At 41.4% G+C, this 64302-nt stretch overlaps 3 protein-coding genes across 3 annotated transcripts; all 3 read left to right on the forward strand.

Annotated features, from left to right (window-relative positions):
- The first annotated feature begins 12552 nt into the window (after positions 1 to 12552).
- LOC148442639 (olfactory receptor 6N2-like) lies at positions 12553 to 13482 on the forward strand. Its single transcript, XM_088463677.1, has one exon. It carries the CDS (start codon positions 12556 to 12558, stop codon positions 13480 to 13482), a length of 927 nt encoding a protein of 308 aa, XP_088319803.1. The 5' UTR covers positions 12553 to 12555.
- A 13989-nt stretch (positions 13483 to 27471) lies between these two features.
- LOC148442640 (olfactory receptor 6N2-like) lies at positions 27472 to 28413 on the forward strand. The gene has a single exon (XM_088463679.1). The coding sequence runs from the start codon at positions 27472 to 27474 to the stop codon at positions 28411 to 28413; it is 942 nt and encodes a 313-aa protein (XP_088319805.1).
- A 27924-nt stretch (positions 28414 to 56337) lies between these two features.
- On the forward strand, positions 56338 to 57261 carry LOC148442641 (olfactory receptor 6N2-like). Its single transcript, XM_088463676.1, has one exon. It carries the CDS (start codon positions 56338 to 56340, stop codon positions 57259 to 57261), a length of 924 nt encoding a protein of 307 aa, XP_088319802.1.
- Positions 57262 to 64302: the final 7041 nt, after the last annotated feature.

A 64302-nucleotide genomic window follows, 5' to 3' on the forward strand; every position in this document is an offset into this window, starting at 1 on the left:
CATAGCAACCAATCAGATTCTACTTAACATTTAACTAGCACTTTCTAGAAGATCATAGCTAGAATCTGATTGGTTGCTATGGGCAACATGTCCACTTCTAAAAATTATCACTTTAGTTAATTAACCCCAATGAATGCTATGGACCTCATTTAGATGTGGAAGGATATTATTTGTGGGGTGTAAACATATTTTTAAAAATGTGTTCTTATCTAGATTTGTGCTCTATATTTGGGCGTGACAAATGTGAAGCCCCTAATGTTTGCAGAGGTAGAAGAAGAGCAGGAATCATTAGCTTAGTACAGTAAGGGACTGTACAAGTAACTGTATCAAATACACTGGAGATGTGATTTTGGGCCTCATTTATCAACAAGTTTTATCATATGCAACGAGTGATAAAACCCATTGCATATAATAATGATGCTCCAGCCAATCAGCTCCTAACTGTCATCTGTTTGAAAAATGACAGTTGGGAGCTGATTGACTGGACTACTGTTAACATATGCAATGTGTTTTATCACTCGTTGCGAATTATAAACCTCAATGATAAATGAGGCCTTTAATGAGATTTCTAAGCACTTCTCGAGAGCCACATCTTTTTTTGGCTACTATAAATTGTATTCAAGACTTGCGCTGGTGTGTGCTAGAGCAGCTCCTATTGGGTTGTGAAAAACAAGCGCTATGCACGTGTTATCGGTTTTGGTATGAAATGCTGGCTGTTGGGAGGCCTACTGTCAGAATACCGATGGCAGCATCCCGATTGTTAGTATACTGTACTTACCCTTTCCCGTTCCCTCCCTAACCCTCACTTTTTGTAGCCTAACCCTCCCTACCCTGCACCCTAACCCTCCCCTGTAGTGCTTAAACCTAAGTCTCCCTCCTACGTGCCTAAACCTAACCCTCCCCAGTGGTGCCTAACCCTACCCCCTAGGGGTGCCTAATCCTAACCTCCCCCTTGTCAAGATTCCGATGATGGTATAACTACATCCCGTGTTATCTATAGCAATAACATGTTAGCTTGTGTCAACAAGCAATAAATCAATAAAACAATAAAAATACTATTAAAACAATAAATTATTGATTGTTGACACAAGCTAACATGTTTTTTGCATTAGATAATACACATAGCACTTGTTTTTCACAACAGTTTTTTGAGTTACTGACACATCATCTATGTAGTAACTTGTATATTAATCCTTCAAATTGCTGCTGTCTAATTGGATTTCTTATTTGTTATTTCCATTTGGACTACTGTAGGGAAGAAGATTCCAGTTGGTGTTTAAAATAATGATTAACATGGAGGCGCTAATATAATTTGTTTGAAATATGCAACTTCTGATTGAATGAATGACTCTGTGAAGACACTTTTCTCTTGTGTATATGACAATTAATTATGTTATATTGTTTACAAATAGTGTAATACAACTATTGTTTATAATCAACACTGCAGGCCATGTCATGCTGCATCTTTACACCATTGTTGGGATTAAGCATATACATTTGTACACCTGACATATAAATACTGCTGTATTTTAACTGGAGATGTGTTGAGACGGGTTGGGTATGAAATCCCGGCTGTCGGGATGCCACTGGTCAGAATACCGTCAGCCAGAATCCCGACACCCATAGGAACGTATGGTAAGTTTTTTCCCAACCCTACCCTAACCCCTACCCGAACCCTCCCTCCCCGGTGCCTAACCCTAACCTCCCCCCCAGTGCCTAGCCCTAACCTCCCTCTCCCCGCACCTTACACCTAACACCCCCTTCCCGGTGCCTAATCCTAACCTCCCTAGTGCCAAACCTAACCTCCCCCTCCCTGCACCCTAATCCTAACACTCCCTCCCCAGTGCCTAACCCTTCCCCTAGTGCCTAACCCCGCTACCTAACCCTAACCTCCCCCTAACACCCCAATACTTACCTTCGGGATGGTGACAGTTGGGATACTGCTGCTCGGATCCAGACCTTTTGGGATCTCTGTGATGGTATTTAGACCATCGGCAACCCAGCCGCCGGGATGCCAACTACAGCCCCTTGAGATATGTGCAATACTAAATGCAAAAATAACTGCAATTTTTGTCAAATAGTTTTATGCATAGAACCAATGCACAAAATGTTGGAATCACCTCTTGGAAAATGTAAGTACTTGTATGTCATCTCTCTCCCAACCTGTGGGACACCTAGCGTGTCTGGGCAATGTCATTTTGTTTGGAGGAAATCATCCTTGGTGAAGGAATCCATCAGGTGTTAAATAACTGTATAATGTTGGATATGGGGAAGACCTGTGCTTATTTCACATTATGGCAGAGTAATGTGATCATTTACAAAGAGTAAAGCTTAAACACAATCCTGGAGAGCTTGATATTGACTAATTACTGCAACACCACTTTGCCAATCTGAGGAACATTGTTATCAGTGAGTAATAGTATGATGATAAACATCATTTTATTTCAAATGGGGTTTTTTTGGGATGCAGTTAGCATCCCGTTGGCTGAGATGCCAGCTGACCTCCGACATCCTGACAGTATTAGGGTTAGGGGGAGGGTTAGGTTAAGGGTTAAGGTACTAGGTGGAGAGTTAGGGTTAGTATGTGGGGGGGAGGTTTAGGGGTTAGGGTACTCACCTAGTTGGGTCAGGATTCTGACTGACAGAGTGCTGCCAGCATCCTGACCGCCGGGATGCTATACCAAACCATTTTTTAGCATGCATTTAGAACATGCCAATATATTATGCAGCACTGTGCAGAGAATATATAAAGTCATTCATTCATATTCCTGCCACATTGGATATTACAATCTAAAATCCATTGTATAAAACACACAGAAGAGACAGTTTTGTTGATGGTCAGTTAACCTACTGTGATACCTCCGGCTCCATAAGAGCCAATGGATATTGTAATATATTTTGTGCTGCAATCTCCCGTCTTCTGTATGGTGATCCTTATTTTCATAACAATAACCTATATCCTCCTACCCTTTTAATAAATTAAATTGATTATTCTATTTATGAAATCATGTTATGTCATGTTACTGTGTGTATGGGGCTAGTCTCTCTGCTACAGCCTGAGGTGGGTAAAGCTCATGAAGTGGGTGCCAAAGAAAGGAAGATCCGCTAAAGTGGCCATCTCGGCTGTAAGGTATCATCTACACCTAACTTATCTGTGCCCACACCAACACCCAGGGTACCACCCGGCCAGTATGTTTTTTGGATAGTATGTGGAACAATAGCACATGAATATAACCAACACAAACACAGTAGGATATACAAACTCCACAGAGATAGGACCCTTGATCTAATCAAACCCATGACCCCAGTTCTGTGAAGCATCAATGCTAACCACTGTATATGTGCACCATGATTTAGCCTATCTGAAAGCAATGCTCTTGAGTATAGCCTAAATTAAAAGACCAAATACATTCTCATATAGGGGGAGATGTACTAAACCTTGTAGAGTGACAAAGTGGAGAGAGATAAAGTACCAACCAATCAGCTACTAACTGCCATTTTTCAAACACATGATGTAACATGACAGTTAGGAGCTGATTGGTTGGTACTTTATCTCTCTCCACTTTACCACTCTCCAGAGCTTAATACATCTCCCTCTGTGTTTGACAAATGGCACTTTGGACCTAATTGGTTGGTACTTTGGCCCTCATTCAGAGGCGGTCGGAGGATGCAAGTGGTCGCTTAGAAACTGGGCGGGCGCTTGCAGCCTGACCGGCCGCCTCTGTTTCAGTCGTTAGGCTGTGGGTTTACACCCACAGCTCTAACGACCGCTAGGGTGATGGTCATAGACCATCGCGACCATTGGGGCTTACGACGAGACCCTAGGGTAGGGTCTCACTTGTCGTAAGCCCCGGAGAGCTTCTGGCTCTGTCAGAGCTGGAAGCTCTCCACTGACATCACTAGTGATGTCAGTGGGGCCTCCCCCAAATGGCAGGCATTCCCATTTGAATGCCTCCGTTAGGGCTGCCACCCCCCCGGCCCGCCTTCCAAACAGGGCGAGCTGTCAATCAACATCGACAGCTTGCCCCCTTTGGAAGCGGGTCTCACGCATGCGCACGAAGGAGCCGGCTCCCTCGTGCGCATGCGCACTGGACAAACATCGAGGCGGTCGTAGACCGTACGGCCGCCTCTGAATGAAGCCCTTTATCTCTCTCCACTGTATCACACTCCAAGGCTTAGTGCATCTCCCCATAGACAGCATTTCAGTTCTTTTTTTATGTTGTATAGTATTAACTTATCTTGATGCTAAATTTTATAAACTGTGTTTTTATTTTTGTTACTCACTAGAGCCAGGACCCATACTACTGGAGTCTGAGGGTTGTGATTATGATTTGCGCTTGGTACTACCACTTACACCAGTGTTTCCCAAAATTGTTCCTCAAGGAGCACTAACAGTCCTGAGTTTAAGGATAGCCATACTTGAGCACAGGTGACTTAAGTAGTACCCCATTCATTTTGATGTAACTTTCTGTGATCAAGCATTGATATCCTTAAAACCTTCAGTGTTAGTGTGCGTGGGTTTCCTACAGGTACTCTTATTTCACATCCCACACTCCAAAAAACATTCTGGTACTGTAGGTTAATTGGCTTCTGACAAAAAACAACAACGCTAGTGTGTATCTGAGTCTATATGGTATGGAATATAGGTTATAATTTCCACTGTGGCAAGGACAGATGTGAATGACCAAAATATTATCTCTAAAGTGCTGCATAATATGTGTCATTAAATAAAATATTTAAAGAATAAGTGCTGAGTCTTTATTGCTTCGGAAATTCAAAGCCCTTACAAATGTAATCTATAAGCACCACAAAGTGGGCACAACTGGACATATACATAAATAATATAAAAGCTACAGTATAGCTATGCAATACAAATGCAGACGTGTACACAAAGTATAGAGACAGCACTGGATATGAGTGATCTTACAAAGATGGTGCATACAAGTCTGGAGAAAAATGGTCTTGTGTGATTTACTGAGATAGGAAGGCTGACAAATTGAGAGAGAGTGGGAGACAGGATGTCATCTGTCACATTTAGATGAGAAGGATAGTGGAGAAGGAGAGATCAGATAAAGCTACTGTCACTTGCAGGGGGAGTGAGAAAGCAAACTCATACAGAGAGCATTGTGAGGGAGAGATGAGTTGCAGAAGTTTCAGGTAGAGAGGATTGTTGGAACAGAGGCTGGTCCATGTAGTGAGGAGTGAGGAGAGACAGAGAGTCAAAGTGAGGGGAGGATGGGGACATAGAGACTGTCACACACAGAGGGGGGGATAGTAAGTGACTGTGTCACACACAGAGGAAGGATGGGGAAAGAGCATAGAGAAGGGTTTGTTCGATATCACTTACATTGCCACCCTGCACCTTTTATCATTCACATAATTTGTGTTACTAGCCTGTGAACTCCAGGGACAGCCTTTATTGAAGCTCTGCATGACCCTGAATATGATAAGAGTATAGTGTATTATAGCACTGTGCCCGGGAGCTGTAAGTATCAGAAACCACTTATTTTGTTTCTAGCAAATGCACTACAGAGCCAGCTGCTTTGTAGTCACATTGTCTCTAATTATTGGGTTTTATCCAGTTCTGCTTTACATCAAATCAGATTTGAAAAATTGGGCTATGGCTATGACATAATCTACCACTACCACCAACCAATGGAGAATCAGCATCATATTTGATTTTGGGGTAGTCATTCATGGAGGGATAGGAAGGGATAAAGGGCCTGAATTCAGAGCCGGACGCTCTTTCAGAGTGCTCGCTCTGAATCAGTGCCTTCCCTCTGAATTTTAGAGCGGCCTCCTGGCCACTCGCATAGCTGTGGGTGACCACCCACAGCTATAGCGAGCAGCCAAAAAGATGGTCGCGACGGTCACGACCATCGAGCTTGTGACGAGACCCTTGTGGTAGGGTCTCATCTGCCGCAAGCCCTGGAGTGCTTTTGGCTCTATCAGAGCCAAAAGCACTCCCACTGACATCACTTGTGATGTCAGTGGGGGCGGCCCCAGACAGTAGGCGTTCCCACCAAAGGGGGCGTGCTGTCACTCACCATCATCAGCACGCCCCCTTTGTAGCAAGACCCATAGCGACGGCTTACCCGTCGCTATCCGGGTCTTGCGCGTGCGCACGACGGAGCCGGGTCCATCATGCACATGCGCACTGGCCCAACATCGACCCGCTTGCGAGCACTCAGCACTCACGAGCAGGTTTGAATCAGGCCCAGAGTCTTTCACTTATTTAGGGGTGCATGTGTGCTTAGTTGGAGGAGATACAGTTATTGACATTAACTTAACTAAGCATTGCTTTTATATACTATATATATATATATATATATATATATATATTTATATATATATAGTATATATAATATATATATACACCAAAGAAACTAAGGGAAAACTGATGTGTGGAAATATGTATGTAGTCAGATAATAATAACAATATATATTTTAATAAAACACACACAATGCACAATAAAAAACAAGTATACATTTTAAATAAAGGACTCATGCTCTGGAGGGTATAGATGTGCATATATTTAAAAAATCTATGGACACACAAAATTGAAGCTTTGCAAGATAGGTATATCCAATTGGGTGCAAAAAGCAGTAGATAGAATTATGGTAGCCAATGTTAATAGCTACAATACATGCAATGTCAAAGTCAAGTTGAGATGTATCAAAATTATAACAGCCAGCTGGACATGTCTTATATTAGATAGATAGATTCTGAGCACAAGTCACATGATGTAAGCAATGCTGTTAGTGGGTTTGTTAGCAAAGCTCACACAATGCAAAGTTAGTTGGCCAACCATATGTGATTATCAATTCATGAGTGGAAACTTGTAGCAGTCCAGTAACATAGTGTAAACAAATATGTGAATAATATTGTTGGGCCAACTGACCCTATCACCACCAGAAGTATCTGACCTTCACAACCAGCAGGTAGCCATAGACAGAATCTGGAATGATGGCTGTTTAATTTGGGCATTGGTATGTCTAAATAGCATCTTGACATGTATAGAACAGACAGCACATCAACAGTGCCAAATTGTGACCTCCATAGAGAATGGATAGCTGGAATTTCATTCAAGAGTGTAGGTGGTTTGGTTTAGGCACTGGTGCTCAGTGTTGTGTCCTGAGTGGTGTTTGATTAAAATGCCTCCTGCAGCTAGGTGGAGACAGTTATACGCTTAAGAAATCAACATTAAAAAAGTGGACATGTGGTGGTGCCAGTCCAGATGCTCTGGCCGATGGGGATCCAAAGTGTCAGAAAAGTATGGGCTGGAACCTGGCCACATTTATGGGGATGACTAGCTATAAGTCAATCAGGCAGAGGCATTCAAGGGCTTGCGTACATCTTAGCAGGACCCATTCTGCACACTCACAGAATGGGTCCTGCTGCTGCATTGCAGTACATGCTCTGGCATATGTGCAGCACATCCACCATTGGACCGGTACATAAACCAATGGATTTGCATACAAGTTTGAATCATGCCCATTGCACCAACCCTATGGAGGTGCAGAATGTCCATCTGAACATGAACGCCAGTGCCAGTGCAACTGTGACAAAAGACGCACACCCACGACTGTCTCACCACCTCCCTGCCCAGGAACGGCCACCGAAATTGCCTCTCTCTGCATCTGAATAGTTCTGCACCTCCGGCTATGACACGAGCCCTGTGCGGCTATGACACCTGGCCTGTGCGGCTATGACACATGCCCTATTTCGTCATGTTCAGGGGGAGATGTACTAAGCCTTGGAAAGTGATACAGCAGAGAGAGATAAAGTACCAGCCAATCAGCTCCTAACTGTCATTTTTTCAAACACAGCCTGTATAGTGACAGTTAGGAGCTGATAGTTTGGTGCTTTATCTCTCCACATTATCACTCTCGATTGCTTAATACATCTTCTTTATAATCATTTTAAGTAACAATTTGAGCCTATAAATTTTATTCACAAACACAGTAAATGTATTTGGTGTAATTCAGTTTTAAAATGACTATTGAAGCCTATTATTCTAACCTGTTAATGTAAAAGGCCTATTTACTGTAACAAACGTGTTAGCATGGGATTTTGTCACTTAGCAATGTTTTCTGAATTGGGATTACACCAAATATCTTGAGAATTATGAATGGGGCTTTCATACATCAGTCATTAGGTAAATGACTGTTTACTGCGTAGGTGCTAATAGTTCTAAATCTCCAATGAATGAATTCTGGTATTAATTGCAATCTACAAATCTACATATATACAGTATATAAATAAACATCTGGCAATACTGATCTTTATTGCTACAGGTTTTGTGACTGACCATTTGTACACAATTGATTAGATATTCACTTTCTTGGAATTTTTTAAATTATAAACCTTATACTTTATCACCAATCATACTCTGAATAATTTTACAAGTACATACATTTTACATACCAATGGCTGCACAATACCCCTATTTAGAATGTTCAATTCTATAAATCATAAACTACAGATTACTATTGTGTCTCTTATGCATTTTATTTTTAAATATACAAATTGGATAAATAGAAAATTGAATTCAGTTTAGCATGAAAAAGAATAATTCCTGCTCTCTGTAAATACATACTGGTGTAGAGTAAAGGGATGATTAATGCTGAATGGAAAAAGAAGAACATTTAGTATTGCTCTGAGCCACCATAAGGGTAAAGTGAAATATTGTATCAAAATAATATAGTGACATTTTTATATTTTTAAGAGGGTAATAATTGTGTTTGAAATATTATACAAAATATGTTATTTCTTGCTTTGCTGCATCAGGCAAAATATATGTTAATTCTGAATGACTGGGTACTGTAGGTAATCTAAAACACAGCAAACAACATAGCACACTGTTAATCTAAACTTAAATGTATTGACGTTCTGTGATCATAGGTATTCAGTGTTACAATGATCTAACTACATTATCTAAAAGGTTATCCATTGGTGTTAAACATATAGTAGTGTACATTGCTGTAAATATATTTCTATCAACCTGAAGTACGTTTTGGAATTGTTGGTCTAGATTGTGATATGTAATTAAAAGTTATGTGGCATTTTCTATCGTATTATTTAAGAATGATAACAGTCTCTCACCCTCTCACTTTCTCTCTTTTCCCCTCTCTCTTACTCTCTTTCCCCCTCTCTGTCTTTCCCCCTCTCTCTTTCACCCTTTCTCTTTCTCTCTTTCTCTCTTTCCCCCTCTCTCTTTCTCTCTTTCACCCTTTCTCTTTCCCTCTTTCCCCCTCTCTTTTTTTTCTTTTCCCCACTTTCCTCCTCTCTCTTTCTCTCTTTTCCCCAATTTCCTCCTCTCTCTTTCTCTCTTTTCCCCTCTCTCTTTTTCCCTCTCTCTTTTTCTCTTTTCCCCTCTCTCTTTCCCCCTCTCCCAAAAGCAAATTTGGTAGAAGGGGATGATTTAGCTTTGAAAGATATACATATTAAACAAAGTTAAGTAAATTGAAGATTCAACAATTGTCCAACCATTCAAAATCCATTATTTTTAAAGGACACACATCTTTGTTGGACGTGTTTGCTTTTATATATGGGACATCATTCCATAATCAATATCACAAAATTATATTTTCTTACATTGTATACGTAAAAAATGTTTAATTTTATTTTTATGTCTTTAAGTTGTACATTTTACCCTGTACCCAGCTCATTAAGAGACCTACATAAACAACACTAATCATCCTATCAATGTGTTCTTTCTCATTCTGCATCATTCATACATGATGATGATAAGTCAACCAATGATGGGCACCGTGCAATCCCCACTATCTGCTCATACTGCTCTTTCCTTCTCAATTCCTCCCATCATCTCATAGTTCCAATTTTGTCAATCTTAACACAATTCTCCACTAACTTCACATTTTCCTATGGACTCTAGAACACAAGATCAGTTTCTAACAAATTCACATATATGTATGGTCTTTTCATTTGAAAATCATATGACACCACTTATCTGCACACAGGTGGACTCCTAGAATAGTGTGGAGGGCATACGTAATTGGGGGTCTATGCACTAAGCCTTGGATAGAGATAAAGTGAATGGAGATATAGTGCCAACCAATCAGCTCTCAAACACAGCCTGTAAAATGACAGAAGCTGATTGTTTGGTACTTTATCTCCATCCAAGGCTTAGTACATAGACCCCCAATTATGTATGCCCTCCCCACTATTCTTGGAGTCCACCTGTGTGCAAATAAGTTGTGTCATATGATTTTCAAATGAATAGGCCATACATATATATGAATTTTTTACAAACGGATCTTGTGTTCCAGAGTTCCCTTTGTGACTTGTGAAGAAAGTTAGTTACACCAGAGGAAATCTTGTATGGATATAGCAAGGGCATGAATACTAATGTAACACTCGTTTTTATTTTTTTGTACCTAATTAATTTTGACAAATGGTTGGGTTAAATCTCTTACTGGAACATTATTGAGTACTTTGTGATGACTAGTTGCAATAAATAAATAAATTCCAATTAAATCCATCATGCTTCCGCTACACAATACAGCAACATTTTTATCCCGTATATGTCCATGCAAAGAAACAAGGGACGTTACACACAGATCAGTCTGAGTTGGGAGGAAAGCAGAAAAAAAAAGTTTGCATCTGGAACAAATAATGATGCAATACAAGGGGTGCTAAGATTTTTTTTTATTATTTTGCATGCAGGGTAAATACTGGCTGCTCTTGTATGTAGCCACAAATACCAGACAGCTTTATTTTTTACACTGCAATATAGATTTGAGTTTGGACACAAGTATAAATCTCTCTGCACATTTTAATTTTGCTCCACCTGAAGTGCAACAAGGCTTTACCAAGGTGCACAGTTATTTGCTTTTTTCCTAACTCCAAACTAGTCCTAGAGCAGTATCCAATTAGCCCCAAACATTGTCCGGGGGCTAGTGGACCCCCCGGGGCTATCCAATTAGTCCCTAAGTCTGCCCAATGCCAACACTTATCAGGGCTTTTTTTCTGGGACCTGATGTGTCCCGATAAAAAATCCATGAAAAGTGGCGTGTTTTCGCCCCTGAAATGGCAAAAACACATAGGTCCATGAACTTATCACAGATCCTATGTCTTTTTGGGAGAAATATCCTATTATTTTGTCTGACATAATAGGATAGTAACAAAAAACATTGCTGAAAAACAGGGATAATTGGCGAAAAATCCCTGTGTTTTGCCAACTGCGCCTTATTGAATATCCCTCTATAGTATATTACACGTGATACATGGTAAACCAGCTTTTTAGTGACTAGTAAAAGTAGATAACAATATGTTATCAAATCAATTCTTTGAATATAGCAGTGGTTCCCAAACTGTGCGCCTTGGCACTCTGGGGTGCCTCGGGACACTTGCAGGGGTGACTCAGGTTGGCTGTCCAGCACTGATATTTATGGTCAATGTAATGTAAATATGTGGACAAAAAGAAGCACAAACCTGTCACTACCACATAACTGAACCTAAGGATGACAGGTAAGCACAATTTACTTCACGTTACTACATTTTTTCAGAATTTCTCAAAAACAAACTCTTGGTTTAGGGGTGCCATGAAAACAATGCTGGTAGTCTAGGGTGTCGAGATTCAAAAAAGTTTGGGAACCACTGGAATATAGTATCTCCTAAGGCAGAGGATTTTCTTCCAAAGATATTGGTACCACCAAATACATGTAGAAATACAAATTATGTATTACGTTCAAGCTGGTGTATAATAATGAGGGTATACTTCACTAAAACCTTATTAAGCTTTAAGAATTTCTCTAAATGTTCCACAGGAATTTCCAATTATGGTTGACACATCTGGATATAAAAGAATATCTCATGTACCTCAGTGGGTTAACAAGAAACACAATAGCATTATTTTGCATATAACAAAATTATATAATAACAATCACATAAATACCCAAACATGAGCAAAGAAAATATGGAGCTTATTTGAGATCTTTGGGTCACAATACAAGTCAAAAGTTCCCTGCATGGAAGAAATTCCACAAGCAATCCAGCAGTAATGATGACCACCACAGTTATTAGACACTTGAGGAACCACATGACACATTGGGTGAGAGGGGAGTTATCCAGTGCTGCAGAGTTTCTCTGATGTGATGATGATGGTGATGATGATCATAATAATATAATATTACATCAATGGGTATATTTACTAAAATGCGGGTTTTTAGAAGTGGAGATGTTGCCCATAACAACCAATCAGATTCTAATTATCATTTACTTAGCACCTTCTAGAAGATAATAGCTAAAATCTGATTGGTTGATATGGGCAACATCCCCACTTCTAAAAACTCGCATTTTAGTAAATATATCCCTAAGTATCAAAACTATAGCATGCAGTAAATACAAAAAAGGTGCATATATAATTTTTATACTCACTAACATGAAGGAATATGTTGATGGAGCTCATCATTGTAACAATTGTCAGGTTTCATTAACTTTATATTGTCCTTTTTCTTTTTTTCTTTATTTTCAGAAAGAACATTTTAAACTGGAGCTAAAAATAATTAAAATTGTTAAACAGCAGAATTATGTCTATTTCAAATTATTCTCTTGTCACTCAGTTCATCATCATAGGCTTTCCTGATTTCAGTGGTGCTCAAGGCCTATTGTTTGTCCTTCTGAGTATTATCTACATCTTCACAATTAGTGGCAATGTTACAATAATTACGCTCATCTGTAGTCATCATCAACTCCATGTTCCTCTCTACCTATTTGTTGCCATACTGTCCTTCCTGGAAATCTGGTACACAGCTGTCACTATTCCCAAAATGTTGACAACTTTGCTGAATGAGAAGCTGATCTCCTATATTGGATGTCTGTTGCAAATCTATTTTCTTCATTGTTTAGGTATCACAGAAACCTTTCTCCTAACAGCAATGGCCTTTGACCGCTACATGGCCATTTGCAATCCACTAAGATACCCAACCATAATGACTATTACATGCTGTTTTCAGCTGGTGGTTTGTTGTTGGGTCATAGGATTTTTTGGACCTTTAACCCAAATCATTCTGCTGTCTCGTCTTTCCTTCTGTGGGTCAAATAAAGTTGAACATATCTTCTGTGACTTCACTCCACTGATGAACTTGGCATGTTCTGACACTTCCCTCAATGTCACAGTGGATTTTGCCATCAACTCATTGCTTCTATTCCTTGCCTTCGCCTGCATCATCCTGTCCAACATCAAAATCATTTCTGCCGTGTTACAAATAAAGACTACTGAGGGCAGGAAAAAGGCTTTTTCTACTTGTGGAGCTCATCTCACCGTGGTGTTCCTTTTTTTTGGTAGCGTGGGTTTTATGTATGTTAGACCAACCAAACACAGCTCTGTCAACTATGATCGTGTGATGGCTGTGATATACTCTGTTCTAACACCAATGTGTAATCCAATCATATATAGCCTGCGGAATCGAGAAATAAGAGAACTACTTAGGAAAAAGATGATTGATTTATTTTAGTGTGTTTTATTTTGATATTTATCCAGAAATGCAACTCAGCTTTTTTTAATGGGGTGTAAATATATTTCAAACTATACATTTTAATACCCAGAATTTCAAAGTTATTATTTGGAAAAGTATTTTGAACTAATAAATCTGAAAGTTATCATGTACCAAATCTTTTTAAAAACATAAAGATAAGTTCCCAATCCATACTATGGGCCAAATGTAATAGGGTGGGAGTTTAGAAAATGTGAGAGTTTTCTCACACTTTTTAAACTCAGCCAATGTAATAGAGTCTGAGAACAAAGCAAAAGAGCAAACTTACATGTTTAAAAAACTCTCTTGATTTAAACTGTCATCCAGATGTTTTTCCATTTTTAAAGATACAACTCCACCGATGTAATAGTGTGAGAGTTTACTGCTAAACTGTATGATTTTCTCCTGGGGTTTTGGGCAGCTCATTGTGACGATGCAACTGACGACCCCATGCAGCAGGTCCACATATCAGGCAGTTGGCCACAAGATCTTTTACTGTATATCGGCTGCCCGATATGTCAGCCCGTCAGCAAGGGATTGCCTGTTGTATCACTGGGTACACATATCGTATAGTGTGTACCCAGCTTTCTGTCATGCTTTCTCTTAGGTGCATTCCTCTTTGTACACTGATTCCTTATCACAAGAGTACAGACTACCTATAGAAATGCTCATGACTCAGTTACCAAAACTGGCATGTGGAACTTTCATACACAGTAACACACTACAATGTATTACAGTATGTTTCATCCTGGGTGGATGAATCTCTGCAGATCTTGTAAAATCTCTTTCATTTTTTGGAAATTTGATCAACCCTTTTATTTTGTTTGCAGTGCTGACAATTATAGAAATAAAGAAAAAAATTTCCTGGACAATTTTGCCTTTGAAAAACACCATATTATATCCTTAGGTTATTATAACCCTTCTCCACTGTGGCATGTAAGGCTTGAAATCATAGTAAATTGAAAGGTCACAAAGTGAATGAAAGAAATCCTAATTAGTAATTATCATAGAGAGAACACCAGGAAACACAAGGAAATATTACTAATAAAAAAGTATTTCACATATAAATTATTTATAAATAACAACATTATAAAATGTTAGTACTTCGTAACAAAGGGGAATCATACTGTTGTTCCCTGGGAAGCAGTTGGTGGGTTGGGCACATATCTAAATTGTGACAACACAGCCTTACAGCCTCCAATCCCACACTTGTTTGCATTGGCTTGAACAAAAACATACTCCCAAAATCTGGGTGTTGCAAGAATGAAGACAAGTTTAGAGCAGACCAAGGACTTTAAATTGCAGGTTTTGTGGCATCAGAGCAAACTAACTGATCTCTGGAGTTCTTTTTTAACATAAAAGTTAATCGCTCTACCCTGTTGGAAAAATGGTTTATAACTTTTAAAAGTAACCCCAACAATTTGTAGCTGTGCTTCCCTTTTAGGTACAGACCTCTGTTGTACTGCCTCCACCTTGTCTACTTGAGGCTTGACCTCACCTTGTCCCATACCTTAGCCCAAATATTTGGCATCTATCATGGCCACTGCACACCTAGATGGGTTTGTGGTCAACCCTGTGGTTCTTAATGACCATATCATGGCTTCCAACTTGGTTATGGAATATATTATAATGTCATAAAAAAAATGTAGCAGCATGAGCACTATGAGACTTTAACATCCTATTCATGGCCAACAGTAAGGTGACTAAAGGGAGTGCTGAAAACAATTTTCATCTTAGCTGCCTGTATGAGCAGAATTTGACAAAACCTCTGTCAAATCTAAGTTGGTTAAATATTTTCTGTTGGCTAAGTTTTAAACTAGTTTGTCCATTGTAGGTATAGGGTATGCACCAAAATGTGAAATACTATTCAATCATCTAATGGCAAAAACCTACAGTATTGTCCATAATTTTAGGATTCCTCAATTATATTAAACTCAACCTCTATTATGGTGATTTATCTAGTATCTGTTATTTTGTATGTCTACTAGTTTACAACCACACCAGCATGAGTAACAATGTTATGTTCCATTAATTTGGTGCACCAGCATTGAAGAAAAGACATCTCCATTTTTACAGTACATACCATTTTTTTGCTTGTTCTCTTTGACTTAAGGACAAGCCGGTCCCAATGAAAACCTCAGGTTCTCCAAACCCCAGTTCCAGCCATTTGGTTACTGTATTTTACTTATGCCAGGGCTTAAGAACATTATACTCTTGCTTCTATTTCCGTTCCCCTGGTTGATGGAGCTGATATTTTTATTGACCTATGAGTTCTGTTACCTCAGTAGGCACTTCCCTGTGAGCAAAAAGCTTACTCTATTGTGTAGGAACTAACACAAACACTTTGTTCTAGATTACAGCTGTCCTATTATATTTTTGATATTGCCTTTCTTGGGCTGCCCTAGGTGATGATGTAGTATAGGATATCTTTTTTCTAACTTCTCTAACATGTGAGCTATGAACTGTACTCCCACCCTTCCTTTAATATGTCTACTATGCTTCTCAGCTGTCTCCAATCAAAAGGGATAAACCAAGTACAGGCTCGGAGTACCTCATAGTCTGCAAACATTAGGAATGGCAGGAGTATTTTCCAATCCCTTTTCTCCTGGGCCTTCTTCAGCTTATGCTTTAGGTTTCTATTAAAGCATTCTACTAGTCCTTCAGGTTTAATATGAAGCTGAAGTACAAACAGACATTAGTCCTAAATGCTGACATATGTCCTTCATCAGTTTAAGATCTCATTCATATTCCCAAGTGAGAAAATATCAGTCCCAACGTCTTAGCTATAGTTCTCATACATATGTTTCTTAGCGTCATAACTACTGTATAGTGGGTGGCATAATCGAACAATACCAAGATACACTGGTGTCCCCAAGGTGCATTCTTTAGTAAATCAATGAGGTACATGAAAATACACTGAAAAAGTGTTTGACGTAGAGGCATAAATAGGCCCTGTCAGTATGTATAGAGCAGGTTTTATGACACATTGGACTAAAACAGCAACAGATCTTAACTTCCAAATGAATTTTTATCCAGTAGAACCTATGCAAGACCCGTGCACATGTTTTCTCCTCCTCAAGATGCCCCCACAACACATATACAGTATGATAATGTGAAATTTTTTTCAATACTAGTGTAAAACATACCTGTGGAATAACTAGCTTGTCTATCTTCTCCCCTTGGAAGGTGCTAACTTATTACAACAATTAATATTTTAACTACTGTATAACATAAAATTCCATCAGGTTGGAAGCCTTCTCTACCATATTAACTCTAGTTACAGCTTTAAGCACATTTTCTAGAGTTGCTTTGCTACGATGCAAAATCCTGTAGGGGAAACTCCATGGTACAGTTCTTCTCTTTTAGGCAAAACAGAAGCATTTCATCAGTGGTCTCTCTCAGCAAGACAGCGGTGTGTTTCTCCAACAACATGTCTCACTACACTTCTCCCCAAAGATGAATATAGGAAAAGTTTTTAGTGAATAGGTGACAGTATATAGTGGGGAACAAAGCCAACATAAAGATTCTAAGGGACTGTAGTACATTGTCTAAGTGACTTGTTCATTTGTTAATTAAACTATAAAAGTTTCAGATTTGAAAATGTTGGAATTGTACATTCAAGTGGAGGGAAAATATGTTCCTGTGAACTGAAAATTAGGGAAAGTTTTGGAGGTGAGCTTAGTCGGGGAGAGGAAGAGAGCCACCTATAAACCAAGGATCCTAAAGCCATATGATCCAAGCCTGGGGAAATCTGGGTTATCACACAGAGGAGTATGTGTCTGTGGAGAGGACAGTACTGTATGTTGAGAGAGAAGGTGATGTAGGGAAGTGTTGAAACAGTGGATTTCTCAGCAAAGATAGGAAGAAATAGAGAAAGACTGAGCCATCTCTGACTCAATTTTAACCCACACCCTAGAAAGATGGCTGGAATGCCATAACACAGCTTGTGTGAGACAAGCAGCGAGGAAATAGAGTTGAAGATTGAGGACTCCAAGAACATCTTTATTTTAACATTTAAAAAAATACATATTTTGACTCGCATTTACTTTTATGCAGAGTGCAAATGAGAAATCTTGCACTGAAGGGATTTTAATGCCTTGGATGGGACAAGAACAGGAAGGGTCTGAAAGACATAATGTAGCCTAGGTAAGAGGTTAAATTAATAGTATTTGCTTGTCCTCTCAAGGATATAAAATGCAAGTTCCATGTGGCCAAGACACCTACCATGGTCCAGAAAAGGATAATTTGCAGAACAAATTTCATAACTTCTGGGTACCTGAATGCCAAGGTACTTAAATGACTGTTTTTGCCATTTGAAATAATAATATAATAATTAAGAGCATATTTAGAGATTGTGGCATATAATAGTCTAGGATTTTTGTTTTGCCGAAGTTGATTTTAAAATTGAAGACGAGTAATGTCCTTGTAGATAGTTTAGGAGTGTTTTTATCAGTTTTGTAATTGTTAACAAAATATCATCTGCATACAATTACATTCGGTTATTCCCTACCCAAAATATCAGGATTATTTTTGATTTTGTGGCCAAGTGTTCTATCATTATGGCAAATGTAAAAAGGGACATGGTTCAGCCTTGCCTCATACGATTACATATAGAAAAAGCAGAAGATTAGCGGCTATTGGCCAAAATTGAGGGAGTGGGATTATGATAAAAGGATTTTACACTCGTAAGAAAATTGCCATTCAGGTCATAATAATGAAAAGTTCTCTGCATGATGGTCCAGGAGACTTCAAAAATTGCCTTTTCGGCATCCAGCACCATCACCAGGGTGGGAACTCCAGACACTTTAGACCTATGAATTAGAGCTGTGGCTTGTCTGTTATTGTCAAGGGCTTGTCGTCCGTTGATGAATCCTATTTGGCCCAGGAGGAAATAACGGCAGCTAAATACTTAGCCAATATTTCTGTAAACAGCTTGATATCTAAGTTTAAGAAGGAAATTGGATGACCACTGTCAGTTTGATTCTGTTCGATCATAACTATTACACCCTGGAGGTTGTACTGTCAAAGTTGGCACTTTATAGAATGTCATTAAAGAGCTCGGTTAGGAATGAGATAAGGGTCTTTTTGAATTTTCTTTTATAATAGATAATGGTAAGGTCATCAGAGCAGGTACAGAGGAGGACTTCAACATTATAATGGTCTGCTTAAACTCTTCCACAGAGATAACAATGTTGACTTTAATTATTTGGTTGAAGAATAGTTTAAGAGCAGGAATCTAGTAAACAATCTGTCTTTGTCTCCAGGGTAGAATGGTTACAAGAATGAGAAAGGTGGTTATACAACACAAATAAAATTCTTGAAAACATTTAGCAATAGACTCAGATTTATAAACTAGTTGGCATGAAGAGTCCTTATAGATAATATTATATTTCAAGTATGAAAGACATGTAATATGACAGCCAACAGGGCATCCACATTATCCATCCTTGTCATATAACTGGTGTTATTGCCATTAAAGAATTCTAACTGCTTTTGACTATAAGATTTAATTTTACTAATTTCAGAGATCATTTTTTTTATTTTTATAAACAGAGCATCTGGGGTTAATTGTGTGTCTTTAGGGGAGCTCACCAATCTGGGTTTCATGTTCAAGGATCCATTAACATTCTTGGATCTTATAAGCTTTACCAACTGAAATAAAGTCGCCTTTGAGCAATACCATAGTATGAAATATATAAGAGGTTTGAATAATGGAGAATAAATTCTCATGAGTTCTTTCCACTTTTTAGACTTTAACAGACTAGATTAAAAGGCATTTACCTATGAGGAGCTGGGGAAGGTACTGTAGGGGGGATAACTAGGGAGACCATAGAATGCTTAGACCAAAGTTCCACCAAGCATCCCTGGATCAAAGTTCTGCCCAGGAGTGCACCATACGGGAGGTCCGACCGGGACCTCAACCCCGTAGTATGTCTTCTGGGATCCATTCTTACCACTCTGTGAAGTTTTCATCCAAACTATGTGATAATTTTAAGTCCTTCTCTTTCTATCCCACCATATAACATAGAAAGACGGGTGCATCCTCACTTGAAATGGTGTGCCCACCGGTCACCAGACAATAACCCCCTGCAATACAGAAAAATTATATAGTCTAGGCATAAAGGAAGATCTCCTCCCAACCTTGCTAATAATAGTTAATGGGCATCAATTTTAGAGGAGGGATATTCTCTTTCAAATATTGGGGCCCCTTAGTACTTATTGTCTGATGATCACTTGTGATCACCAAGCAATGTTGCCCCATGCTACAGAGAACATACACATTCCATATATGGTGGGTAGGACACTAAGTGCCCTATCACCCCACATAATGTTAGCCATAACCATGTTGGCATCCTATTTAGCACTCCCTTTTTTCGAATTATGTGTCCCCCTTATCAGCAGTGTCACCTGTGATCACCAGACATTGTCGCCTAGCGCTATGGAAAAAAATAGTTTTCACTTGTGCCCTATCTTCTTCATACTGGCTCGGACACACATGGGAGCTTAGTAGTTATTGTCTGGTGATCATCAGACAGTAACTAAAACAGCACCCCAAAAAATTTGGATGGAGGGTATGTAAGCTCATATCTCCCTAATCTTGTGTCGAATATAAAAATTGGTCTCTAATGTAATGTGGTATCTTGTCTAATATCTAAGCTCATATCTCCCTAATCTTGTGTCGAATAAAAAAATTGGTCCCTAGTTTAATGTGGTATATTGTCTAGTTTATAAAATGTTAGGCCTTATTGGTCTACCATATTTTTCATACACACAGTAAGCATTTAAATCAAGACAGCAAAAATGTTAATAAAATGTGCAGATTTGTTTTTTGTCAAAACCTACACATATTGTTTTATCAGAGGGATTAAGGGCCTGATTCAGCACAGATCGCAGCTGCGTAATCGCACGTAATGAAGCTGTGAATATATGCTAATGTCTGCCACCGCTCGGCCAGCATAGAGACCCACAACTGCCTTCTTACATTCGTAATAACTCGCAGTCCTGCATATACATTGGTAACATCGGAGAACATTGGCCCCTCATGAACAATTACAGCAGGTCACAGTGGCTAATTTATGCAAGTCCATGCAATGGCGTTCATGCGGACAGGCACGCCTGCATTTCTCCAACCATCTCTTCCGTCACCGCCCCCAGGCTCTCAAGGCCTGTCACTCACTCTGCAATGGATTCCACAGTGCAATTATAATTGCAGTGCGATCGCCGCGCACACGCATTGCAGTGCATGTGCAGTACGCAACAATCATCAGATCTGCATACACGGTTACAATTTCAATCCATGCTGAATCAGGCCCTGAGTTCCTTCTGAAAACATATCCTAAATTGTGCTGCCTTTGAAAAAGCTGTCTGTGGCAGGGAAACACACGTCAGGCTGATAACCAGAGGTTGGCCTTTTATTGGACCTTTTATTACCTACCATCTTGGAATTTAGACTTTGATCCTTCAAAAACCGGAGGATTACAAGCAAAGCCTCGCTAGAACTCTACCATTTGGGAGCATTCTACAGCCAAGGGACTGCACAAGCTGCAAGTTATTCCAACCCTGCTGGATTTCTGTCATTGCACCCTATAGGACTGAGCAGGCACCTGGTAATTATATTTGGAGCCCCCACTGACTATTTACAACACTTTTAAAAAAGATGGATGGGTCTTTATCTCTGGTGTTCTACAGTATTTCTTCTGAATACTATGTACATAACCGTATAATCGTGTTTGTTATAACATTTGGATTATGCATATTAAACTTGCTTTTTCTATATTTGCATAGGTCACTCACACTGTATTTGTTTATTTGTTTATTTATTAATTGATATATTTTTTGCTTAGCCTTTTTCCAGTTAATTTAAACTGCATTGCATGCGCCGCATTTTTCTTAAAATAGTTTTTAGATTTGTTTCTTTTGATATCTTTCCTGGGAGACTACCCAGGGTATGCGGCATCATTTTCACTTTATGTGTGTACATTTTATGCTGGTTTATTGCTAATTTGTTATGGAACTTTTGAGTATGGGGTACACGACACACAGGGACTGGCCCTAGGCAGCGCCTAACATTTGTGGCATTCACTTGCCAGCCTTACCTGTGCTCAGTCTCCACAAGCATCAATTCACCTGCCAGCCTTACCTGTGCTCAATCTCTGCAAGTATTTGTTCACCTGCCAACCTTGTGCTCAGCCTCTGCAAAGCTTTGGTGTAGCTGGCAGCCTCACTAATGTCCTACATAGAGGGCTTCTGCACAACTCTGTGCACCCACTAACTTCTATCTACTGTGGTTTTCTCACAGAGTGTGTCTCCAGTATCTAGTGCATATGTTTACTCTTGCTCAGTCCCTCTGGCTATTTTCTGTAGGCTATTACCATATCTGGTTTTACCTATTCTGAGTGTCTGTACTGTGGCTGTTCCTGAGTTTCATGGGTATGGTTCCAGGGCTGTGTTGGGTTGTGGTTTCCCAGTTTGGTCGGCTCGTTCATTTGGGGGATCTGGGTATTGTACCTTCGTTCTCCGCCTTAAGTTCCAGGACCTGATTCCAGTTCCAGGCTTGTGCACTGTAGTGTGTTTTTCATGGGCGATCCAGCCTCAGTTGTTGCTCATTCTGAGCTCCCCACTAGTTATCAATTCTCAGTTTTTCCATCCCAAGTTTAATACTATTAGCTCTAAGTCTCTACAGCAGTGTTCATCAGAGTTCGCAGTAGTTGGTTCCAGCCTTGAGTCCCTGTCACCAGGTACCAGGGCTAAGTTCCATCTGATCAGTTCAAGGCCCTCATGGCTGGGATTCCAGATTTGTATCTTGGTTTAGATTCCAGGCCTGAGTTTCTGTTTTGCACTGCCAAACTAGCCAATGACACTCTAGCATTCTTTTTCTAACCAATCTTGTTCTATGAGCAGGCAATGTATCAAGTCTCCCAGTTTCACCCACACTCCTACCGCAGCTGATCTCAAACAATCAGTCCCCATAACACCAAAAGGAGAGGAAATATTCAGCATAATGTAATAATGGATTAAAGCCTGCAGTTTACTTCTGTAGTAAGTATGCAGCAGATGCCATGGACTAGTGTATCTCACCTTCAGTCCTCAGGAAACCCTAATAGCATGTTTTTCATACTCCTAGCAGGAGCAAATGTGTATTCATGAATCATTTGAAAATATCCAGAGGTGGTGCTAATTATTTGACTGGTTATTCTGTGAGGAGAACTGGGAAACATCCACTTTTAGGGTTCCCTGAGTACTAGATTTGGAAATTAGTGCCATATACATTAAAAGTACTGCAAGACAGGGTGATCAGAAAATGTGGAGAAGTGATCTTGGTGACACACTGAAGGTAGGTGGCAGTCGCTGCTCCTAACTTTGATCTGTTGTTAAATTGGGTCTTTGGAAGATTCAGAGAACTAATGTGTCTCCAGAGTAACTGCTGACTTTTCTTTGTCTGTATAGATATCTTAGTATCTAAGTATCACTATTTACAAAGTTAATTAGACATACAGGCAGGGCTTGGGGAATACAAAGAAAGTTTTGGGGAAGAGAGAGAGAAGAAAGAAAAAGCCCTGACAACATCAATGTTTACACCTATTTACTGCTTTAAAAATATTTTTAATAAATCATGACCAGGGCACAGTTCAAGGGTATAAAGGACACATCTCGTCTGATTTCCTGTAACTTCAAAACACCCTTTCATCCTCAACTCCACATTTTTCACATAAAGGCCAACTCTCAATTTAACCACTTCCACCTCCATAACATTTCCAGGATCTAGGCCTTCCTCTCCCTTAATACCACCAAAACTCTCATCAACTTGATAAGATTACTGCAACCACCTTCTTTCTGACTTCACCCCACTTCAATCCTCCCTAATGCCTCTGCTGGCTAATTTTCCTCTCTTTCTGTATGGCTTCTGCCTCCTGTTCCTGCATTGGCTCCCAATAAGAATCCAGTTCAAGCTTTTCCCCCTCACATATAAAGTCATTAATTACTCCTTCCAAATTTATGTGTCCACACTCCCTCCAGATCTCTCTGCTGCTCCTCTGAATGCCACATCTCCTCAGCTGTGGTCACTTCCTCTCACACTAACCTCCAAGAGGTTTTTTTCAGGGAACCCCTGTACTGGAAGTCACTCTCTCACCAAGACTTTTATCAGTCTCTCCAATTTTAAATGCATTCTAAATACACACATATTTATTAAAGTCTACTCACTTCCTTGACCCACCTCGTCATCCTTCCAGTTCACCCTCCAACTGTTCACCATTTTCCTTTAATTTAAGTCCTTGGGTATGTCTTTCCACTATCCATGTCTTTGTCTCTTTTCTCTCCTTCATTGACTCTTAGGGCTAAATTTACTAAAGTGAGAGTTTTTAGAAATGGAGATGTTGCCCATAGCAACCAATCATATTCTAGATATAATCTTCTGGAAGGTGCTAGGCAAATGTTAAGTAGAAGCTGATTGGTTGCTATAGGCAACATCTCTACTTTTAAAAACTTTCACTTTAGTAAGTGTATCCATTACTGTTTGCTTTCCTGTTTGATGTATACAGGATCTGTAAGGGATGTTTGCTTTCCTTCTACAACCCACTTCTGTCTGCTCCTATAAGCTTTATCTAATTGCTCTACCCTTGCCCATTTACTTGACCCTAATGTTTTTTTTTATCCATGTTACAGTATTTTTTTAAGTGATGGTTAGCTGTTACTATATATATTGTACTTATTTTGTTTTGCTTTTTTTTGTCTATCGCATGTATGGCTCTGCTTTTACTTTGTAGCACATAATTAATAAACACCTTTATTGTGTCAGCTACAATACTGCAGAGATTTGTCTAATTTACATATTAAATCAAACATGAAAGTAAGGAGACAGTAGAATTGTTTTCATTACATGTAGCACTTTTGTGTGTTTGAAACTTTACATTGGAAAAAATCACACTTAATAAATTTAAATATCTTTTTGGCCATCTTCGCAAACGAGGCACAGCAATAATTCTACTAAATACTTTGTAAGGATAATCTTCAGTCCACCCAACTAATCCTAACTACCAGAGCAAATTTTGTCCCTTTAACCTGACCTACTTGGCAGAAATTTAGGCATAGGGCTCCTTTAAAACATTTTTGCAGTATGTGTATTGTGATCTAAAGTGTTTCACAGAAAGGGGTTGATTCACTTAGGAGTGAATGGTGCATCACCTCACCCCCATCTCACTGTGATCTAACCCTGGACTTGTGGCTTTTAATATGCAGCCCTGTGGGGCTGGAAACAAAATTCTGAAAGTTCAGAGCTACTGTGAGTTAAAGATAAGCTGTCCGGTTTTGGATCGGATCTTCCAACTAGTTCGGATCTCAGAATGAAGCAAAACATCATATTTCATGAACAAAGATGATGTTTTGTCTGTGAAAGATGACAATTTGCCTCATTATGAAAACCGAACTTTGTGGGAAGATCGGAGCCAAAACCAAGGCGCTCATCTGTAATGAATTTAAAATACCAGTGGCTGTTTAGCTCCCCTCTTCCCCCCGTAACCCTAACCCTCCCTTGGTGGAGCCTAGCCCTAAAACTCCCAGGGTAGTGCTTAACCCTAAATTCCCCAGTGGGTGCCTAATCCTAACCATCCCTTCCCACCCCCTATACCTAACCCTCCTGGGGGGTGCCTAATCCTAACTTCCCTCCCAGTGGTGCTTAACCTCCCCTAGCCTAACCCTTCCCAGGAGGTGCCTAACCCTAGTCCCCCCAGGGGTGCCTAAATCTAAACCTCCCCCTGCAGCTAACAATTAAGATGTGCCAGATTTACCTCGATCAGTCCGGCATCTGTCTGTCTTCCAGCATCTGGATTAAGATGAGTGTCTGTATTTTGACCCCTTTCTTAAGTCGGGCTTTAGGTGTCAGTATTTAGACCGGCAGCATTCAGTCCGCCAGTCTAATAACTGCCTCTTGCTCATCTTTACTGTAAATGCAACATATGACCGCACTTCCTTTTGGGACCAGACAACTCACAGTTAATTGAATTGACCCATGTGCATTTACAGTACTATAATAGTTTTTTTAGAGAACATTTTAAACCTATAATTTTCTTTTCAAAGAAATGTGTTTTATTTAATGCAGTTTTTAAATGACTAGTAGCATAATATTCTAAGCTATAATTCTAAAACAATATGTTAAATAAACATTGCTATGCTGTCCTTGGTGAAATCCCAATTAGAAAAAAAAGTGAATTAGTGCCAATGTATCTTGAGAGATTTACTTTTGTGGTTTTGATACCTAGTATTTAATTTGTTAAACTGCTTTGTTGCAAACAATCTAAAATCTCAAATGAATGAATTATGGCTCTGGTAGCAGATATATAGATCCACAGAAATATAATTTGACATTTTCCAATTCCTCTGCCCATTATTGCTGCAGATGTACGACTATTTAAAGACAATTTTTAGATGTTAATCTTTTTCGAAGATATTAAAATAAAATCATGATTTTAAGGAAAATGGGCTGAATACTTTATCTAGTATATTGCATATGTGAATATATTTGCTGTAATATTACAGGGCAACAAATAAATCACTCCTATTTTGAACATTTCATAGATGATATACTACAGATTATCTATACTGTACATTTATTTTTTTTAAACTATTGTTTTTCCAATAATCAATTGTTGGAAATTTGATGACAATTATGTATGAGGAACACGGAAACCTGCTGTCAATTTTAAATGCAAAGTATAATAAAGCAATTGTTAATTAATACTGAATGAAAAGTTTAAGTCGTGTTGTACATGATCCTCTTAAGGATAAAGTGAAATTCCATTAGTAAACTGTAATATTTTTAAATGGGTTACAATCATATTTTAAATATTATACAGAGTATGTTCTGCTTTGCTTTACTGCAATCATTGTTTGTAGGAAGTCTATGACTAAATGTAAGTGAATTCTGAATGGCTCTTTTATCATAATTACCAAAACATAGAATTATACACAAACTACAAGCCAAGGCCAGATATGTTTCAACTAAACGTGATCTTTGGTCATTTGTGTTATATAAATTAGCTATACTATATATCATGGGTAAAACTGTGGTAAGATATAGTACATACTTGTAAAATAATTGTTACCATCCTGCAGGAAGTTGGGAATTAGTGTGCTAGATTCTGGCATACATCAAAATATGAAAGCATTTTCTGGCTTGATTTAAATTACTTTGTTTTTATTTTTATTATTATTTTCACTCTTACACACTGACTGAAAACCTGTTCTTCCTTGATTGTGTATTTTTTTTTCAGAATAACTATAGTAACTTGTCAGACCAATAAAATAATTTAAGCTTTTACCAATTTGAGCAGCTACTAGAGTTAGGTGAATAAAATAAATAACAACTTTCATAATTTCACAAACCTTTATTAGTAGTAACTAAATTTAATAGTGAAGAAACTTTTTAATATCACTTTTTCTCTTTAGATGGGAACTATTATGGTGAAGTTACACACTTTTATATGAGATACCATTTTATAACAAATATTGAAAACAAAATATCAAATAAATTTTTCTCAGTGTTAGATCAACTTGGATTTGTTTTGTTTAAATGTTCCACTATTTTTGCACCATAAATGTTGTTTTTTTACAATGTATTTAAAATTATTTTTTGATGTTAGAGCATTTATCATTATCCATGCTGGGATATGGTGTTTAATAAATAAAAATATTCACATGCATTTTTTTTCTATCCATGAAATGAATTAAACATGTCCACTACTATTGTTCTAAGTAACCAAGTCTTGCTATAATAGCTATATCGACATCAATACAAGAAAAGATGAAATGTATGTATGTAAGATGTATTATATAAAAACTATTAACATCTGTAATTAATGTTGTTAGAGCTAATAATTATAAGATAAGGCATACTTAAGTAATTTTTATTTAATTGCTTTATCAATTTTCAGAAAGAGCTTTTGAACTTATCGGAACTAAAATTAATTAAAGATGATGATGACAATTTCAAATCATTCTCTTTTTACACAATTCATCATCATAGGATTTCCGGATCTTAACAGTACCCAAGGCCCATTGTTCATCCTTCTAAGTATTGTCTATATCTTCATGCTTACTGGTAATGCTACAGTATTCATTCTCATTTGTAATCATCAACAACTCCATGTTCCGCTTTATATTTTTGTTGCTATACTTTCTTTCCTGGAAATCTTTTACACAACCGTCACTATTCCCAAAATGTTGACAAATTTGCTGAATGAGAAGTTGATCTCCTATATTGGCTGTCTGTTGCAAATCTATTTTCTTCATTGTTTAGGTATCACAGAGACCTTTCTTCTAACAGCAATGGCCATTGACCGCTACATGGCTATATGTAATCCACTAAGGTACCCATCCATAATGACTGTTAAGTGTTGTTTTCAGATGGCAACTTGTTGCTGGATCATAGGATTTGTTGTACCTTTAACTCAAACCATCTTGCTGTCTCGCATTTCCTACTGTGGTTCAAACAAAGTTAATCACATATTCTGTGACTCTACACCACTGATGAACTTGGCGTGTTCTGACACTTCACTTAATGTCACAGTAGACCTCACCATCAACTCATTACTTGTCTTCATATCTTTCTCATGCATTATACTGTCGTACATCAAAATCATTTCTGCCGTGTTAAAAATAAGTACAAGAGAGGGCAGGAAAAAGGCTTTTTCTACTTGTGGAGCTCATCTCACTGTGGTCCTACTTTTTTTTGGCAGCGTAACTTTTATGTATGTCAGACCGACCAAAAATACCACTGCCAGCTATGATCGTGTGATGGCTGTGATTTACACAGTTTTAACTCCAATGTGTAATCCAATCATTTACAGCCTAAGGAATCGTGAAATAAAAGAGCTGCTTAGAAAAAAGTTAACTAAATCATTTTTGAGTGTTTTATAACCACAAGTGCAAAAATACTATTTATGGGAACTGAACTTATCCACCTTAATATTTTGATCATTAAGTACTTCACTTCATGAATACATTTCTAAAAATATATCTAAGTGTAGCAGATCTATCAGTTTCTTTAGAAATCTAAATAATAATATTTTACAGCGCATACATTTTCTTAACCATTGAACAGGTGTGGAAATAAAAAATATTTTTGAGTGACTAGTACATCATCGCTCTTTGGGGTATATTTACTAAAGTGAGAGTTTTTAGAATTGGAGATGTTGCCGATAGCAACCAATCAGATTCTACTTAACATTTAACTAGCACTTTCTAGAAGATAAGAGCTAGAATCTGATTGGTTGCTATGGGCAAATTCTCCACTTCTAATAACTCTCACTTTAGTTAATTTACCCCCATGAATGCTATGGACCTCATTTAGATGTAGTAGGATATTATTTGTGGGGTGTAAACATATTTTAAAAAATGTGTTCTTATCTAGATTTGTGCTCTATATTTGGGCATGATACGTGAAGCCACTAATGTTTGCAGAGGTAGAACAAGAGCAGGAATCATTAGCTTAGTACAGTAAGGGACTGTACAAGTAACTGTATCATATACACTGGAGATGTGATTTAGGGCCTCATTTAGCAACAAGTTTTATCATAAGCAACGAGTGATAAAACCCATTGCATATGATAATGATGCTCCAGCCAATCAGCTCCTAACTGTCATCTGTTTGAAAAATGACAGTTGGGAGCTGATTAGCTGGAGCACTGTTATCATATGCAATGTGTTTTATCACTCCTTGCGAATTATAAAACTCGATGATAAATGAGGCCCTTAATGAGATGTTGTTACGATCCTCTAGCAATTGCTAGGACCGAGATGGAGGTTTTGGAGATACGAGGCATATCAAAGAACAGACAAAAGCAGTGTATCAAAATCATGGCAGTATACTTTGCAAGTGAAATGGCAGAACTGAAGGGCCAGTACAAACACAACATGTCAAAGGTGCAGTAAGGAGCTTGTACAATTGAACAGTCAATGAGGCCCTAAATCACATCTCCAGTGTATATGATACAGTTACTTGTACAGTCCCTTACTGTACTAAGCTAATGATTCCTGCTCTTGTTCTACCTCTGCAAACATTAGTGGCTTCACGTATCATGCCTCCTTTATTAATTATAATCATAGGTAACTGAAGTTGACTGTGACTGCAAAGTTTCTCACCTCCTGTGCCTCCTTTATTAATTATAATCATAGGTAACTGAAGTTGACTGTGACTGCAAAGTTTCTCACCTCCTGTGCCTCCTTTATTAATTATAATCATAGGTAACTGAAGTTGACTGTGACTGCAAAGTTTCTCACCTCCTGTGCCTCCTTTATTAATTATAATCATAGGTAACTGAAGTTGACTGTGACTGCAAAGTTTCTCACCTCCTGTGCCTCCTTTATTAATTATAATCATAGGTAACTGAAGTTGACTGTGACTGCAAAGTTTCTCACCTCCTGTGCCTCCTTTATTAATTATAATCATAGGTAGCTAGCTTATTCTTTACTGAATCCCTATGCTATAGTTTCTAATGCCTTATGATTTGAAATAGTTAAATTGTTTTAAGGATTCTCTCAGTCTATTGACTAAAATGAATGCTTGATTTATTTGTAGCCTTAGATGTATGGTATGTGGTCATTGTTGACTTAAGCCATCTTTATTGCTAGCTTTCTCTGGCTGGCCAATTGGGGGTTTTCATTAATTGGTGTCCACACTTGCCTGCATCTCTGTTTAAAGTGTCAGTAGTTTGGCTGCTAAAGCCTTGGCTGGGTGCAGCTTTTCTAAGTGCAGTGTTTTAAGTGCATAACTAGCGTTAGACCTGCGTTAAACCGAGGAGAAACAGAAGGAGAAAAGGTCCATCAAGCAACAAACCTCAACAATCTAAAGACTCAGACTACAACTGGACTCCCTGTACAATCACGGCAGGAACACTTCTATTGCTATTCATAATGCTGGCCTGCTGATTCTCGCATATAATTCAATGCTTATCGTACTTTTTGCCATGTCAGTTTACATCTATCTACTTTGAAACACTGTCCTTTATCTCAGCTCTCTTGCATAGCCTCACATCCTCTATCTGCTTACATTCTGCATTAATTTTCATATTCTGCACACATCTGAACCCCACTTTTAATCCTCCCTATAACAATCTTGTTAATCTGCATACATATTGATACACTGTTTTTTGATACATCACTGTTTTTTTTTTCACTTGCATTCCTACAAATCTCTTGCACTCATACCTCGTTTACATTTCCAAATTTCATTCCTCTTGTTTACCTATAAACACCATGACAAGGTTTTCGTCAACTCCCTCCTTCACTCAGTCTCTACCTAATCCTCTATTCTGCCCCCTGCTTCCACCTTTATCCTTTCCTCCTTATCTCTTCCACCTCCTCCTCCCCTTCTCCCCCCTACTCTGTCTGCCTACTCTTCACTCCTCTCCCTTTACTCCACTTTCTTCCTGTTCTACCCCCCCTCTGTCCTACTACCCCACCACCAAACCCTCCTCCTACACTCCTCTCCCAGTCACTTCACCCCACTGCCATCCACATCTCTCTCCCTACCCACCTCCTACATATTCCCTTTCTAGCTCAGGTGCCTGCACCATCACTAAACTCACTTCATATCGGTCCTCCAAATTAAGCTTACCTCCACGTTACAGCAACCCGGATAATCTTATTCACATCTCCCCCACAAATGCTTTCTCTCTATCCTGTGCCCTCTGGAATGCCAGGTCAGTCTGTAATAAACTGGTCCCCACCCATGACCTTTTTATCTCCAACTCTCTGAATCTCCTAGCCATCACTGAAACTTGGATCTCACCCTCTGACACCACTTCACCTGCTGCTCTATCCTCTGGGGGCCTCGCCTTCTCCCACACCCCCCGGCCTGGGGGTCGCCATGGTGGTGGTGTTGGGGTCCTTCTAGCCACCAGTTACTCCTACCAGCTAATACCCTCTGAACCATCCCTTACATTCCCCACATTTGAGGTTCATGCTATACGCCTCTTCCAACCAGTAAACCTCAGAGTAGCTGTCATTTACCGTCCCCCTGGCTCTCCCTCCAAATTCCTTGACAACTTCGCTTACTGGCTCTCTCACTTTCTCTCCTCAGACCTTCCCTCCATTATCCTTGGTGACTTTAATATTCCTATTGATATTGCCACAGAATCCTCTGCAGCTAAACTCCTTACACTCACCTCTTCATTTGGTCTGGCCCAATGGACCTCCTCACCCTCCCATTTGAGTGGGCACTCACTTGACCTGGTCTTTACGCACCATTGTGATATTTGTGATTACTCCAATTGCCCATTCCCCCTCTCTGACCATCACCTTCTCTCTTTTAACCTATCCCTCTCTCCTTCCCCTCCTCTAACTCCTAAAGCTACAATTACTAAGCGTAATATTGAGGCTATTGACACTGTTGCCTTTTCCTCCCTGCTGGACTCTCTTCTCTCCCCTATCATTTCTCTCTCCTGTCCTCAACAAGGTACTTCCCTGTACAATTCCTCCCTTACTTCTGCTCTTGATTCTGTTGCTCCAGCAATAACCACTCACCCTCGCAGATCCACACCACAACCCTGGCATTCCAAATGCACCAGATACCTACAAAAGTGTTCAAGAATTGCAGAGCGTCAGTGGAGAAAGTCACGCTCTAAGGCTGACTTCCTCCATTTCAAATTTATTCTCTCTTCCTACAGTGCTGCCTTGTCTCTCTCCAAACAAACATATTTCAAGAACCTCATCTCCTCCCAGTCCTCAAACCCCCGGCGTCTCTTTGCCACTTTCAACTCCCTACTCTGCCCTTCCCCTCCTTGCCTTCCCTCCTCGCTCTCTGCCCTCGACTTTGCCACCTACTTTACATCTAAAATTGACTCCATACGTGAGGACATCATATCCCATCTGACCCTCAGCACTCCTCCCCCTCCTTGCCCTTACCACCCCTCCCCTTCTGTCTCACCAACTCTGACATCCTTCTCCCCTGCTTCTGGAGAGGAAGTCATGGCCCTCATCCGGTCCTCCCCCCCTTCCACCTCCACTCTTGACCCTATCCCTTCCCGTCTCCTCTCCCACCTGTCTCCTTCTGCCTGTTCCCATCTGGCTCACCTCCTTAATCTCTCCCTATCATCTGGCACTGTCCCTTCTGCATTCAAACATGCTCTTGTCTCCCCCATTCTTAAAAAACCTACCCTTGATCCTAACATACTTTCCAACTACCGACCCATCTCTCTTCTCCCTTTTGCTTCCAAACTACTTGAGCGTATTGTCTACAACCGCCTTACCACCTTTCTTTCTTCCCACTCCCTCCTTGACTCATTTCAATCTGGCTTCCGATCTCTCCACTCCACTGAAACTGCCCTCACGAAAGTCAGCAACGACCTCCTTGCTGCCAAATCCATGGGCCACTACTCTCTGCTCATTCTCCTTGACCTCTCTGCTGCATTTGACACTGTAGACCACCCTCTCCTCCTGCAAATCCTTTACTCTCTCGGTCTTCGTGACACTGCCCTCTCCTGGCTTTCCTCCTACCTCTCTGATCGTTCCTTCACTGTGTCCTCTCATGACTCCTCTTCCCCTCCACTTCCACTAAAGGTAGGAGTTCCCCAAGGTTCTGTTCTTGGACCTCTCCTTTTCTCCCTATATACATCCTCTTTGGGTGAACTCATTAACTCCTTTGACCTCCAATATCATCTCTATGCAGATGATACTCAAATTTACCTTTCCACCCCTGAGCTCACCCCTGAGCTCCTTAACCGTATCTCCAACTGTCTCTCTGCTGTCTCTTTGTGGATGTCCCAGCGCTTTCTTAAACTTAACATGTCTAAGACTGAGCTGATCATCTTCCCACCCTCTTCCACTACATCACTTTCCACAATTTCATTATCTATTGATGGCACAACTATCTCCTCTAGCCCCAAAGTGCGCTGTCTTGGAGTTATCCTAGACTCCTCCCTCTCGTTTAAACCGCACATTCAGCACCTCTCGCAGTCCTGCCGTTTTCACCTAAAAAATATCTCCAGGATAAGACCCTTCCTCACCCAGGATGCCACTAAAACCCTCATCCACTCACTGGTCATATCCAGATTGGACTACTGTAACCTTCTCCTAGCTGGCCTCCCAGTCTCTCACCTCTCTCCACTACAATTGGTTCTTAATGCTGCTGCTCGGCTCATCTTCCTCTCCAGACATTCTACATCTGCTTCCCCTCTCCTCCAAGCCCTACACTGGCTCCCCTTCCCCTTCAGATGCCAATTCAAGGTTCTTACATTCGCCTACAAAGCCCTCACCAAATCCTCTCCCGCATACATTTCTGACCTTCTCGCCCTTCACACTCCCGCCCGCCCACTTCGCTCAACTAATGCATGCCGCCTCTCTTGCCAACTGATTACTTCCTCCCACTCCCGCATCCGAGATTTTGCCCGTGCTGCTCCCTACCTTTGGAATGCTCTCCCTCTCCACATCAGACTCTCCACCTCTCTACAAATCTTCAAATGGGCTCTCAAGACCCACTACTTCATCAAGGCCTTCCAGCACTCATCCTAACCCACCTCATGCTCTTTCCTTCCCATCTTCCCCTTCTGTGTCACGCCTGTCTGTCTGCCCCTCCCCTTAGAATGTAAGCTCTCACGAGCAGGGACCTCTTCCTTCATTTGCTTCTCTTTACATTTTCTTCTACTCTCTACTCCCCATTAGGGCACCTAACACGGGACCGCCAATTCCCGGCAGCTTATTGTGAGTGCTTTAATCACTATTTCAGCAATGTATATAAGTTGTGTCCTTGTCCTGTACTGTAATGTACTGTATGTTACTTGTTTCTTGTTCACCCATTAGTTGTATGTACTATGTAAGGCGCTGCGGAACACTTGTGGCGCCATATAAATAAAGGTTAATAATAATAATAATAATAATATAGATTTTCAGCCCAAAGTAAAGCTGCTGTATGGTCTGGAGGACCTAGTAGATAGCGATTCTTGAAACGTGGTGTAGAAGCAGGATTGCTGGATGGCCTGGAGACCCAAATAGACAGCTCTGCTTGCAATGTGATATAGAAGCAGGATTGCAGGATGGCCTGCAGGGCCTAGTAGACAGTGATGCTTGAAACATGGTGTAGAAGCAGGATTGCTGTATGGCCTGCAGGGCCTAGTAGACAGCGATGCTTGTAACGTAGTATTAAAACAGGACTGGAGGATGGCCTGCAGGGCCTAGTAGACAGTGATGCTTGAAACGTGGAATAGAGGCAGGATTGCTGTATGGCCTGGAGGATCTAGTAGACAGCAATCCTTGTAATGTAGTATTGTAACAGGATTGCTGGATGGCCTGCAGGGCCTAGTAGACAGTGATGCTTGAAACGTGGAATAGAGGCAGGATTGCTGTATGGCCTGGAGGATCTAGTAGACAGCAAACCTTGTAATGTAGTATTGTAACAGGATTGCTGGATGGCCTGCAGGGCCTTGTAGATAGCGATGCTTGAGACATGGAATAGAGGCAGGATTGCTGTATGGCCTGGAGGATCTAGTAGACAGCAATCCTTGTAATGTAGTATTGTAACAGGATTGCTGGATGGCCTGCAGGGCCTTGTAGATAGCGATGCTTGAGACGTGGAATAGAGGCAGGATTGCTGTATGATCTGGAAGCCTAGTAGACAGCGATGCTTGTAACGTAGTATTGAAACAGGATTGCTGGATGGCCTGCAGGGCCTAGTAGACAGCGATGCTTGAAACGTGTAATAGAGGCAGGATTGCTGAATGGAATGGAGGGCCTAGTAGACAGCGATGCTTGAAACAGGTACTGAAACAGGATTTCTGGATGGCCTGCAGGGCCTAGCAGACAGCGATGCGGCTGACACCGAGGAACATGGGTCACTTAGAAGCCAGTGATCAGAGTACATGCTGCATGTACTGATTATAACTGGAAGTCTGGATGCTCAGGAAGCAAGTAGCATAACCAAAAGTTCCACATGAAAACTCTATAGTCGACAGGGCAGCAACGACAGTCTAGAAAGTTCAAATAGGATCAGCTGCCAATCAGGCAGCACTAGGAGGAAACATGTGAAGTCCTCTGACGTCTGATTCTCCTAGCAACCGGCAACCTAGAAACATGGTCAGGAGCGGGAGGAATACTGGCAGGAGACAAGTCCGGGACTGGACTTGTAACAGATGTCTAAGCACTTCTTAAGAGCCACATCTTTATTTGGTTACTATAAATTGTATTCAAGACTTGTGCTGATGTGTGCTAGAGCTGCTGAAATTAGCTTGTGAAATACCAGGGCTGTGCATGTTATCGGATTGGGTATGTAATGCCGACTGTCGGAATGCCTCCTATCAGAATACTAATAGCGGCATCCTGATGGTTGGTATCCTGACAGGGGTCGGGTAAGTATACTTACCTTCCCCTTTTCTCCTCCTAACCATAACCCTCTCTTTTTGTAGCCTAACCTCCCTACCCCGCACCCTAACCCTCCCTATTAGTGACTAAACCTAAGTCTCCCCCTATGTGCCTAAACCTAACCCTCCCCCCATAGTAACTAGCCCTCCACCCTAGGGGTGCCTAACTCTAACCTCCCACTAAAACCTGTCCCTAACCCTGCTACACTCCCTAAACCTAACCCTCCCCCCCCCCCCCGACTAATGCTAAGGGCGCCCCGGTCTTACCTCGTTCAGGCTGGTATCCTTTGGCATTCCGGCATCAGTATTTTGACACCTATCTTAAGTTCCTTGTCGGGATTCCGATGACCGGCAGCCATCTCAAAACAACATCCCGTGTTATCTATAGCAATAACATGTTAGCTTGTGTCAACAAGCAATAAATCAATAAAACAATAAAAATACTATTCAAACAATAAATTATTGCTTGTTGACACAAGCTAACATGTTTTTGCTTCAAATAACACATTTTTCACAACAGTTTTTTGAGTTCCTGACACATCATTATCTATATAGTTACTTCTATATTAATCCTTCAAATTGCTGCTGTCTAATTGGATTTCTTATTTGTTATTTCCATTTGGACTACTGTATGGAAGGAGATTCCAGTTGCTTTTTAAAATAATGATTAATGTGGCTAATATAATTTATATTAAATATGCAACTTCTGCTTGAATTAATGACTCTGTGAAGACACTTCACTCTTGTGTACTGTATATGACAATTAATTATATTATATTGTGTACAAATAGTGTAATACACCTATTGTTTATAATCAACACTGCATACCATGTCATGCTGCATCTTTACACCATTGTTGGGATTAAGCATATACATTTGTTCACCTGACATATAAATACTGCTGTTTGTTAACTGGACATCCCCTTGAGATATGTGCAATATTAAATGTAAAAACAACTGTGCAATATATGTAAAATGATTGTATGCATAGAACCAGTGCACCAAATGTTGGAATCACCAATTGGAAAATGTAAGTACTTGTATGCCATCTCTCTCCCAACCTGTGGGATGCCTAGCGCACCTGGGCAATGTCATTTTGTTTGGAGGAAATCATCCTTGGTGATGGAATCCATCATGTGTTAAATCACTGTATAATGTTTGATATGGGGCAGACCTGTGCTTATTTCACCTTATGCAAGTCCGTGCTGGACTTTTTGCTCCACATCGGAGATTTCCCTGGGATAAAGTATCGGGCGCGCGCCCGCTTTATCCCCATAGTCAATTTAAAAGCTACGAAAACGACCCGGCGAAGTAGGATCGGTGAAAAAAATGAAATTTTCCTGGAATAAATTGTAGGACCCCCCTAAAGCTGTAAAAACATGGCGGATCACTATGGGTACCCCCGTTTTAGCCTGCAAATGAAAGTCGGGGTTTTAAATAGTGGCTGCAGGTGTTTTTTTCCTGGCATTGAAGAAGTGTTGCAGAAGAGCACTTCGGTTATTTTTTAAATTTTTTTAAGTTGTCCCATCAAATTTGGGGTACATGAAAATGGGTACTAGCATATTTTTATGTCCCTAAAATATATTTTTTTATATTCTGCAACTATGCACCTGCCGCTAATAAGCTATTCTAGAAAACACCTGCCGCATACTTGCAGAATAGCCCTGAACCTATTTCCCTATTGTTAAACACTTTTTTCCTTTTTTTTTTTCACCCCAATTATTTTATTCATTTTTGGGGTGTCCCTATTTTTTTTTTCCTTTTTTTGACACAGTTATTTTTAAAATGTCATTCCCAGGGGTGCAGGCTATTTTTTTTAAGCCTGCACCCCTAAACCCCAATTCTGCACTTTTTTTCGCCACCTATTCAGTGGTGAAAAGTTATCCCCGTTTTTTTTCAAAGACTTTTCGAACCTGCGAAAAGTCTTTGACCTTGAATATGGTGTAAACCCAAAACCAGTGAAAATGACGTCATCGGTGCGAAATTATCGCAAAAACTGACTTTTCACTCCAAATTGAATACCCCTGTATGTGTCATTAAATAAAATATTTAAAGAATAAGTTCTGAATCTTTGTTGCTTCGGAAATTCAAAGCCATTACAAATGTAATCTATAAGCACCACAAAGTGGGCACAACTGGACATATACATAAATATTATAAAAGCAACAGGATATAGCTATGCAATACAAATGCAGACGTGTACACAAAGAATAGAGATAGCACTGAATATGGGTGATCTTACAAAGTAATTGGAAGAAGTTCCAGTAGAATAAAGGGTTAGATTACAGAGAGCATTTAAAGATTTCAAAGATTTAGGAGAGTTTTATCAGAGTTTATAGAGAATTCTTGGTGGGAGTGAGAGGTGGTTACAATAGAAGAGGCAAGAAGGGGAAGATCTAAGATGATAAGATGGAGTACTCTCTTTTAAGATGTTAGAATGGGTTGGGTATGGAATTCTGGTGGTCGGGATGCCATCAGTCACAATACAGTGGCATCCTGACAGTCAGAATACCGACCCAGTAGGTAGGTACCCTAACCCTCCCCCTACAGCTTAACTGTAACCCCCCCTGCAGCCTAACCCTCCCTTCCTGCAGCCTAACCCTTTACCTAGTGCCAAACCCTTCCCCTAATTTTAATACTCACTGTTAGGATGCCGGTGGTTGGGATACTGGCATCGGGATTCCGACTGCTGTCTGGATTCCGACACCAATGTTTTGAGTGCCGGTATCCCGACTGCCGGGATACTAACTGCATCCTTTTAGAATTGATGTCTTGTAGGTGATATTGAGTCATTTTTATTGGATTCTGGAGTACATGGGATGTGCAAAATAATGTTCTAGACGCATTCGGTATGATTTACCGCTGGACGCATGGCCGGCGGTTCAAATCCCGGCAACAGCAGCCCGACAGAGGAAGAAATCCCTATCGTCCTAAAGGTAAGTATAAACTAATCTAATTCTACCCCCTAACCCTAACCCCCCCCCCTGTGCCTAACCCTAATTCCAGCCTCTAAGTGCCTAAACCTAAACCCCCCTTCCCCGCCGCCTAACTCTAACCTACCTCTGGGGGTGCCTAACCCTCCCTCCCCCTAGCCTAACCCTCACCTCCCAGGGGGGTGCCTAACCCTAAATCCCCCCGGGAATCCTAAACCTAACCCTTTCCTCCTCGGCTGTCCGCGCTCGGCGCCCGGCATCACTTCAATCGGGATGCCGGGTGCCAGTCTCCCGGCGTAGGTAAAATGACAGACGTCGACATTTCAACACCTGTCATTTAACCCTTGCCGGGATTAGACAGTTGGGAAGCCTGCTGTCGGCATTGCGACGGCCGGCTTCCTGAACATATACCGTTCTAGACATGGAGTAGCAAGAAGGGAATATATGACTCTCTGCAGAATTTATGAAGGACTGAATAGGGTATACTGTAGATGGATGATTGGAAGGCCATATACCAGAGTTTCCCAAACTCTGCCATTATAGTCCAGGTTTTAAGAATCTCCATGCTTGAGCACTGGTGACTTAATTTGTACCTCAGCCAATTGATTTAAAAATCTCAAAACTCAGCAATGACCATCCTTAAACATTGAACTTTAATGGCGGAGTTTGAGAACTCTGCCATATACAGTAGGAGAAGGTTGCAATAGAAAAAGTGGGAGATATTAATGTATAGTTATTATAATAACTATGGGCCTTATTCATAGATGGACACTTATGCGATTGTCACGTAAATTGAGCGATTGTTTTCCATCATACATGCATATAAGCCGCACTGCAGCAATCTCATTGTGCAACCATGCGCAGCAATCTCATTGCGATTACGGATGCACAGAGGATCCCATCACAAAGTGAGTGACAGGTTCTCAGCATTGGGGTTGGTAACGGGGAGTGGTCAGAAAAACGCAGACGTGCCTGTCCATTTAAACGCTGTTACATTGGCGTGCATTAATTAGCCACTGCGAGTGCATGCACAGCTCTGCGTGTCAGAAGAGCTCCCAAAGCTGCGGCTGGTCCGACCTGCTGCAAGAGTAAGATGGCTGCCATTGTGCGTCGATGTTACCGGTATTTACGCAGGTATACATCATCGCATGCAGGTAAGAAGGCAGCAGTGGGCATCTTTATGCTTGGGTGATCTGTGATAACATTAGAATATTTTTGCTGCTGTGTTGCATATGAATTCATTAGTGTCCATCTCTGAATTTGGCCCTATGTTTGCATTACCTATCTACAGAAGGGGATGAAAATAAATACATTGGTGCAGAGAGAACCATAGAGATAAGAGAAGAAAGAGAGAGCTAGGCCACCAAATGAGAGGGGAAACCGACCTAATAATTTTGTTTAGCATTAGTGCACTTGGATGGACCACCCTACCTACACTGATTTGTGTGCTTACACAACACACTCTGCAAACTAGAAGTGCATCTGGATGCGTACAAACTTTAAAACATCACAGCACCATTTTCATTATATGTAAATTGCTACTGTTTGACTTATGGTGCATACACATGGGACGATCGTCAACGATAACGATATCGTTGAACGATGATCGATATCAATCATCCAGCACAACACCAAACCACCGACGATGGCCAACTACCCGCGATGAATGGTCAATGATCGCGGGTCCCTGTAGTAACCTGGTTGATATCGACCAGGTTGGCCTGCATGCTTGGGCGATGGACGATATCATTACCGTCCATACGTGCCCACGCATCGCAGGTCGTTGGTGGCTTGGAGGCACCGAAATATGCACGATATGAATGATAACGATATGATCGATATCATTATCATTCATATCGTGCATTTTAATCGTACGCACCTTTAGAATACAAGTCAGTGTAGCCTCATCACTGCATTTGACTGTACATTGAAGATACTATTTTTATGAAATGTATAAGAATGTGATCTCAGACCTTTTTGGGCAGAACCAACTTGAGAAACATGATGATGTACATTTAAAGAGCATTTAAGCTGTATTCTTACTTCATTATTTGCTACTGTATGTCTTGGAATAATGCTGGTGATAAAGACTATTGATTCTACTGATACACCTTATTGGGAGACAGTCCCAGGTATACGGGTGTCCAACAGACAAATGGACCTATAATCTAATTTGTTTCTGCAACAGCAAGGAATGCCTCTAAAATTCTCGACTACTTTACTCATCTTAAAATCATATTCAAATTGAAATATACTTTTTGTACAGCTCTGCAAAGCTAGGCACACTAGTGAGCCTATTACTTTACAAAGAATGCCTTTACTCCATCCAACTTTTCCCATCTGTCTGTGCACATGTCTACAAATCAACCCATCTTCATTCAGAAACCTACGAGTTATGATGAAAGGTTGAGTCCACAAGTACAAAGTTAAAACCATCGTACCTGCAAAGAGTAATTTGTACTGGCTTGACCCTTTAATTGTTTGTAATTTATGTTCAGTGTGCTTACAGTATATGTATGGATTTATATATTATAAAATGATTACAGCCCTGTAAAATCGTAAAAATCAATATTATGAGCCAAACAAACAAATATATAGCAACACTTAAATCACTTTGGTCTACTGAGAGTTCTACTGTATGTGAACTGAGAAAGCCAGAGATACCGATTGATAACGTTTAGAAGCACACAACGAATGGGTTTGGTAAGGGATGCCGGTGATTGGGATCCCGGCAGTCGGAATCCCAACAGGCATAGGATACCGACACTTGTCGGTCAATATCCTGACCCTCCCCCTCTCCTTACCCCTAACCCTCCCTCCCTGGTGCCTAACTCTAACCTCTCCCCTTTAGTACCTAACCCCTAACCCTAAACCTCCCCCTAACCCCAGTACTTATCTTCGGGATGCCAGTGGTAGGAACTGTCAGGATTTTTACCAAATCCCCAATGGATGTTGTTTTCATTATTGTCAGCGCCAGTTAAAAGTAGAGATGTGCGCCGAACCCGTGTTTTGGTTTTGGATCTTTGGCCCTCATTCAGAGCCGCTCGTTAGCGGCAGTACGCTCGTTCCGAGCGATGTTTGCACATCTGCGCATGCGTACGCTTTTTAGTACGCATGCGCGAACCAGTCAGTGCGGCCGAAAATCGTTTGTTCGCTATATAGCGAGTGCCTGCTACTTTGAGTGACAGAATGAGGCGTATGTGGGTGGTAACAGGGGAAGGTGCTTGAAAATGGGGAGTGGAGATCCGAACGCAGGCGTGCTTAAAGGTCAAAGCGGGCGTTTTATGGGTGTGTATATTTAAAACAGCAGCGTCATTGACCACGTCACTGGGTTATTTTATAGCCAGAACTGCACGCAAATTTGTGGTAGCAAACACCAACCACAAGAATAGCGAGCAGTTCATACGCTGGTCGATGTACTCGATTAATCTAATAAATAGCGGACATGACGTAGGATGCGTGCGGCCAGGGGGCGTTTTTAACAAATAAACGAGCGTATGTTTTGCTCGTTCGTTCAGACTTAGAGGTGTGAACAGACTGCAATGTGCGTACGGATCATTTGAATAGCCACCCCTTGTTTTTAAACGAACGACCGCAAATAGCGTACGGCTCTGAATGAGGGCCTTTATCTCCTCTGGTTTTGGATCTGGATTGCTTTTGCCGAAACCGTCCTTGCTTGTTTTGTTTATTGGTTTTGAATCTGTATTTGGTTTTCAATCTGTATTTTTTCTAAAAAACTCATAAAAACAGCTAAAATCAAATAATTTAGGCGTGTTTTTGTTCATACAGTATTATTAACCTCAATAACATTTATTTCCAGTCGTTTCCAGTCAATTTTGACCACCTCACAGCTCACAATATTTTTTTCATCCAGTTTAGGCCCAAAATTTACACCAAGCTAGCTGGCTGACTAAGCTAAGCGGCAGCAGTGGGTGGCACAAACACGAGGCAGTTCAACTTCCAACATGGCACATCAGGAAACAAGGACTGAGGGAGTTAGAGTATGTATGTAGTTGAAGGCAGGGACAGGAAGGGTTGATTGGTAGCAAATTTACTTGAGCTGCCCACCCTCCAGTGTGTACTCAGAAACAGTTTTCAGCACAGCCGGGAACCTTGTCAGTGATCGGCCTGAGACTACTTCCCCAAAATGTGGAAAAGATTATGTTCATCAAAATTAACTACAAATTCTATGAGAAAGACCTTTACTGTCAATTACGTGCAAAAAGTACAGAGGCACCTGTTATGGTGGATTCCAGCAGGGACAAATTAATATTGTGTGAAGAAGATGATGTATACATCACCCCAGATTATACCATCACCCAAGCCTATATCATCATCCCATCCTGTGTTGTGCATAAATTACAGCTGTGCTCCCTGTTAGATTGGGGATTCATTGTCCACTTTAGTGGATGTGAGCTCCATTTTAGTCCATATCACCACACCCCCTACACATCTTCTGACCTGGGCTACAGGAGGAGCAGCTGCACTCTGGAATACGGTTGTGTGGAGTTGCCCCTCTGATTAGCTGAAATTCAGGTAGAGGGGCCATGGGTAGGGAGTAGGGACACTATAATCAGAGAACGCAGTTTTAGCTGCTTTATTCTATTTTTTAAACTATATCCTCTATTTTCACCTTTTGAAAATACTTATGTGAATCTCAGCTGAGGTGTTTGTGATGGCATTATGTTGAATATATAATGCACGTTATTTAGCACTTTGTTGTGGTCTTGTAGTCTGTGGGTCTCGTTCAGAAAATGGGGGTGGCTATTTAAATTAACCATTCGCTCTTTGCGGTCTGTTCATGCCTCTATGTCTGAACAAGCGAACAAAACATGCGGTCGTAATTTTGAAAAAAATGCCCCCTGGCCGCTCGCATCATACGTCATGTCCGCTATTTATTAGATTTATCGAGTACATCGAACAGCGTATGAACTGCTCGCTATTCTTGTGGTTGGTTTTTCCTACCGCAATCATGCGAGCAGTTCTGACTATAAGATAACCAAGTGACGTGGTCGATGACGCTGCTTTATTAATTATGCACACCCTTAAAACGTCCGTTTTGACCTTTAGGCACGCCTGCGTTCTGATCTCCACTCCCCGTTTTCAAGCACCTTCCCCTGTTACCACCCACATACGCCTCCTCCTGTCACTCAAAATAGCAGGCATTCGCTTTTTAGCAAGCACACGATTTTTGGCCGCACTGACTGGTTCGCGCATGCGTACTAAAACCCATACGTATGCGCAGTTGTGCGAACATCGCTTGGAACGAATGAGCGGCTGCTTACGAGCAGCACTGAATGATGCCCTGTGTGTAAAGTAGACTAACCATTTATTCATGATTGAGGAAAGAAGTGAAAAGTTGAATTTTTTTATTGCTAACTGTGTGTTATTAAATTGTAAAATTGTGAAGTTTCCATTTACAATGTCACAAGATTTTTTTATGAATAAGAAAAGAATACCACACTGCACTACCACTTACAGTATGACAATAATTTTTACGCATACCCAGCCTTTTCCGCTTACAGTGTGACAATATTTTTTAAGAGTACACTACGTTTTGCACTTAAAGTGTGACAATATTTTTTACAAATACAACCCTGCAGCCCCTGCCCCTGGATGGACACAGCAGCCCCTGCCCTGGATGGACACAGCAGCCCCTTCCCTAGATGAACCTAACAACCCCTGGATGGACACAGCAGTCACTGCCGCTGGATGGACACAGCAACCCCCTGAATGAGGCAGCAGCCCCTTGATAAACAACACAGGCAGCTCCCCTGCACAGCTACATTGCTGATAAGTGTGGCTAACACGCACACACACAGAAAAAAAAACACTTTTATTAATTAACTTTTTTTTTTTTGGCACTTGGGTGGAGAGCACCACTGAACGAGGCAGCAGCCCCTTGATAAACAACACACCCCTGCACAGCTACGTTGCTGATAAATGTGGCTAACGCGCACACACACACACAAAAACACTTTTAGTTTAAAAAATTTTTACACTGGGGGTGAAGAGCACCCCTAATAGACAGAGCACTCCTTTATGGTCTGCAGTGACACAGGAGCCGCTAAACCCCCCTATTCTGTTGGCAGCACAGATCCTATAGAGTATAGACAACACAGCCTTTCTGGACAACAGCACAACCTAGCCAGTCCCTATGGACATTAGCAGCCAGCCTCTATAGACAACAGCCAGCCCCTATAGACAACAGCAGCCATCCTCTATGCACAGCAACAGCACAGCGGCACAGCCACTCCCTTGCATCCTCTTCACTCTCCACAGCTGGAATGAAACTGGTGGCGAGCGCGGGGAGCCTTTATACAATCCAAAACCCGCGAGAATCTGGCAGTGGGATGATGACGTTTTGCCTCACTTTGAGATCCGAGTCAGGTGGGAAAACCCGAGCCGGCTTAGATTCGACTCGGATCTCTGAGATCCGAACTCGCTCATCTCTAATTAAAAGGGGACATTGCTTCAATGAAATAAGATTTGAATTTCAGGATTATTCACATGTGATTTTTACACATCTGGTGCAGACATAGGCATCATAATGGGAAGCAAGGGGACTGCTCACTCCCCCAAACATTTGAAATGTGCCTTTGGAGTGGCAGCCGTGGACAGTTGGGATGTGCTTTTAAGCAATAGTCTATGTGCCCCTGCACTGCATGGAGAAGGAGCAGGTGTATTTTGTGGTCATGTTACAAGTCTCGGTCACGACTTGACCCTTTCTGACAGCTATCCCAGGCAGGACGGGGTTGCTCCTGTTGCTCCTGTTGCTAGGCAATCGGCACGCCTCAGGAAGTGATGTCTCTTCCACAGGTGCAGCTTGATTAAGTGCTGCAGTCTATTTATACTCACTGAACTATAGCGTGTTTGTGGATTTCATCAGCTTAGCTGCATGGGCAGCTTTTGTTTTCTCCATGATATTGCTTCCATTCGGCTTCCCAGCCGAAACCAAGCAGCTCCCATGCTGCCACCAATCTCCAAACAGCTTTCTAGCCACATCTAGCAGGTCACGTGCTGCCAACATTCACCATTCGGCTTCCTACCCGCACCAAGTAGCTCCCGTGCTACCACCTATCTCCAAACAGATTCCTAGCTGCATCAAGTACTGTAGCTCCCGTGCTACCACCATTCTTCATTTGGCTTCTTAGCCGCTCCAATCAGCTCCCATGCCGCAACATTGGCACCATCGCCGCAACATCGGCACACGTGCCACATCATCAGCTCTCAAAGCCATTTTCATACCCTAGACTGTTTATCTACAGCAATTGCCACAACATCGGCACCATTGCTGCAACATCTGCACACTTGCCACACCATCGGCTCTCAAAGCCATTTGCTAACCCTAGACTGTTTATCTACGGCAATTGCCACAACATCGGCATCATCGCCGCAACATTGGCACACTTGCCGCACCATCGGATCTCAAAGCCATTTCCAAACTCTAGACTGTTTAGCTATGGCTATTGCCACAACATCGGCACCATGGCCACAACATTGGCACAATTGCCGCACCTTTGGCACACTTGCCACACCATCAATATAATTGCCATATCATCGATGCAATTGCCAACTCATCAGGGCCATTACCTGTATCAGCTCTAACTGTACACTTCATCTCTTGAATTCCCTTGTACCTCCGTGTGAGCCTCTGCTACCCAGATCGTAAGTCCAGGCGGCCACCTAAGTACCGGTGAATGTATCATAATTCTCAGGGAACTGGCGGTTGTTATTTGTAAAGATCTCGGGGTCTCACATGAAGCAGGCAGTGGGATTCATAACATTATAGTCGTCCCATACACAGGTACACTTGGAATTAGATACAGAAAGAATCATATCGGAGTTATAGCTTATGCATCATGGAGCAGGGACAGAGGACTTCATTCAGAGTCAGTCGAAGTGGCCGCACGGTCGTACGTAGCCGATGTTTGCTAAACTGCGCATGCATACAGTTTGCAATGCGCATGCACAAACCAGCAGCTATGATCAGAAATTTCTCTTTCCTTGAACACCGCCAGGTCGGTAGTTTGAGTGACAGATTGCGGCGTTTTTGGGTGGTAACATGGGAAGGTGCTTGAAAACGGGGGTGTGGAGATCCGAACGCAGGCGTGCCTCATTATGCGAATGGCGTTTTAAGGGAGTGCATAATTAAGAAAGTAGTGTTATGGCACACGTGACAGGGGAGGTTTTACACTGACATGATCGTAGAGCTTAAGAGAAGGTAAGGTCAACCTTTAGCTCTACGACCAGTTGCGATGGTATACAATGCTCGCGATTAATCCTTAAGTAGCCGGAGATGACGTGCTATGCGTAAGAGAAGTGGGCGTATTTTTAGCGATCCGACCGCATCCACCCCTTAGTCAGCCAGCTAACGATCCGACCTTAGGGACGCAACATGCGTAGGCATCATTTGCATATCCGACCCCTTTTCTGTATGACCATGCGGCCGCTTCGACCAACTCTGAATGAGGTCCAGAGTCCTGCCCAGGTGCTTGCAGCCCAGATCCAAACACTCACCCAGAAAGTCCATGAACTCACTATACAAGTTGAGGAAAACCGAAAACATGCAGCTCGGTTTTCTGGGGATCGCCGACAGTTTTTAAACTTTCGGGAAAGTTGCAAGCTTTATTTCTGACTTCGTCTGATCTCTTCAGGGACTCAATTGCAGCAAGTGGGACTGGTAATCTCTCTCCTTCAAGGGGATCCACAGACTTGGGCCTTCGGACTGCCTTCAACCCATGTGGAATTACAGACCATCAAGGCTTTCTTTACAGCCTTGGGCCTTTTGTAAGATGACCTGGACCGTGCTGCTCTAAATTGCTTACCCTCAAACAGGGTCAGAAGGTAGCGGAGGATTACTCATCAGAGTTCCGCAGATGGGCAACTGACTCTAGTTGGAATGATCCGGCCCTACATAGTCAATATCATCTTGGTCTTTCTGAGGCCACCAAGGACATCCTTGTTCAACATTCACCTCCTGAGTCCTTGGATGATCTTATGCAACAGGCCATTAGGATAGACCGGCAGTTATTGGAACGTAAACGAGAACAAAATTTTCCCATCAAATCACCTCGATCTTTGGATTGGGTTCCATCTTCGGTCACAGAGGAACCAATGCAGATTGGGTCCTCTCGCCTATCATCAGAAGAGAGATGCAGAAGAGGGTCCCTTGGCCTCTGTATGTATTGCGGTGTCAAGGGACATACTGTGAATCATTGTCCGCTCAGACTGGTAAAAAGACAGGGCCTAAGTGTTCGGGAGGATTTACACGTGGGTCTGGCATCTAATACTTCCAAGAATTCTGTTTTAGTCCCAGCAGTCATCCAACTCACTAATTCCACTTTGTCTACTTCATCCTTCCTTGATAGTGGGGCGGCAGGTAATTTTATGGATTTTCATTTCTTTCACACTCTGGGAGTTCCAGCTGTCCCCTTGGAACAGAAAATTTTGATCTGTGGTATGACGGAGGTTTGATTTCTTCAGGACATGTGAAGTTTAAGATGCCTCCTCTACGTATTTTGGTAGGGTCTTTACACTCAGAGACTTTGTTGTTTTACCTCTTAAAATGTCCTTTGGCTCCAGTCGTTCTAGGTCTTCCATGGCTTAGGGATTACAATCCTGTGATTAACTGGTAATCTGGTGAAATAATCAAATGGAGTCAGACTTGTCAGAATCATTGCTTAACTATGCCTATTTGGTCCGTACTTCCTACGATTTCTGAGACATCTCCGGCCATTCCGCTTCAGTACAGGGATTACGCTGATGTTTTCTCCAAAAAACTTGCAGATGTTCTTCCTCCACATAGGTCTTACGACTGTGCTTTCAATTTGATACCCAGCGCCAAATTACCCAAAGGCCAGTTGTATTCCCTCTCAATACCGGAGGAAAAAGCTATGACAGAGTATATCGAAGATGCCTTGACTAAAGGATTCATCCATCCCTCAAAATCACCACTGGGAGCTGTTTTTTTCTTTGTAGGGAAGAAGGATGGGTCTCTTTGTCCCTGTATTGATTACAGGGGACTCAACAACATTACAGTAAAGAATTCATACCCATTACCTCTCATTCCGGTATTGTTCGATTAGCTGCGTCAGGCTAATATCTTCTCCAAGATTGACCTCCAAGGGGCATATAACCTGATTCGAATCAAAAGTGGAGATGAGTGGAAAATGGCCTTCAGTACTCACTCCGGACATTATGAGTATCTAGTCATGCCTTTTGGCTTATCTAACGCTCCAGCGGTTTTCCAGGACCTGATTAATGACGTTCTTCATGACTTTTTGGGAGTATTCGTGGTCGTATACCTAGACAACATTCTCATTTTCTCCCAGTCACTGGACCAACATCATCAGCATGTATATCAGGTTCTTCAAAAAATTGTGGGAGAACCATCTGTACGCCAAGTTTGTAAAATTTGACTTTGACGTCACTCAGGTCTCTTTTCTGGGATATACCATCTCGTCCCAGGGATTTTCAATGGATCAAGGGAAAGTCGAGGCTATACTTAAGTGGGACCAACCAACTTCCCTTAAAGCCATCCAGCGGTTCCTCGGCTTTTCTAATTATTATCGCCGATTCATAAAATCTTTTCCAGCAAAGTGGCACCCATTGTAAATTTTACCAACAAAAGAGCGGATACCTTTAACTGGCCAATCAAGGCGATCCAGTCTTTTAAAACTCTCAAAGTTGCTTTCACTCAAGCACCTGTTCTTTGACATCCCGATCCTGACCTTCATTTTATTGTAGAGGTAGATGCCTCAAAAGTAGGAGCAGGAGCCATTTTGTCATAGAAAGACCCGACAGATAGTAAGTTGCACCCATGTGCAATTATGATGTAGGAAATCGAGAGTTTCTAACTATTAAATGGGCTTTCAAAGACTGGAGACACTGGCTGGAAGGGGCCAAACACCAGATTTTAGTTCTTACTGACCACAAAAACCTATCCTATATTCCGTCTGCCAGAAGGTTGAATTCCCGGCAAGCACGTTGGGCATTATTTTTTACTCGGTTCAACTTCCTCATCTCCTTTTGTCCTAGTTCCAAGAACATCAAGGCTGACGCCCTATCCAGGAGTTTTGAACCAGTACAACAGACATAAAGGTCAGACAAAGCTATCATCCCAGACTCTTTCTTCCATTGTGCCCTCACTCACAGTCTGGCAGATCTGTTTCAGGCATCTCAATCAGAGTCACCTCCGGAAAAGCCTTTTGGTCGTTTGTTTGTGCCAGAGAAGTTTAGAAGAGCAGTTCTGCTGGATTTTCATGCTAGTCAAGTTTCTGGTCATCCAGGTATCAGTAAGACTTCGGAGTTACTCTCCCGTTCTGTTTGGTGGCCGTCATTGACTAAAGATGTGCGTGAATTGGTCTTGGCATGTGAGGTATTTGCCCGGAATAAGACACCTTGGACAGCTCCTTCGGGTCTGTTACTTCCACTTTCCATACCCAGGAGACCCTGGACTCACATCGCAAAGGATTTCATCATTGATCTCCCAATATCTGCTTGATGTTAGTGTTATCTGGATGGTGGTGGACCGATTTAGTAAAATGGCACACTTCTTACCATTGCAAAAACTTCCTTCTGCTAAGTAACTTTCCAGCCTGTTTCTCCAACACAGTTTTCGGGTACACGGTTTACCAATGGATATTGTGTCGGATCGAGGATCACAATTTGTGGCACAATTTTGGCGAGTGTTCTGTACTTCTCTGGGCATTAATCTTAGTCTTTCTTCAGGTTAACATCCGCAGTCCAATGAACAGACTGAGCGCGTTAATCAGTGTCTGGAACAGTATCTACGCTGTTATGTTTCCAAGTGTCATAATGATTGGGTATCACATCTGCCACTTGCTGAGTTCGCTTTTAATAATTCATGTCACTTTGCATCTTCAGTATCCCCATTCTTTTATGTTACAGGGCAACATCCGAGGTCAAATGCATTTGACTCCGGATCACCAGCTTCTTCTTCTGTCTCTTGGCTCCGACATATTTGGGGCAAGGTTCATCAAAGCCTTTGGCAGGTATCAAAGCCTACAAAGAATCAGGCACCGGAGGTCGTGTTGTTTTAAGAAGGTGATTTGGTTTGGCTATTCACCAAAAACATCAAGCTCCATCAGCCAACACAGAAGTTGGGTCCCAGATTTATTGGTCCATTCTGAATTATTTCACAGGTGAACCCAGTAGCCTTCAAACTTCATTTGCCCAACTCTCTCCATATTAATAATACTTTCCATTGTTCTTTGCGTAAACTGTGCTTCTCGTCAGCCAAGTTCAAATCTAGGTTCTCGCCCAGGCCTGCTTCAGTTATGGTCCGTGGTCAACATGAATTCATTGTGGAGAAAATTTTGGACTTTAGATTATCCAGGGGCTGTCTGCAATTCTTAGTCCACTGGAAGGGCTATGGGCTGAAGGAATGTTCCTGATACTGCATTACATGCTCCCAGGTTGAGAAGTTGTTTCTTTCAGGATTTTCCAGATAAACCAGGTTCTGGGGGTTCTTCAACCCCACGTCAAGGGGGGTACTGTTACAAGTCATGACATGACCCTTTCTGACAGCTTTCCCAGGCAGGATGGGGTTACTCCTGTTGTTCCTGTTGCTAGGCGATCGGCATGCCTCAGAAAGTGATGTCTCATCCACAAGTGCAGCTTGATTAAGTGCTGCAGCCTATTTATACTCACTGAACTATTGCACCTGTGCCAACTATAGTGTGTCTGTGGATTTCATCAGCTTAGCTGCATGGGCAGCTTTTGTTTTCTCCATGATATTGCTTCCATTCGGCTTCCCAGCCGACACCAAGCAGCTCCCATGCTGCCACCAATCTCCAAATGGCTTCCTAGCAGCTCCCGTGCTGCCAACATTCACCATATGGCTTCCTAGCCACACCAAATAGCTCCCATGCTACCACCAATCTCTAAACGGCTTCCTAGCCGCATCTAACAGCTCCCATGCTGCCAACATTCACAATACGGCTTCCTAGCCACACCAAGTAGCTCCCGTGTTACCACCATTCTTCATTTGGCTTCTTAGCCACTCCAAGCAGCTCCCATGCCGCAACATCGGCACCATTGCCGCAACATCAGCACACTTGCCGCACCATCGGCTCTCAAAGCCATTTTCATACCCTAGACTTTTTATCTACGGCAATTGCCAGAACATCGGCACCATCACTGCAGCATCGGTACACTTGCCGCACCTTCAGCTCTCAAAGCCATTTGCTAACCCTAGACTGTTTATCTATGGCTATTGCTGCACCATCGGCACCATCGCCACAACATTGGCACAGTTGCTGCACCGTTTGCTCTCAAAGCCATTTTCATACCCTAGACTTTTTGTCTACGGCAATTGCCAGAACATCGGCACCATCACTGCAACATCGGCACACTTGCTGCACCATCGGCTCTCAAAGCCATTTCCAAATTCTAGACTGTTTATCTACGGCTATTGCCACAACATCGGCACCATGGCCGCAACATCTGCACAATTGCCGCACCTTCGGCACACTTGCCACACCATCGGTATCATTGCCATATTATCGATGCAATTGCCAACTCATTAGAACCATTACCTGTATTAGCTCTAACTGTACACTTCTTCTCTTGAATTCCCTTGTACTTCTGTGTGTGCCTCTACTACCCCGAGCGTAAGTCCAGGCGGCCACCTAAGTACTGGCGAACGTATCATAGTTCTAAGGGAACAATGAGCAGTTGTTATTTGTGAAGATCTCGCTAGCCAGGTTCTAGGGGTCTCACATGGAGCTGGCAGTGGGATTCATAACAGGTCATTAAGTTAAAATACCACACATTACATGTCCCCCTCCATGCAGTGCAGGTGCAATGCAGCCTAGTGAAAAAAAGCCCCTGACCATCTGTGTCCACCGCTACAGTCCTTGCCTCCTGCTGCACCACTATGGTGCTCCGGCACCGCAACAGGTAAGTTGGAGGGCTCAACAATACAAATTGTGAAGGTGCTATATTGAAAAATGATTGTGTGTGTTATAACTGATCGTACAAGGATAAAATTCTAGTTACGGACTGCAGCTCCAAGGTAATTGTGGTGCTGACCCCCCAAAAATAGCAAGATTAAAATAATAAACAGGGAGCACTGTTGGGGGAGGGAGGTGGTGGGGGGAGAGGGAGGTGGGTGCCAAAATTAAATTATATATTGCACCCCCCCAACATAAAATTGTTCTGACGCCCTTGGGTGTGGAATAGTTCAAAGTCTTTTTACATATTGCAAGTACAGATGTGATGCCACTAAATTGCAAAATTTAAAGAAAGATTTGGTATGCTACTCTTACATCGTCTCGCGCCATATGGAGTACGGACACCTAATACGTGAGCACACATCTGTATTGCTGACTTTTAAAGTTGGATCATATTTTTTTTAATTCACAACTCTGTATTCATTGTAGTTTTTTGGTAGTTTCCCTTTGTGAGAAAACATCTTTCTATACAGAATCATCAAATATTCAATTAATATTGATATTATTGTTTTATTGAGTATAGTACTAGCCTGAAGTCCATTGCTTAAATAAAAAATAATATAATATCTATTTTTTCTGTTGAGATTAATATATTGCTTGGAATTGCCTCTACCCCACAAAATCACAATTCACAGAAACTGGTATATACATATTTACAGTATTATAATATTACATAATTATTACAGTATTTGAAGTAATTGTTTTGAATAGAAACATCTTAATTTTACAAATTTCTTCCCAAAGATAGGTATATTATTTTTTAGTTACTACTTATAAGAAATACTATTTTAAATGTTCATTTTAAAAGGTGAAATATTTTATAACTATCTGTTTGAAATGCCTGTTTAATAAACATATCTATTAACTCCTAGGTGTAATCCTAAACAGAAAAAAGTGGATTAGTGTGATTTACTAATATGTCATTAATACTTGGTACAGTATGTCATTAATTGTATGACTGTTTACTCAATTAGCAGCAAAATATTCTATACCCCTAATGAATAAATTCTGGTAATGATTACAGATCCACAGATATATAAATAAACATTTCCCTTTTACTCTGCTTATAATTGCTCCAGATTTTATGACTACACAAGTACATTTTAATACTTGCATTGTTTATTATTTTTGTTTCTCTTTTGCATGGCAAAGATTAAAAAAAAGTCCCCGCTTTGCAAAGATTGACCGTGGGTAAGCTACATATTACTACTGTGTGTCTTGTACATTTTATTGTAAAATAATATTTATCAAAAATCAAGTGTTAGCTATTTGATGAAGAATAATTAAATTATTTGCCTCTTTGAATATAAATTGCTATAGAGTGAAGGGTTGATTAATGATTAAAGAAAAATCAAGAGTGTATGGCACTCGGTCAACTTATATTTAAAGTGTATGTATACATAAAGAAAATCAAACAGCATTTCTCCGTGCAGTAGCACACAATTCTGGGCAGATTTAATTTTAAAGCAATTTAAAGTTCAGCTTCAATGCATCGCCTCCAAATTCTGAAATTGATAATGTTTCCCCACATTATCAATTTTCCCATCCTCTGCAGTTCAACATGGCCAAGGTCCAAAATTTGTTGCACCATCTAGATGAGGTTATTTAAAAATGAGGACCAAAATGTAAATTTATGAAGCATTTTATGGCTCGGTTATTTATTATAGAGTGTCTTATTATAGTACAGAAATTGCTAGAACACAGGTCTGCACACTAAACTGCATGCAATTTCTCTCTCACATCACTAATGTGTTTAGAATATTCCCACAAAAACATTTATTAAAACTGTCAATACTGTTTCTCTCTCTCTCTCTCTCTCTCTCTCTCTCTCTCTCTCTTTCTCACTTCTCTACAACTACAATAAAATATAAATCTCATAAATCTATTTTAATAGTTTGAGAGAAATGTACATTAGCTTTTAAAGACATAAGACTCTAAGGGGTAAATTTACTAAAGTGAGAGTTTTTAAAAGTGGAGATGTTGCCCATAGCAACTAATCAGATTCTAGTTATTATCTTCAAGAAGGTGCTAGTTAGATGTTAAGTAGAATCTGATTGGTTGCTATGGGCAACATCTCCACTTCTAAAAACTCTGACTTTATTAAATTTACCCCTAAAAGTGCATTAAAAAATAAAATTCTCAGGGATGCCATGCTTTTTGTGTATATTTTATATATATGCCAGTCATTAAGGCTATATCCATGTACACTTTATCGCTTTATTTTTAGTAATACTCATTGTTGTTTGTATTTCTATAGTCAGTTGTAGTTCACTTCCAATGCTTGATATTAGGATTGCCAAAGGCAAAAAAGGTTCATGTGCATTTATTTAATTGAACAATTAAACTATATTTTACATGAATAGAAATAAAGACTCTGGCCCTGATTCAGAGCCGCTCGTAAGCAGCCGCTCGTACGTTCTGACCGATGTTCGCACATCTGCGCATGCGTACGGATTTTTATACGCATGCGCGAACCAGTCAGTGCGGCCGAAAATCGTTTGTTCGCTATATAGCGAATGCCTGCTATTTTGAGTGACAGAAGGAGGCGTATGTGGGTGGTAACAGGGGAAGGTGCTTGAAAACGGGGAGTGGAATTAGAACGCAGGTGTGCTTAAAGGTCAAAACGAGCGTTTTAAGGGAGTGCATAATTAATCCACCAGCGTCATTGACCACGTCACTTGTTTTTTTTTTACTCAGAACTGCTCGCAAAATAGCGGTTGAAAAAACCAACCACAAGAATAGCGAGCAGTTCATACGCTATTCGATGTACTCTATTAATCTATTAAATAGCGGACTTGACGTATGGTGCGAGCGGCCAGGGGGCGTATTTTTCAAAATTACAACCGCAAGTTTTGCTTGCTCGTTCAGACTTAGAGGCGTGAACAGATGGCAAAGAGCGAACGGTTCATTTGAATAGCCACCCCTTGTTTTTGAACAAACGACCGCAAATAGCGAGCGGCTCTGAATGAGGGCCTCTGTTTTAACAATTTTTTTTTAAACTTATATTAAAACTATTATCAAAATTATCAAAATTAGAGCAATGATACAAGAAAAGGTGTATTTAGTTAGAGACGTGCACGGACCCCCGTGTATTGATTTTGGTTTTGGATCTGAATTTATCTTTGTGTTTTGGTTTTTGCAAAACCACCCTCATGTGTTTTGGATCTGGATTATTTTATTTTTTTTATTAAAAAAGCAGCTAAAATCATGTCCATTTGGACATGTTTGGACCTATTTACATGCAATCCAAAACCCGAGTTAGTTTTTTAAATCAGAGTTCTGTACTGACTGCAGAACCGAACCGAAACTGGTGCAACTCAGAACTGCAAAATGATTCTGAACTTCGACTTGGAACCCCTAAATTTGGTTGTTGTCGATTCGGTTCTGCGGTTGTTGTCAGCTCCCTGGGAACCGGACCCGCACATCTCTACTTCATATCTACCGCCATCTAAATTATTAGATATGAAATATTCAATTGTTTTACAATAATTGTGTTTATTTTCTTATTCTATTACTTTATGTATTTTCAGAATGAACCTTAGAACTTACTAGCTCTAGAATTCATTTTTAAACAGCAAAATGTTGACCATTTCAAACCATTCTCTGGTGGCACAATTCATTCTCATAGGATTTCCTGATCTCAATGGTACTCAAGGTTTATTGTTCATTCTTCTGAGCATTATCTACATCTTCACACTTACTGGTAATGCTACAGTTTTCACTGTCATCTGTAGTCATCATCATCTCTGTATTCCTCTCTACATCTTTGTCGCCATACTGTCCTTCCTGGAAATCTGGTACACAAACGTCATTATTCCGAAAATGTTGTCAACCTTGCTGAATGAGAAGCTGATCTCCTATATTGGATGTCTGTTGCAAATCTATTTTCTCCATTGTTTAGGTATCACAGAAACCTTTCTCCTAACAGCAATGGCCTTTGACCGATACATAGCAATATGCAATCCACTAAGATACCCATCCATAATGACTATTACATGTTGTTTTCAGATGGTGGCTTGTTGTTGGTTTGCAGGATGTGTTGTGCCTTTAACCCAAACTATCTTGCTGTCTCACCTTTCCTTCTGTGGTTCAAATCAAATTGATCACATATTCTGTGACTCTACTCCACTGATGAACTTGGCATGTTCTGACACTTCACTCAATGTCACAGTAGATCTCATCATCAACTCGTGTATTCTGTTCCTTTCCTTCACCTGCATCATTCTGTCGTACATCAAAATCATTATTGCTGTGTTTAAGATAAAGACACCAGAGGGCAGGAAAAAGGCTTTTTCTACTTGTGGAACTCATCTCACCGTGGTCCTACTTTTTTACATTAGTGTGACTTTTATGTATGTTAGACCGACCAAACACAGCTCGGTCAACTATGATCGTGTGATGGCTGTGATATACTCAGTTCTAACACCAATGTGTAATCCAATCATATATAGCCTGCGCAATCGGGAAATTAGGGAACTGCTTAGGAAAAGGTTAACGGCATAATTTTAGAGTATTTTATTTTGATGTGTAGCCATAAGTGCAAGGAGACTTTTTATACTGTATAAGAACTGAACATTTCACCTAATACATGTGAACCAACCAGAATCTCTTAGTTTTCCTTGAAAAAGTGTATTTTTCGATTAGTTTCTGTACAAATAATAATTAATAATTTATCAACTGCACCAAAGGCATTCTCATAATGCTAAGATATTAAAGTTAGAAGTCTTTATATAAAAGTTTTTGTAAAAATGGCAAACATTAAATATATTATGATGTGCATTTTCTATGTGTTAAAAACAAGAGTCTTCTATGCTTCCTACAGTGCCCTTTTGGAAGAGAGCATATTTGTTTGACACACACTCTGTGAAACTATTATAATCCAGCTTTATTTTTTTAGGCATGATCACTCCAAGGCACCTACTGGTAGAAGGAAGCCTTGTGGGAGCAAGCGTGATTCCTATATTGAAGTTGGCATATACACTAATTATATATACAGAATTTGAATGCATTATGTATAGTAGGCATAGGCCCATATACAAAACCATACATTGGACATAATCCTGTATGAAAATGTATTTTCATGAACTTTACAGGTCCTCTTAAACTGTGTCTGTAGAACTGATAGATGCATGATCTAATGTTCTTTTTTGATCAACATCATATCCTGCCTTTAATCAACTAGTACTGTGTCCTAAGCAGGGGCGGATTGGGAATTTAAAGTGTCCCTGGAAAATACTCAGAAAGTGGCCCCCTGAAAAGTCGGTGTGGCCTAATGTGAAAAGTTATGCCCGCAAGCCACTCCCCCCATTTTCATCATGCTGGGGACATGCCCACCGTTCCAAGAGTTGATAGCCGTGCCCACAGTCCCTCTCTCCAGTGAATAAGCACATAAAGCATGTGATTTAGTATTTCCTTACCTATATGATTTCTCTGCAACGAGGGAACCTCTGAAGAAATCGATCCCTGCTGGATGGGCAGTGTCTTCAGTACTATTCATGCAGGAGATTACATTGTCTGGATGCCACCTGTTTGTGTTGTAATAAAGCCAATGTCATTATCATTCAAGAGAGGTTCAACCAGATAGTAACAGATGTTTTGGGGCAGGACAAATGTGAGTTTCCCATATCAAGCAATTTTATAATAATAAAATATATTTGCTCATTTGGTTCCATTTACATCAGTAATATGGTTTCATTAGAATTGTTGTCTTACTGAAGAATATTGTCCCCCAGTCTTTTCTTCTAATAGTACCAGTGATGCTACAGTCCTCTATTTGGGTGTCCAGTACCATCACCTTGGGTGTCCCCAATGACAACATCCTGTGTCTCCTCAGTGGCATCATACTGTGTCTACGTAGTGCCAGTTCCTGCATCTCCCCAGCACCATCCTCTTGCCCTAGCACATAATAGCCCACCTCCTCCACACACAGATCATATTCCCTTAGAATAGAATAGCCCCCTCCCCACAGACAGATCATCATCTCCCCCTAGCACAGAATAGCCAACCTCAGACAGATCATCTGCCCTTAGCACAGTATAACCCCTCCTCAGACAAATCATCATTTCCCCTTAGCACAGAATTATCCCTCCCCACAGGCAGATCATCTCCCCTTAGCAAAATATAGCTCTCTCCCCCACAGATAGATCATCTGCCCTTATTACAGAATAACACCCCTCTCAGATCATCAATAACCCCCCCTCACACACACACATCCCCCCTGAGACAAATCTCTTCATGATTCCATCTCCCTATTAGCCACTTTAAAATAAAAAAATTTCATCCAACTCCTGCATGCTGCAGGTGCCGATGGAAGTCTCCAAAACAGCCAGCCAACCAGCACATCCCTGTCTGTATCCATTGCACTGCTGCTCCCCCGGGGCTCTCATGATTTTAAACTAAACCCAGGTCTGCCTGATTCTCCCAGGCAGCCAGCCCCGATTGTCTCCTCTCCACTCTGCCCCCTCCCCAGGCTGTAAAGTTAAACCTTAACATCGCACTTCACAGCCTGCGGAGGGGACAGTGTGGGATAGGAGACAATCGGGGCTGGCTGCTTGGGCAGCCCTGAAACTTACCCCACTTGCTGCTGCTGACCGCGGACCCGCGCGTCTGAGCACTCTTCCTCCAAGGTGCTGGCATGCGGACCGGTGCAGCATCTGACTGATGTAGCTGTTCTCAGAAAGCCTCTTCTCTCGATAGAGGTGGGCCGCGCAGGGCCAGCAACAGAAATCTTGGGGCCCACTACACAGATGCCTTTGGGGCCCCCCTCTCAGCCCCGGCTCCACACAACCTACTAAGAGATCGATGTATATATATATATATATATATATATATATATACACACACATAAAAAAAAATATCTAAAAATATATATATACATACACACAAATATACAGTATATATACACACACATATATATATATATATATATATATATACATATATATATATATATATATATATATATATATATGTATATACACACACATACACGTTTATTTATATATATATATATATATATATATACATATATATATATACATACACCCATGCATACATTTATATATACTCACACATACATATATATATATATACACATACATACATGCATGACATTAATATATACACACATATATATATATACACATACAGACATACATATACGCACACACATATACATACATACAGTCATTTATACATATATATGCACATGACATTAATATATACACATATATATATATATAAATATATACATATTGTGACACAGTCAGGTTAGGAGGTCCCTCTCCTGGGTAGAGGACTCCTTCCTTTCACACACAGCAGCTGGGAAACAGTACGCCAGAATGGATTCGAGTACAAGCTGGTCGGCGCCAGTCTTTATTGTACAATGTCAGAAATAATATAAAGAAAACATAAACATAAATCCTAGCCCTGTTGGGGCACTAACTTCACAGGTGGTTCCCTCACTACAAGAACCTGGCAGGGCCTAATGCCCTCACCAGCAACAAAAGCACAGCACAACACTCATGGATAGGTTTTCAAGTGTCTCTGAGCAAACTCCCTGTCTGCTCTCCCAGGTGAGACACTCAGCCCTAAACACACTAGGCTTATATTGGCCACTCTCAGGTGGAAACCCTAACAAGCCTGTTACCAGGCTGCGAGAACCAAAACCTGGAGTGGCCATGGGTGGAGCCCTCCCTCTCCTCTCACCCACAACCCCCAGGTCCCAAACCGGCTTTTCAAAAAGCCGAAACTCAAGCCTGCTACACTGCAGACTTTCTCCTGGGGGTTTAAAACACATAAGACAGGAATCTGGGACAAATGTACCTGCCACATACCACTTTACCAATGATCCTATCACATATCCCCCCCTTTGTTTCGACCTGTGGGGCGGAACAACTGAAGCCCCCAAACAATGAACGCATGACAACGCGTCAGCATTGGCCAGCTGGCTTCCTGGCCTGTGTTCCACTGAAAATGTAAAAGTTTGTAACGCCAAGAACCATCTCGTAATTCTCGCATTACTGTCCTTATTTTCGGACATCCACTTCAAAGGGGCATGGTCAGTGATCAATTTGAACTTTCTTCCAACCAAGTAGTACCTGAGAGCCTCTAATGCCCACTTTATGGCCAACGCCTCCTTCTCCACTGTGGCATAGTTTCTCTCATGTACATTCAACTTTCTACTTAGATAGAAAATAGGGTGTTCCTCACCCTCCTTGTTCTGGGACAGGACCACTCCTATACCTACTTCTGATGCATCGGTTTGTACTATGAATTCCCTTTCAAAATTAGGAGTCATCAGGACTGGTTGGGAACACGCTACTTTCAACTCCTGAAAAGCTTTCTCTGCCTCAGGACTCCATTCTACCATGACTTTTTGTTTGCCTTTGGTCAGGTCAGTCAGTGGGACTGCCATGGTGGCAAAGTTGGGTATAAACCTCCTGTAGTACCCGTAATTCCCAAGAAGGCTCTCACCTGCTTCTTATTCAGAGGCCGTGGCCAGTTTTGTATAGCATCAACTTTATTGAGCTGAGGCTTTATCAGGCCTCTGCCAATGGTGTATCCCAGATATTTTACTTCCTCCATGCCTAGACAACACTTTTTTGGGTTGGCTGTCAAACCTGCCTTATAGATGGAGTCCAACACTGCTTGTACCCTGGGTAAGTGAGACTGCCAATCAGGACTATGAATGACCACGTTATCCAGATAAGCAGCCGCATACCGTCTATGGGGCCTTAGATTAACTTTAACCCCTGGGTCAGTAATTATGTCATGTTTAATGACCGAGGTTTTCCCAGGTACGTCAGAGAACAGCACCCTATTTCTGATCAGAAACTCCTTGACCTCTTGTTGTTGAATTGCCAACAGGGTTTTTGCCACTGTCACTTTGGGAACTAAGGGCCCTGTATTTACTGGAGGGGCTCGGACGGCTGACAGTACCATTCTATCTTTCCAGGGCTTTAATAGATTTATATGGTATATCTGTTCCGGCTTTCTTTTCCCCGGCTGGTAAACTTTGTAATTGACCTGTCCCACTCTTTCTAAGATTTCAAAGGGCCCTTGCCATTTAGCCAAAAGTTTATTTTCCACAGTGGGAACCAACACTAACACTCTGTCCCCAGGAGCAAAGCTGCGTACCGTGCATTGCGGTTGTATACCCTCTGCTGTGCCTGTTGAGCCTGTTCCAGGTGCTCTCTCACTATCGGCACTACCGCAGCAATTCTCTCCTGCATTTGAGAAACATACTCAATCACCGTTTTGTAAGGACTAGACTGCCCCTCCCATGTCTCTTTGGCAATGTCTAGTAACCCCCTTGGGTGTCTCCCATACAACAAGTCGAAGGGTGAAAACCCGGTGGAGGACTGGGGAACCTCTCTTATGGCCAACAATAAATACGGCAATAAGTAATCCCAATCCCTACCATCCTTGTCGACCTCTTTCCTAAGCATGTGTTTTAACGTCTTGTTAAACCTCTCGACCAGCCCATCGGTTTGGGGGTGATAAACCGAAGTTCTTAACTGTTCAATTTTGAACAGGCGGCATAACTCTTTCATGACTTTTGACATAAACGGTGTACCCTGGTCAGTTAGTATCTCCTTGGGTATACCCAGCCTGCTAAAGACATGAACTAGCTCTCTGGCAATGGTCTTGGTTGACGTATTGCGCAACGGGAATGCTTCCGGGTACCTGGTAGCGTAATCCATTATGACCAGAATATATTGGTGTCCCCTGGCAGACTTCATTAAGGGTCCAACCAAATCCATCGCTATTCTTTCAAACGGCACCTCTATAATAGGCAATGGAACTAGTGGACCCTTAAAATGTGGCCTGGGAGCATGATACTGACACTCAGGGCAGGATGCGCAAAAGTCAGACACCTCTTTATGAAGCCTGGGCCAGAAAAACCTCTGCATTATTCGCTCAGTGGTTTTCTCTACCCCTAGATGGCCTGCCGTTATATGACCATGGGCCAGATCCAACACTGTTCTTCTGTAGGCTTTGGGAACTATTAGTTGTTCCACAATATCTTCCCCCTTCTTAGTCACCTGATATAACAAATCCTGACACATTGCCATGTGGGGATAGGACAAAGGACTCTCAGGGTCTACGGGTTTACCATCAACTACTTTTACATTCTCCCTGGCTTTTACCAAAGTAGGGTCATTCAAATGCTCCACGGCAAAGACCTCTCTTCTGACCTCTAAATCAGGCAGATGATCACCTGGCCCAACAACACTTCCCACCTCAATGGGAGGCACATCAGTTGGCGGGCCACCGTCACGTTCCGCATTCTCTAGTTCGCCAACCATAGTAGAAAAAGGGAATAGCTCTGACTCAGAAGAAACTCCCTCCTTCACTACATCGACAACCTTCTCAAATGGATCGGGGTTGTTCACCTCTGGAACAAAACGGCTTTCCCACAACTTCCAGAAGTGAGCAAAGTCTCTCCCCAATATTGCATCGTACACCAGACCATGCACCAAACCCACAGAAACTATAGCAGAGCCACATGGTGTCTCGATGTTCACCTTGGCCGTAACATAATATCGAGTATCCCCATGTATGCAGGTCACACCAACAGTTTTCCCTGTATGCCTCAAGGGGTTCACCAGCTCAGCTTTTATAAGTGTCACCAAGCTACCAGAGTCTAACAGTGCCTCTACTCGGTTGCCATCTACAGTGAGTACACACATGTGCTTATCAGTCTCAGCCTGCCGGTCAGCTGTACAGGCTGTCTGTGCAAAGAAAGACCCCCTGCGGTAGACATGAGCAGTATCACATTGCATAGGTTCAGTTGTAAGTGAACATTTAGCGGCAATATGGCCGAAGCCACCACATTGGAAACACTGAGTCATATTAATGTCAAGTCGTTTACGGGGCAAGAACCTTCCTGGCCTGGCAGGCCTGTCTCCAGGTTCTACACCCTCAGTCTTAGGTACATTCCACCGCCCAGCACCCTTCTCCCCTGGAACAGTCTTACCAGTGTCTGTGGGAGTTCGCCGGTGCGCCATCGGGGCTCGGTGGGGCATGCTCATCAGCTCCTCAGCCGCCACGTACCTCTCCACCAGCTTGACCAACTGGTCCGCGGACTTAGGGTCTGCATGGCTCACCCACTTGCACAGAGTCACAGGTAATGATCGCAGGTACCGGTCCATCACGACCCTTTCCACGATCTGTGGTCCCGTCAGCATCTTGGGCTGTAGCCATTTTGAGGACAGATGGACGAGGTCATGCATCTGTGAACGTGGAGGCTTGTCCCTATGGAACTCCCAGTGGTGGACCCGTTGGGCACGAACAAAGGTGGTGACTCCCAAGCGAGTTAGGATCTCCTGTTTTAGTTTTTTATAGTCCTTGGCATCAGCCAGGCATAAGTCGAAATAGGCCTTTTGTGGCTCCCCAGACAAAAAAGGTGCCACCAGACTTGCCCACTGCTCCTTGGGCCAACTCTCCCTTTCGGCCGTTCTTTCAAATGCGGCGAGATAGGCCTCCACATCATCGCCCAAAGTCATCTTTTGGAGGAAGTGACTGGCTCGTACGGAGTGA

This window comes from Taudactylus pleione, unplaced genomic scaffold (genome assembly GCF_031769625.1).
Source record: "Taudactylus pleione unplaced genomic scaffold, aTauple2 ptg001427l, whole genome shotgun sequence".
In the NCBI taxonomy this organism is placed as follows: Eukaryota; Metazoa; Chordata; class Amphibia; order Anura; family Myobatrachidae; genus Taudactylus; species Taudactylus pleione.

What these genes read in the sequence shown, in the direction of transcription:
- LOC148442639 (XM_088463677.1), top strand. Translation starts at nt 12,556, where the DNA reads ATGTCTATTTCAAATTATTCTCTTGTCACTCAGTTCATCATCATAGGC.
- LOC148442640 (XM_088463679.1), top strand. Translation starts at nt 27,472, where the DNA reads ATGATGACAATTTCAAATCATTCTCTTTTTACACAATTCATCATCATA.
- LOC148442641 (XM_088463676.1), top strand. Translation starts at nt 56,338, where the DNA reads ATGTTGACCATTTCAAACCATTCTCTGGTGGCACAATTCATTCTCATA.